This window comes from Bolinopsis microptera, chromosome 1 (genome assembly GCF_026151205.1).
Source record: "Bolinopsis microptera isolate Bmic1 chromosome 1, MBARI_Bmic_1.0, whole genome shotgun sequence".
Classification (NCBI taxonomy): domain Eukaryota; kingdom Metazoa; phylum Ctenophora; class Tentaculata; order Lobata; family Bolinopsidae; genus Bolinopsis; species Bolinopsis microptera.
In genome coordinates, this window is record NC_087072.1 from 13992989 (window position 1) to 14061877 (window position 68889).

At 38.4% G+C, this 68889-nt stretch overlaps 13 protein-coding genes across 16 annotated transcripts in view; 6 read left to right on the forward strand and 7 right to left on the reverse strand.

Moving 5' to 3' along the window:
* Window positions 1-6914: 6914 nt before the first annotated feature.
* LOC134815460 (uncharacterized) lies at window positions 6915-8510 on the reverse strand. Its single transcript, XM_063823997.1, has 4 exons — window positions 8288-8510; window positions 7839-7957; window positions 7512-7677; window positions 6915-7405 (listed from the first exon to the last, which is right to left on the reverse strand). Exons 1-4 carry the CDS (start codon window positions 8397-8399, stop codon window positions 7341-7343), a joined length of 462 nt encoding a protein of 153 aa, XP_063680067.1. The 5' UTR covers window positions 8400-8510; the 3' UTR covers window positions 6915-7340.
* Window positions 8511-12058: 3548 nt separating this feature from the next.
* LOC134821184 (olfactory receptor 1E16-like) lies at window positions 12059-14863 on the forward strand. Its single transcript, XM_063831868.1, has 6 exons — window positions 12059-12354; window positions 12543-12643; window positions 12872-12967; window positions 13188-13345; window positions 13739-13922; window positions 14105-14863. Exons 2-6 carry the CDS (start codon window positions 12572-12574, stop codon window positions 14468-14470), a joined length of 876 nt encoding a protein of 291 aa, XP_063687938.1. The 5' UTR covers window positions 12059-12354; window positions 12543-12571; the 3' UTR covers window positions 14471-14863.
* A 7280-nt stretch (window positions 14864-22143) lies between these two features.
* LOC134818288 (uncharacterized) lies at window positions 22144-26490 on the forward strand. Of its 4 annotated transcripts, XM_063827791.1 has the most exons (6): window positions 23359-23641; window positions 23776-23829; window positions 24948-25080; window positions 25174-25451; window positions 25581-25690; window positions 26086-26490. In XM_063827791.1, exons 1-6 carry the CDS (start codon window positions 23578-23580, stop codon window positions 26197-26199), a joined length of 753 nt encoding a protein of 250 aa, XP_063683861.1. In that variant the 5' UTR covers window positions 23359-23577; the 3' UTR covers window positions 26200-26490. The 4 variants fall into 4 exon arrangements, with proteins under 4 accessions (XP_063683853.1, XP_063683871.1, XP_063683861.1 ...); XM_063827783.1 differs by lacking the exons at window positions 23359-23641; window positions 23776-23829 and adding an exon at window positions 22144-22429; XM_063827801.1 differs by lacking the exons at window positions 23359-23641; window positions 23776-23829 and adding an exon at window positions 22144-22429 and having other exon boundaries at window positions 25186-25451.
* A 651-nt stretch (window positions 26491-27141) lies between these two features.
* On the reverse strand, window positions 27142-32049 carry LOC134823677 (ATP-dependent RNA helicase DDX42-like). The gene is made up of 12 exons (XM_063835214.1): window positions 31854-32049; window positions 31283-31737; window positions 31037-31167; window positions 30833-30903; window positions 30619-30655; window positions 30091-30468; window positions 29655-29960; window positions 28805-29015; window positions 28320-28634; window positions 28041-28216; window positions 27532-27916; window positions 27142-27420 (listed from the first exon to the last, which is right to left on the reverse strand). Exons 1-12 carry the CDS (start codon window positions 32042-32044, stop codon window positions 27311-27313), a joined length of 2766 nt encoding a protein of 921 aa, XP_063691284.1. The 5' UTR covers window positions 32045-32049; the 3' UTR covers window positions 27142-27310.
* A 147-nt stretch (window positions 32050-32196) lies between these two features.
* On the reverse strand, window positions 32197-33450 carry LOC134812605 (solute carrier family 25 member 35-like). The gene has a single exon (XM_063820094.1). It carries the CDS (start codon window positions 33448-33450, stop codon window positions 32338-32340), a length of 1113 nt encoding a protein of 370 aa, XP_063676164.1. The 3' UTR covers window positions 32197-32337.
* On the reverse strand, window positions 32197-36119 carry LOC134812596 (uncharacterized). The gene is made up of 7 exons (XM_063820085.1): window positions 35980-36119; window positions 35605-35804; window positions 35092-35310; window positions 34814-34974; window positions 34504-34659; window positions 34287-34390; window positions 32197-34086 (listed from the first exon to the last, which is right to left on the reverse strand). The coding sequence occupies exons 1-7, from the start codon at window positions 36078-36080 to the stop codon at window positions 33852-33854; spliced, it is 1176 nt and encodes a 391-aa protein (XP_063676155.1). The 5' UTR covers window positions 36081-36119; the 3' UTR covers window positions 32197-33851.
* A 162-nt stretch (window positions 36120-36281) lies between these two features.
* LOC134826157 (methylcrotonoyl-CoA carboxylase subunit alpha, mitochondrial-like) lies at window positions 36282-38744 on the reverse strand. Its single transcript, XM_063838469.1, has one exon. The coding sequence runs from the start codon at window positions 38697-38699 to the stop codon at window positions 36690-36692; it is 2010 nt and encodes a 669-aa protein (XP_063694539.1). The 5' UTR covers window positions 38700-38744; the 3' UTR covers window positions 36282-36689.
* Window positions 38745-39144: 400 nt separating this feature from the next.
* LOC134826158 (uncharacterized) lies at window positions 39145-43816 on the reverse strand. The gene is made up of 6 exons (XM_063838470.1): window positions 43722-43816; window positions 43023-43553; window positions 42724-42840; window positions 40054-40179; window positions 39655-39887; window positions 39145-39536 (listed from the first exon to the last, which is right to left on the reverse strand). The coding sequence occupies exons 1-4, from the start codon at window positions 43804-43806 to the stop codon at window positions 40151-40153; spliced, it is 762 nt and encodes a 253-aa protein (XP_063694540.1). The 5' UTR covers window positions 43807-43816; the 3' UTR covers window positions 39145-39536; window positions 39655-39887; window positions 40054-40150.
* LOC134820879 (probable N-acetylgalactosaminyltransferase 8) lies at window positions 40714-42612 on the forward strand. The gene has a single exon (XM_063831530.1). It carries the CDS (start codon window positions 40796-40798, stop codon window positions 42575-42577), a length of 1782 nt encoding a protein of 593 aa, XP_063687600.1. The 5' UTR covers window positions 40714-40795; the 3' UTR covers window positions 42578-42612.
* Window positions 43817-48415: 4599 nt separating the features above from the next.
* Window positions 48416-50669, reverse strand: LOC134826159 (COP9 signalosome complex subunit 4-like). The gene is made up of 6 exons (XM_063838471.1): window positions 50140-50669; window positions 49888-50022; window positions 49560-49697; window positions 49152-49322; window positions 48770-48901; window positions 48416-48592 (listed from the first exon to the last, which is right to left on the reverse strand). The coding sequence occupies exons 1-6, from the start codon at window positions 50401-50403 to the stop codon at window positions 48515-48517; spliced, it is 918 nt and encodes a 305-aa protein (XP_063694541.1). The 5' UTR covers window positions 50404-50669; the 3' UTR covers window positions 48416-48514.
* Window positions 50670-51825: 1156 nt separating this feature from the next.
* Window positions 51826-53232, forward strand: LOC134817760 (uncharacterized). The gene has a single exon (XM_063827101.1). The coding sequence runs from the start codon at window positions 51826-51828 to the stop codon at window positions 53230-53232; it is 1407 nt and encodes a 468-aa protein (XP_063683171.1).
* Window positions 53233-55150: 1918 nt separating this feature from the next.
* LOC134817837 (uncharacterized) lies at window positions 55151-56557 on the forward strand. The gene has a single exon (XM_063827217.1). It carries the CDS (start codon window positions 55151-55153, stop codon window positions 56555-56557), a length of 1407 nt encoding a protein of 468 aa, XP_063683287.1.
* Window positions 56558-67558: 11001 nt separating this feature from the next.
* The window catches only part of LOC134826100 (tubulin alpha chain-like), a 3954-nt gene continuing 2623 nt past the window's right edge, over window positions 67559-68889 (forward strand). Inside the window, exons 1-2 of the mRNA XM_063838373.1 lie at window positions 67559-67747; window positions 67919-68818. Of these exons, the coding sequence (XP_063694443.1) occupies window positions 67745-67747; window positions 67919-68818 (903 nt within the window). The 5' untranslated portion in view covers window positions 67559-67744. The remainder of the gene's footprint in view (window positions 67748-67918; window positions 68819-68889) is intronic.

Genomic DNA, 68889 nt, shown 5'->3' on the forward strand with positions numbered 1-68889 from the left:
GTTGCCAACGCAGCTAATTCTTGGAATTTCTCCAACGCGTGGCGTGAGAAGTTGGCGACTAGCCAGCTACCCTTGTCCGTGCCCTAAAAATAGTATTGTTTTGCTTGCTCTCCTTCCAGCTCTTGTTCCTGCTAACGTTCAAGCTATTGCTCCACTATGACAGATCGGTTTGACATTCAGATTGATGAACTGCTTTCCAATCGTGTTCCGGACAGTACAGTTAGAGTCAACAACTGGGCTCTAAACAAATTTAATTCTTGGCTTCAGTCATCCAGATTTGCTCGTGACTTCAATGACTTTGACCAAATTCCTGTTCAACGACTCAACTACATTTTAGAGTGCTTTCTTGTTTCTGTTGGATTTGACTTGAAGATGAAGACTATGTATTCTGTCTTTACCGCTTTAAACCGAAGATTGAGGGATTGGGACGAAGATTTGGACCTTTTCACAACGAAACGGTTTGCTCATTTCCGTAATGTTCTCGATGGATACTGTAAAACAAAACAATCTGAGGAGGATACTACAGTGAAAAAAGCAGACATCATCACAGAATCGGATGAGAAGCTACTATGGAGAAAAGCTTTCGGTGTAGAGACAGGAAACAAACTGCTCTTCACTCTCATTTATCTAATGACCAAAACTTTCGCTATAAGAGGTGGAGATGAACTTTATCAGATGAGGAGCGACTCCATCACGATACAAACAACCAGTAACTCCCACAAGATTACCTACACAGAAAGGAGGAGTAAAAACAAGCAACCAGGACTCCAAAACATCAACAAGCAGAAAAAAATAGTCACACATTACGACCCTTTAGGAAAAACCAACACCCTGGCTTACTGTCTTCTGCTTTATCTCCGCTACTCTCACCCAGATGTCACATCAAAGAACTCAACCCTCCCGCTCTTCAATCACCCTCACAAATCTCCTATTATCCTTGGTGGACATCCAATCTGGTAAGTTACTGTGCTGTTAAGTCATGAAATTCAATGTTGAATAATAAATTTTTCCCAAGTATTAATATTATTTGTTTTAAATACGTTTCTATTTGCAGGTTTAACCACCGCCGTCGTGTTGGAAAGAACTTCTTTAATACAACCTTTGTTGCTGCTCTCGATATAGCTGGAATAGACCATAAAGGAAGAAACTTATCATTAAAGAGTATCCGACCAACAGCAGTTCATTTAATGGCTGAGAGGAACATCCATCCCGAAATCATGAAGTTACGCACTGGTCATTCGTCTACTGGGGCTCTAAATGCATACACTAGGTAAATCAATCTCTTCATAATTTAAATTCCTTCTATCACTTTTAATCTTACCACTGATAGACAGTATTTAACCGACTAGGTAGCATGAGAATTACGCATTACATTCAATACCTGTAACAATAATTCTGAAATTTATTTTGTGGTGCAGTATTCACTATTAATTGTTATTTCAGATTCAAGAACGAAGAGAATACACGATATGTTTCCCAAGTGCTGCAAACCCGGACAACAAACAACTTCCCACCCTTATCTATACCTCATCTCAGCTCACTACAACTTCTACTCCTCTGTGCCCTCCTACTCCTAGTCATTGTGATACTTCTGTTCATCTACCTGCATTAAAACCTATTGACTACTACTTAATACATTGTTTGGGATTGTTTTGATTGATATGACTCAGCTGTTAATTAGAAATGAGAAAGCTGCGATGGAAGTGTTATTTTGAAATTCGATTAAACTGTTTTCACCTGCTCTGACTATCACTAACAGTATCAATACAATTTTACATTTTGATATAGCTTGCTTTTCATCGTAAATATATTTTCTATTGCTTGTTTAACCGGTATAACTTCAATTGTGCTACTTAATCTTAATTTACTACTGTTAGTACGTTATCGTATCACTTGTTATCACCATCACAAATAGAAATGAAAATATTACTAAAATCAGACCCGTATTCCGAAATAAAAACTATTTTATCACTCTCTTCTAAAGTATAAATCCCTTGTCGAAATCGCCGGAGATAATTATAATCCATAAACACTTCACGCTCAGGGCTAAATAAATGTAATCCCTCAGCTGGCGCTTCGGGATTACATGTTAACACAAAACTCGTGCGCTGCGCGCACTCGTATGTGTTTATCAGATCATCCCGCTAGCGCGGGATGATCTGTTATATAAACCCTTTGCGTGGCGGGTTTATGTTATTATAAGTCTTTTTAAATGTGCTACTGTCGAAGCCTAGCTTCATGGTATGGTTGCAGCACGATTTTCATTAAGAGGTCCTTTTAACATGGAACGTTATTGGAACTTTACCTGCTAAGCTTATATTCAAATTTTCATCCAAAATTGACAAAAAATGGCTGAGGACCGAGGATGTATCATTCAGGAACTGAAAAAAAACAACTAATTAACATCATAACATTGTCAGAAAATTAGAAAATAGTGAACTTACCTCGTTATTAAACTTGGCGACTACTAATCCAGTACTTTTATTACTTGGACGTCCATCTGAACCGTACAAAACAAACTGAATTTGTCCTTCTAAAAAACATGTGCTTATTTTATTAATATTATCTAAAGTTTATTATTATTATTACTTGAATTATACTTATGCTGATCGACCAAGATCAAGAAAATAAACCACTGAAACAAAATTAGAGCCATGATTATTTATTTTTTTGCTCAGTTGAAAATTACAGGAAAGGAAACTAACCTTCTTGATCAGTGTACGGGAGCAGTGTTAGAACAAGGACTAGATTAACTAGTAGAGGTTTCATTGCCCTGAACAGGGACAATGTATTTAGGTATTTTGTACAATGTCGGGTTTATTGAACCTTGAAATGGCTGAATCAGAATACTACCTGTGTGTAATCTGAACGTAGGATAATATAATTCGGTATCATGAAATATTAATGTTACTAACCAGTTTTACCGATAAGATCGAGTAACCGACACAGTGGAGAAGTAGTATGATCAATTTCGTTAACCAAAACCTAGGGAGGAATAGAAACTATAAGTACGTGTACAAAAACAATTTGAAAGTATTTTACAGAACTCTTGTTTTTTTCTTCATCTATTTTTCACCGACCTTATTGTTATTCTAAGGTGAGAATAATTACAAGTTAGAACCGTGAAAATGTTAGTTAAGAAAACCAAATACGTAGTAATAAGGGTCGATTTAATGTTTTCAATATCATGAAAAGTTAAACATTTAAATCATGAGCTACCTGCTATAATGAAACTCTTTTAACGTATGGTCTCTCTAAGTCTAAAAACTGGTATGTTGTTTTGAGATTGCAACCTTAGCGACGCTTGTAACTTAAATTGTAAAGTAAAACGTTACACGTTAGTTTAGGATTTTTTACTTATACAGCCGCATACAAATACGATTAGTACCCACAAAATTATGAAAAAATTTTACGTGCTCAAATAATACAGCTAGTTTTATCTGGGGTATTGAGTATCGACAGTCATTAGTTTCTTGTGCACAGATAAAATTGCTTACCATGATATGTGATATCACAATAGAGTTATCCGATAGAATATTATAAAAGGTCTCCTTTGATAAATCGAGCCTTATCTGTCACTTTGAAGCTTTTTAATAGAGCTCTATAACTATAACGTCTGATCGCTAGTTTCTTTTGTAGATTAGCAATGGTTTGTATCAAGTTGTCACAAAGAATGTCATCAAAAATTTAATAAGAATAGTACAGCGGATCTGTCACATGCTTCTTTTATCGCACACCATATTTAGATCTCGATCAAATGCACCCCAATATATTATCTACCCCTTTATTTATCTAAAATCTTCAAGATGGATCATGGAACTAAGGGTTTAGTAACTTAGGGTTTACTAGGGCAATCCAGTTAGGTGAAAATACTCACTCCTGAAATTTATAAAACCTTAAGGGGGGGGGGTTCACCCTGATTTTTTTGTGAAACTTGGTTTCGAGATAGCAGTTGACCAACAAACTAGGACCGGTGACCAAACTTTTGAGGGGGTCCCGGACCCCAACCGCCAAACGGTGCCCGCGGGGCAGCCACGCCCATATTTGGTCCAAATTAGGCCCAATTTAGCCAAATACCCTCAACATGCCCAAAACCAAGATTTTAGGTGCTTTACTTGTAGCTAGTGGTCCCCTGAACTCGTATATGAATTTTCATCAAGATTGGACAAAAAATGACTGAGTTATGAGCCAAAAACCATATGCCCATATTTGGGTATACGCACCAAATTTGGTCGATTTAGGCCCATAAATTGGTCAAATATCAATATTTTTGAATGAAGCCAACCTTATATGGAAGGTAAGCCTATACTACACATTCTCTATGATTATCAGCTCAATATCTAACTAACTGTGGATTCTGTGTTCAATTAATTGCAAAAAATGAACAAAATCGCCCATATCTCAGTTCGCGATATTTGCGAAACTGATTTCGTTCAAAACAATATAACTCAATAGGGTTTCAATATTTTTACATGAAATTTTCAGAATCAACGTAGAATCGCATTTCGACCTTAAGTTTTAATATGGAATTTTGAGTTAGGCCTTTAAAAAAATTTGGCGGCCAAATTCTGAAAAATGCCCGGCAAATTTCAGAATTTGGCCGCCAAATTTTTTTAAAGGCCTAACTCAAAATTCCATATTAAAACTTAAGGTCGAAATGCGATTCTACGTTGATTCTGAAAATTTCATGTAAAAATATTGAAAGCCTATTGAGTTCTATTGTTTTGAACGAAATCAGTTTTGCAAATATCGCGAACTGAGATATGGGCGATTTTGTTCATTTTTTGCGATTAATTGAACACAGAATCCACAGTTAGTTATGAGTTAGATATTGAGCTGATAATCATAGAGAATGTGTAGTATAGGCTTACCTTCCATATAAGGTTGGTTTCATTCAAAAATATTGATATTTGACCAATTTATGGGCCAAAATCGACCAAATTTGGTGCGTATACCCAAATACATAGATGCGGAGTTCGTTGATTTTTGGCGTAGAGTTCGTGGAGTTCGTTCAAAATTTGGAGTTCGTTAGAGTTCGTTGGAGTTCGTTAGTCAATTTTTCAAAAAAAAACATGGAAAATGTTTTTTTTTAAAAGTAATCAGCTCAGGAGTGCAAAGAATTAGCAAAGTAAGAAATTAGAAATCCAATTCCAACTGTACGATCTTGGCAGGCGTTATCACGTACCAAACTATGCATACAGATAACTATAAACTGTACATTATTATATCAACTTTACTGTAGTACTGTACACTGTCTACTTTACTGCTGAAAGTTGTACCTACAATGACATTTGAATCATCAACTATACCTATAAGTCTATACACAGTGCACCTCAATTTCAAATAGTTCAGTCTGCTGTACATGGCAAAATAAAATGTATACATCATACATGAACACTGAATGTACAATGTACATTCGGTGTGATCACAGCTGTTTACAGCAGAAGAAAACGAAACGCAACGCCAGAAGTACAAGTTGAAGTTTTCTGCAACGTGTCCAGGGAACGTGCGCGCGCAAACTATTGGCGCCAGAATTTCCAGTCGATCGACCAGTCCTTGTACTGTGAAATGTACAGTGTACACGCGACGCGTGGTAGAAGTTTCGAGTACCAATATATTTAGTTGTTTTACAATCGTATGTTATGTGTTGAATTGGCTGAATTGTAAATACAATTTCTGTTTAATTTCATTTTACGTAAGTTGTACAAAACGAACTCCTCAAGAGTTCGTAATTTTGGGTTGATGAGTTCGTAGAGTTCGTTGTCACTGAGGAGTTCGTAGAGTTCGTACGTATCATCTATGCCCAAATATGGGCATATGGTTTTTGGCTCATAACTCAGTCATTTTTTGTCCAATCTGGATGAAAATTCATATACGAGTTCAGTAGACCACTAGCTACAAGTAAAGCACCTAAAATCTTGGTTTTGGGCATGTTGAGGGTATTTGGCTAAATTGGGCCTAATTTGGACCAAATATGGGCGTGGCTGCCCCGTGGGCACCGTTTGGCGGTTGGGGTCCGGGACCCCCTCAAAAGTTTGGTCACCGGTCCTAGTTTGTTGGTCAACTGCTATCTCGAAACCAAGTTTCACAAAAAAATCAGGGTGAACCCCCCCCCCCCCCCCCCCCCCCTTAAATTTGAGTCTTGACTCGTGATTCTCGGGTAAATTAGCTAATTTTTTGGCTCACTGGCTCAGATTAATGGATTATGGTTGCAGTTCACACGATAAACGCTTTTTAAAGCCTTCTTATTGATCTGATCCTTGAATGAATTAATTCCCGATAATATTCCTATAAATAAACTGATCCCTGTTGTCCGACTGTTATCTGAGGCGCGGTGGTGATTGGAAACGCTTGTTGGGTATAAAACCACTAAAAACTAGACGTCGCCATCGTCATGTTATCATTCTATGAGAAGGTACGTAAGATTGGAAACGCTAACTTTTCAAAGCTTCAACTTTGAGTCCAACAGTTAGTTAATTGCGAACTCACCTTGAAGTTCCCTGGCAACGATACCCTACACCTTAATTGGTCTTTGATACGTAATACGTACACGAGCTACGTGTAAAAATCATTTAATCACATAATCCTTTTTAAAACAAGGAGTCAAACAATACTGTGATTCAAGGTGGAAACGGTAAACCGTTTCTGGGCGTTTCTATACATATACATATTATAAATATTATACATATACATATTATACATATACATAATATTATAATGCTCTCTATTTATAATTGTACACCCTCTGTGGTACACCCTGTATATAGCTATAGAAATACCACAACAATAAGATAAATCTCGTAAGTACTAAGCATGCATGCCTTACATGGCTCTTCCATTTCATACTCCGATCCTCCTCTTTTTAATTACAATTTCCCGTTGAATAACTAGTTTAAGAAGTGAGATACCAAATCAAACGTTTTCAAGATGAAGATACTCAACACTGATGACTGATGACTGAACAGTGAACATGGATGACCGATCAGAAAAAAGTAGAACTCAATGATCTTGATATACATGAAAATATCATGGCGTTCATCAAAAGAGGCGTGTCTGACAGCCACTGCCACAATCAATACTCTTAATTTAATATTTTACACGGTATCACCAAGGTCGACAAATAATTGATCATCATTTTCTTCTCGCTGTGAGTTCGTTTGAACTCTTGGCCTGGTTATCTTCAGTAATACTAGATTTGCAGGGTATTCTTATTGATGTTTCTGTCCATTAACAATTGCCGAAAACAAGGTCACAGTCCCTGATTAAAATAATTCCGATCTTGACGCTATGTTGAAAGGAGATTTAGGGGGTTTTTGTTGTTTGTGCAAATTGGTCGTCTTCTATCGGGCAGTCATTATTCTTGCAAGCATCTCGAAATCTATTCTACCGTCATCGTTTGAATCTCCTGAAAAGATGTTAGGTTGAGCGAGAACAGCGGACGAAATGTTCCGTGGTCTAAGGGATAAAATAAAGCTGCAACAAAACTATAGTTACACGGAAACAAATCTCACCCTCTTTGATCATATCATCCAAGTCGTCATCACTAAGTTTCTCTCCAAGAGTCGTCAGAACGTTTCTCATCTCAGCACTGTTTACGTACCCGAATCCCTCAGGGTCGAGAATCTTGAACGCTTCTAATAACTCTTCCTCGGCATCAGTTTCTGACATATTTTTCACCTGAAAGATCATTCTATTAATACAATGATGGACATAATATTGGATATAATGGTACCTGCTGAGTGTTGCCCAATCAAGTGCGTGTGCTTAATGTACATTTGCATTGTACAAGCGTATCAATTAAAGTGACGTTAAGAGTAAATGTTAAATAAATGACTTACTAGTATTTCGATGAATTCTGGAAAATCAACTTTACCACCATGTCCATTCTCGACCTCCTGAACGACTTCTGATAACTGGGACTCTGTAGGATGCTGGTACAAAGCTCTCATTGCGTCACCTGAGGTATCACTATCAGAACATGAACAGTCAGACGAATAACAATGATATAACAATTTCTATCGAACTGTTGCATCGCAGAAAGTACGTAATGTGGGGGGATGACTATGAGCACCGCACCAGACAAATACAATGCCTGTTTTCAGGGGGAAATTAAATCAATAAACAACGGTTTGGTAGAATGTAAAGGATGGTAAAGGTTTACTGCCACTGGGCCGCGCTCAGCCTGTCATTCCGCCGAATCTCTATTTATGAACATAAATATAATAGCCTGAGGTCCCCAGGTAAGGTAAAGGTGTAATCAAACATCTAAAAATAGCAATATAGTAACCTAGGTCGGAGGAAAGAATAGTGCCGTCCCCATCTTTCTGGAACATGGTGAACACCTCCTTAAACTCTGATATCTGCTCTTCGGTTAATTTGTCTGCCATGTTGCCCTGCATGTTTTGGAGGAGACTAGTTAACTATATCATGTGCTCGATAAGTTCAATTTTGTTCCTAATTTTAATGACAAAAAACGTGGTTGAACCTAAATCGAAACTATCTCAGTAGACTAGATTGATAAAAGAAATAGCTATCAAGCCGGCAACTGAAAGCAAATAAAGCTTAGCGTGCAGAATACTGTTCTCGTCATGCAGGCACTACATTTCTTACCATTGTTTAATGTTGTGTACACGGTGCAGATGGTGATTGAGTCAAATACAGTCACAGTCACAAAATAATCAGCAGATTGGAGTTTAAGAATGAAGATTGGAAGGAAGTTAATAATATAAACGTTTTTCTTACCGTAGATATTCCGAGGAGAAATTGTTTCGGCTTGAGTGACATGATCAGGAACTTCTTCAGTAGATGATCGGGGAGTGAGTCGTATGTTGCCATAGTAGTCGGTCACTGTGATCAGAGACACAAAACAGATAAGCAGCTGCCTGATAGGGTTCTAAGTCAAAACATCGTGGAAACAAATATTAAATGTAATATAACAGCTTCGAAAAGGTACCGGACTTGAAAAGTTGAAAACACAAAGAAGGTTTATTATGGCTTATAACAGAAAAAGCTTAAAAGGACATGTTCGAGACTAGGACTCAGAAGCCGCTTTAAATCTTGCATTTATCCTTGGACTAGACCAGTAGACCGTGATGATCCAGCTATATGGCATTAGTATCTTAACTGTTCGCACTAAATGTTCAGATAGTTCAGTTATGTACTGTTTTATAAATTGAATAAACGGAGAGCAGTGAACTTGAAGCAAGACAGACACAAGTTTGGTAACCAAAGATCAAAGACGTTCTATCGGGAAAATTGAACCAACTTCATGGTTTTGAGTTGTATTACACACTAAACTGTGAACAGGCTTTTTAATTGTTATCGTATTTACTGTATAGTGTCATCAGTGTAACTGTAAGATGGCTCTGAGGTTGAAGTATCTAGGACGGTTTTAATAATAATACACATGAAAGGGGGAAAAGTCATATTTTCAGGAAAATTCAAACTTTCCTTGTAGTCCTACATCGCATCATAGGAGTTTAGAAGCCTTTGGCGCCAGCCTTCTCTCTTCACCATATCATATAAACATTTAAGCATGAGATCTCCAGGTCCAGATAAGTATATAGTCTAAATAGCTCTTAGTAAACAAACTATATATAATATCATATATTTTATCTAAATATTTTCAAACAATACATAATTATACAGAATTGAATGCTTCTAAATAAACCCAAATATAAAAGGAAAAACCAATAGCCCTAATTTCCAGTATCCCAGTATATCGAAACCCAAACTATGTATTGAAAGAGGGGTAACCATTAACCAAAACACGGTAGTGTGCAGTAAGAAATACCACACCCGCAAAAACATTGGGCCCTAGCAAAAAAAAATAATCAATGAATCAAAACATATAATATTGTATTTATAAAAAATATATAACTCTCAATACAAGGTTCCTTCTCTGAGCTAACGACTCTAAAGTTCCTGATTGAGAGAACATTGATCAATTGTTAAGACAATTAATCTATATTATAGGTTTATAACATACCTTTGCGAACACAATATGGACAAAAACTCATAAGGGTAAAGGAAATATTTCTAAGAACATAGTGATAGTGAAAAACTTATACAAAGGATGCCATAATGCTGGCAACATGCTGCAACCTCTAAGTAGCCACCTCTAAGTCGTACACAAACCAACTAACAAGTCATTACTCTATGCGATTTTCGAGATTTCCGTCACGATGTTGCCTAGTTTGGTTTGTCGCGGCGCCGACAAGCCTAAATAATCGCGATTTTCTTTTGTCCTTATACAATCATAATACATATTTGACTTTTCCTGAGGACTCCAAATATATTTCTAACAGTAGCTATGAGTTTTTCGTGTGCGCTAGTCAGGGCCTGGAGACAATTTGCTTTAGCAAGTTGTGCCAATCAGATCCAGCTTAACAAGTCTTTGGGGTTGTTCCTGAGACTATGAAAAACACATTCCTGCAGAGAAATTCTTGTGGCAAATTTGTTCCCAGATTTTATTCACAATGCCCTATAATTATACGCTGTACATCACGATCGAGCATTACATTTGTGATGAAAATTATGAAGAGACATCATGCACTAAAAATTTTAGATGTGAGCGCTGAGGTCGGCCCTCAGGCCCTGGTGAGCTATTCCCAGGGTTTAAACAGTATGTTGAAATGTTATAGGACATTATATTATTATTGTTATATCATAATTTATTTTAACATACTCGTCACCTTTACTGTTAAGGAAGCTGGTATGTAGAAACCTTATGGTCACGGTAGAATTATAGAATACCAATAGTATTGAATATTACTACCTGTACAGGGGGGGGGGGGGGAAGGCACTGTACAAGTATAAAGTACAGATATGATGGGTCTTATGGCATTTTTAGAGGCCACACCCAATCAATATTGAATTGCTTCTACTGGTGTTTCGAACATCCTCGAAAATCCATTTTAACATAATATGGCAATACTCAATAGATCATCAAATGTAGAATATGATCTGTACTAAAAAGAAGACGCGAAACGGATTTAAATGACAAGATTATCAAGCAATTTGCCAAATTTATCAAACTTTATAATATGTTAAGAAATAGGTTTACTGAATAGTTACCTTTTGATGTGGTTAGCGCAGAATTCTATTGTGGAACTTAATATTTTAACCTCCTGTTTGTATATATTATTTTTGGAACGTCATAATTTTAGTTCCTATAGTATTAGTTTAACTTGCCTACCCTTGTAATTTTTAATCAGTAACCTTGGTAAAAGTGCCGAAACGTAAATTATTTTCATTTAATTTACACTATAGTTATTTGTTTTGTTTCACTTTGTCTGTCGAGGGCCTCGATACTTCCTACTAAACACTACAATAACTTGATTTGATATATTTCTTGAATGAGTGAAAATAGCAAGTCATGCCAGAGTACCAGTAAGGATTATATTTACATCAATCTCAGTAGTCAGTGACTGAGAAATAAGCCCCAACGTATGTCAACTGACTTTGCCCCCCCCCCCCCCCCTCCCCACATTACTATGTTAGTAGTAATATTCAACACCGACATGTCATCCTTATAGCTACCGAAAGGTTTTTAATTGTCTCTGATGTATACGAAGCCGTTTAGACACTTGAGAGTTATGTTTTGTCGACGCTCTCCTTATATAACACTATTTTTTACTGACCTCTTTGTAGCTGTATAAGTCTAGATTATATGTTATGTGTTGAATTCAACACACTGACCAATTCACATATTATCATATAGTTAACTGCACATATTATTATTTAATAGTTTTCATTTGTGTATGCCGTGATGAGTGATGACAGCGATTAAGGGAATCGCTTAACTATTCGTATTTGAAGTTTCCGGATCTTGAATATAGACATGTATATTTCATAATAGAGCTGGAACATATACACTCGGTTTGTTTAATATTAAGACGGTTAATCTTGACGAAGGCTTCAGCTTCTTTAATTTTTAGCATTTTAAAGGCTTCACCGTCTTTAATTCATCGCAACCCGTCTTTAAATTTGCTGGTAGAAGTATGGTCAGTTTGTGAAATGTGCTTTATTACATCCGATATATTTTGAGACCTGTTGTGGCGTCTTTAATTTTTCAATTTTGAAGCATTGCCGCCTTTATAAAACAAACTGAGTGTATTTTATAATAGAGCTGGAACATATAAATGACGTGACACGTTATTTGTTTCGGTAGTTCAACTTCTAATAAGTTTTGTTAATCGTCTTCATGTATAATAACAGGTTTTGAGTTGTTGGTTTTTCTTCCAATTTGTTACGTGTGATCTCAGCCGGACTGCCGTGTTCCACTTGACAATTGTAACACGTGATCACAGCGGTGACCGACAACTAAGAACCTATCATTCCGGGCTCCCACAGGTACGAGAGTCTGAATTAGTGCAGAAATATATACAGCACAGCTGTGAAATCATTGGACACCTGAATGTTTAAAGTACCTCCAGAGGTTCTTAGTTGTCGGGGATATGTAATGATTGGTTCTTAGTTGTCGGAGCTGATTGGATTCCCCAAGCTAGCATGTTAATTACTTAACAAGGTAAAATTGACAGGTTCTTAGTTGTCCGTCAGGTGTGTGGAGATGGGGTACGTTATCAGTAATCACACGTGTATCACTCAAACTGATCCTGTTTGCTCCTTCAGAATGATTAATGTAAGCAACTATGAACTGACCGAATATTTTAATATTCGGTGACTGAATAGCGAATAGTGAATCGCTAGCTATCCGGTCGACCTGTATACTGAACTTCGGATCCGAAAAGTTTCCGAACCATTCGATAGTTCGGGTTTAAAGAAATAAATATGTGCAAAAATTACAACACCAAGTGTAGACTTCGAAATGGTGCATGTTAATGCTTTAACTTATAATCAACATTTTCAGGGATCGATATTGGCAATCATTTCGATACTAGGTTTGCTACTGAGTGCCTTTGAGATCTATATTCTACGGTTCAAAATCAGACTAGCTGCTTGTCAGGTGTGTTGAACTTGATCTTTAACAGGAACTTATATACGAAATGAATATTGTTATACGGTATCGTATTATTCACATTTAAAGTAGAGAAATCCCGAAAGATCGCAAACTGTCGCGAAGATAATGGAACGGATTTCCAATTTGATCGAAATTAAATAATATTCATGTTGTCTATTTTAATTTCAATAAACAAAGGGATGTTCTTAAATTTGAAAAATTTCAGAATTTGTTTATCATGAACGTGGCATTGAGTGACATTCTAGTTTCAATAGTGGGAACATTTAGAGGCCTGGGGATCATATCCGGAAAGTTTGTGGGGGCACCAAGCAATACTGCCACACAGTTCTGCGTTGTATACGCTATTTGCCTGGCAACCTTAACGTTAGTGATCAAACTTTTTATGTAACTATAATATCATTGCAGAAATTATTATAAGTGTGTACTATTTTCAATACATTACAACCTGTAACCTGTAGTAGTGCTATGTAACCTGTAACCTGTAACCTGTAGCCTGTAACCTGTAACCTGTAACCTGTAACCTGTAACCTGTAACCTGTAACCTGTAACATGTAACCTGTAACCTGTAACTTGTAACCTGTAACCTGTAACCTGTAACCTGTAACCTGTAACCTGTAACCTGTAACCTGTAACCTGTAACCTGTAACCTGTAACCTATAACCTGTAACCTGTAACCTGTAACATGTAACCTGTAACCTGTAACCTGTAACCTGTAACCTGTAACCTGTAACCTGTAACCTGTTACCCACTCTACAGGAACTCAGGAACCCTGACCCTTCTGCCCCTCACAGTGGATAGATTAGTTGCTGTTACCTTCCCTCTACACCACACCTCTGTCATGACAACCCGCAACAGTATAGCCATAATTGTAGGGGGCTGGCTGCCACTCCTCGCTCTGCTCCTTTATGACACCATTGAGTACATGACTGGGGCTATAGCGGTAGGTACAACTGTAATTTAACTATTCCGACTGTATCCTGCAGCTTCTCATGTCATCAAATTGAATAACAACTGGATAGTTGTGGAATGACAGCCTGACAGCATAATTATCTGTGTTATTCAGTTATTGAGTTTGATTGTCTTGTCAAACGGAGTAATTTGTTGACCTTATAATAATTTCAGATAGAGTACCAAGAACGTTACCACAGATGCAGTATAGGGCGCAATTCTCCCATCCCTCACCTGTGTGCCCTCTTCATACCGTTTCTCCTTGTCCTCATTATGTACATTATCATGCTTACCATCATCATCAAAAGCAAAAGGAAGTTTGGATGGTTTCTGGTTATCTCCAGTGGAATTATAGTATCGAGCTTGCTGTCCTATGCACCGACAGTTATTGCGGTGGCCTGGAGTGTTCCCATGACTTACGAAGTGTCGCAGATTTTAACAGTTACTATTTTCTACGTTAATGGGATAATTAACCCTATGGTTTATTTTATGGCTCATCCGAGATCCCGTCAATATGTTACAAAATACTTTGAATCTTAGAGTTTTCGTTGAGTCAGTAGCTGATCTGAGGTGTTTGAAGAAAACTTAAATTTGAAACTTTGAGATCTTCACTTTCTTCTTCGACATTTTGCGTAAAATGCGTAAAAGTTGGCGTCCCAACTTTAAAAATAAATTTTAAAACTGTCATGTTTTTGGGACACCTTTTACCTGGCTCATATATGCACAGTTCTTTCGTTAGACAAGCTATTTAGATAATACTAATAGCAGTAGAGATCGTTTTATTGACAAACAGTTGTTCCATGACGGACGTAACTTTTATTGAGTTTCTAATTCTATAACATTGACCTAATAACTGGAGTCCTTTGTGTTTGTTTCTATGATAATGGTAAAAACTTGTGTTCTGCCGCATTTTCCCCGTGACTTCTGGATGATTTTTTTAAATTTCTGTCAGCGGCAATACTCGTTTTTTATTTTTTGTTTTTTCTCCACTCTAGTTCAATGTTGCAGCGTTTATACAGATTGGCGTTAGAAATTACCCCCGGGTATTTATAATTCAAAATCGTTCTTAAAAGACACCTGTGTACGCAGTACGACATCCAACTTCTCCAAGACAGCCTTAGGTGCAGCCCAACAACTGGAGCTATACATTAACCCATATATTATATTTATGATTCTTACATTTTTATATTTTATATATGGGTGACCTGGTTTTTAGCACAAGATAAGCAGTGACCGGCAAGTTTCCATAAACGATATTTTATTATCGCTTTTTATTAGCGCTTTCTCGGCGCTTTTTTTTTAAACCGTTTACAATCGATTTTTTTACGATTATAAACGGTTAAAAAAATCGCTTATAATCGACTATAATTGATGTAATAATTCAAAAAAGCGCTTTTTTAATTTAAAAGCACTTATAAGCGCGATCATTTATTTACCATATGTTTAATGTTAATTGTTAAGCATCAGTTGCTGCATGATTGGTAAATTGGTATTGTCTGACTCACTGACTGTGCCGTAAATATAAATAATTGTTTTATCAAAGTAATTGTTTTATTAATATCTTACTTTACATTACCAACAATCGTACAAGTTAAAAAAACTGTCGGATCTATATTTGTCACGGGTCCTATTCAGTATTTAATAACCTAAGATCAAATAGTAGCTGATATTTTATTCCACTACTTGTAAAACAGAACTTTCAAATAGCGTAACATAGCGTATTGCGTAACATAGCATAACATAGCGTAACATGTTAACAACAATCTTAATAAAGTAGTTATATATTATATATTAAAGATTGTTTCAATCCAAAGTTTAAGTTTTTTTAATTTTAGTTGCCCTTGTCGGTGAATTCAAAATGAGCTTAATTTGTCTGTTGTATGGCTGGTATGCAAACATGCCCTTAAAGTAAAACTGTTAATAATAAAAAATGATTTCAACTATTCTTGTAAAAATCGGCACAGGGTCACTGACGAGTGACGATGTCACAAGACACCATTGAGATACTCAAAGTTCTATTCCCAAAGGAAGCTTTGATAAACGGAAGATCATCAGAATATAAAAAGATATTTTGGAAGATTTTTGAAGAGGATCTTTTCTGCCGTCCCTTTGACCGAAATTTCGCGGTTTTGAGTTTGACTGAAATTTTGACCAGTGACCAATCAGTGATGTTGGTGAAAGTGACACGAGTCGCCATCAAGGTACTGGAAGCAGTATATCCGGAGAAAATTTGGATGCAATGAAAATTTTGAATATGTCATTGTCCTACCGGTTAGGACATATTCGAATTTCAGCTTTCCGCGACCCAAATTAAACTGTTTTGACTGAAATTTTCTTGAATGACCATCCTACAGGGTCACTGAGGATGGCACAAGACACGATTGAGGTACTAAAAGTTCTATACCCAAAGAAAGGTTCGATTAACGGAAAATCATCAGAATATAAAAAGATATTTTCGAAGAGAAGCTTTTCTGCCGTCCGGCCATTGACCGAAATTTCGCGGTTTTGACTGAAATTTTGATCAGTGACCAATCAGTGAGGTTGATGAAAGTGACACAAGTCGCCATCAAGGTACTGGAAGCCGTATATCCGGAGAAAACTTTGATGCAATGAAAATTTTAATTAGTCCTACCGGTAGGACATATTCGAATTTAAATTTTCCGCGACCCATATTTCACTATTTTGACTGAATTTTTCTTGAATGACTATCTTACAACATTCTCCTCACTCCACAGGGCTTAGTGCTCAACATACAGTACGACTACATCTGCTGGTGTCATTGCAGTTGGTTCGTGTTTACAACCTCTACGTAATGATACACTAGGAAGTGGGTTTATTTATATTGTTTGCATTACACCTTTGATGTAGCTAAACGATGTGATTTTATGTTTATCGTGTGCTTTCGCTACGTTTGGATAAATATTTTATGTTTCTGCTTAGCTGGCATTTTAAAAAGTAAGGGCTTGTCTTAATTTGACCCTGGTGCCCTTTTGACCCTGGTGCCCTTTATAAAGCTCTGTGAGCAAGATTTTGGAAACAGACACCAGAGCAAATAAATAGAAACAGTTAAGTCAAGATATGCTCTTATTGACACTCTCTCTAGTTCAGGATGAAGAAGCAACAAAACCAGCCTCCAGGGACTATCCTGTGGGGCTACTGGGCGAACACGATGTGTCTAACAGGGGCAGTGTGCCTCTTTCTATCATCCCTCGTCACCTTCCATCCTGTATTTGCCAATAGTAAGAAGGAGGACCCCAGTACAGATACGTATTGGGTCTTTACTGGGCCTTGGGCTTTGTGAGTTATTTTCGCCATTGAGAAACCCTCGATCTGATTTATTCTTTTTTATGGACACGTTCATTTGAGTTTGAGGATATTGGTAAACAAAAATAATAGCGTTTTCGACGATAGTGGCTTAATTTTGACATCTATTAACCTAGCACGTTCAGAAGTTCTGAACATTAGCCACGTAACACATACTCCCATATGCACTGCTCAGAAAGAAAATCTATTGTTGTTAAGCACTATAATGTTTCAAATGTCACATTTTGTGTGACTTAGTTAACTGTAGTTGTCTAATTATCATTCCTTGGTCTGAAATATAGTAGATTAGGTCAATCTAACAATTATGATAAAACATTAGTTAAAGGGCACGGATCGAACGGTTACAAGGCAATATTTGGGTAAATTTGTCACAGTCAGAATACCATACCTCTATTCTTCTGTGAGGTGTCCTCAAAACCCTTTTAACTCATTATTTGATGGTTGATCTACCAATCATAGCCCTAAAATATGTTTTTTCGAATAGTTCGCTAATACAGGCACTTGGTTATTGGGAAATGAGGTTAATTCTGTCACAATATATGGAATTTTAAATTTTTGGGCGAATTATTTATATCTGATTTTGATTTGAAAGGCGGGAAAACTTTATATGATGACAATGCAGTTGATGCAAGTTAAGATCAGTTGATGTTTACATTGTCACAAAAAATGATACGAAATCGTAAATAGGTTAAAAACAATGATTATAGAATGAAATAGTCTCTTATAATAACTCTTATAATAACTGATGTGACAAAGTAAACATTTCTTGCCCCTATTTTGAAGATCTATATATTCTGTAACTCTATTAGAATTCAACATTCTTTCAGAAAAAATTGGTAGAATATTGTCCAGAACATCAGAGCTCAAGTTTAACAATTTTAGGTTAAATTTGTCAAAGTCACTAAAAATGTGACAAAATTAACTTTTCCTGCCCCAACAATTTCAAGATAGTGTGTAAAAATTAGCATAAGCTGCTTTATTACCTATATAAATCAATCCAAACTACAAAAGAATATATGTTAATGTGATGACAATTACCTAACTCTAATAATAACTGATGTGACAAAGTAAACATGTCTTGCCCCTATTTTGGATATCTATAACTCTATTAGAATTCAACATTCTTTCAGAAAAAATTGGTAGAATATTGTCCAGAACATCAGAGCTCAAGTTTAACAATTTTAGGTTAAATTTGTCAAAGTCACTAAAAATGTGACAAAATTAACTTTTCCTGCCCCAACAATTTCAAGATAGTGTGTAAAAATTAGCATAAGCTGCTTTATTACCTATATAAATCAATCCAAACTGCAGAAGAATATATGTTAATGTGATGACAATTACCTAACTCTAATAATAACTGATGTGACAAAGTAAACATGTCTTGCCCCTATTTTGGATATCTATAACTCTATTAGAATTCAACATTCTTTCAGAAACGATTGGTAGAATATTGTCCAGAACATCAGAGCTCAAGTTTAACAATTTTAGGTTAAATTTGTCAAAGTCACTGAAAATGTGACAAAATTAACTTTTCCTGCCCCAAAAATATCAAGATAGTGTGTTAAAATTGGCATAGGATGCTTTATTGCCTATATTAATCGATCCAAACTACGAAAAAGATCTGTTAAGGTGATGACGATTACCTAACTCTTATAATAACTGATGTGACAAAGTAAACATGTCTTGTCCCTATTTTGAAGATCTATACCTCTATTAAAATACTATGTAACTTTATCATCAAAACAATTTCGATAAACTAGTTATTTTGCCAGCAAGGAGCTAACAGAGTTATAATAATTTTGTTGTGACGAAATTACCCTATTTTTGACCATGTTGCGGTAGTTTAATTGTGACACTGTTAACATATTACACCCGATAATGATTTATGTGACTGGCGCATGGTACTAGCAGTGTTGTTTGATCCATAGTACGTAATATAAGGGGTTTAAGCTGGTATATCATTATTTGTTCAATTTCACACATGTTCAGATATCATCAAGATTATGTGACAAAGTAAACTTGTTTGTGCCTCCTGTGTTTTAATTCCTTACGACTATATGCAATATAATAACAATTCCTAGCACTTCCAGGCCATCAAATAAACCTACACTACTCAGCATTGCTTACCAGGGTGCCCTGAACATTCTTCACATATTTTTTTAAATGTGTGACAGAGTAAACCTGAGTGCACCATCTAACGAAAAAAGTCGTCAAATATGTAGGTAATGGTCATATGTACCCATCCAATCAACTGGACACTCAAAAATTTGGTCAAAAACGGCAGCAAGGGGTCCATACTCCATATTTACTCCGTCACATGTTTATAGTGTGACAATGTAACCATTTACGTGCCGGCCGTATTTAAGCGATATCTTATCACCTGATTAAGATATCGTTATGTGACAAAGTTAGCCTAGAGGATGAGACGATTATCCTAACCATCAAGGGTTTGTGTAATTTCATAGTGTGACAAATTCGACTACACTGTGCATTTTAATAGGGTCACTTATATTTACCAATATCCTCAAACTCAAATGAACGTGTCCTTATATGAAAAATAAATTACTTGATAAAAATCCGATCGCTTTTCTATCGATTGATCGAGAATTGTAGGCAAAACAGCTGACGGACTTATATTCACAGAATATGTAGCATTGCAATAATGTTGATTGAGTACCCGATAAGCAAGAGAAGACCTAAAGGTCCGAGAAGAAGGGAGGAGGAAAGACCGTAAGTTATTAAATTTGAAACGAGGGGAATGAAATTATGTGTAATCCTTTTACTTCTGATGCTTATTTGCTTTGCCTTTATGTTGTTTCCTATTTATCAAATCACAAATGTACGCATGGATCTAACACGATGATTAAAAACACGACACGTCTTTGTTAACTGTGGCTATATAATACAATAAACTCAGGTATCAGCTTGAGCTAAAGATTGTTCATCTAGTCTACTACTCCAAGATATTCAGACACTATATCGCTCGATTTGTTCTCTACATAGTGTGAGTTTTATTTATATTCTTCTTTTAAGACAACTCCATTAAGTTCTTGTAACTCGTTTTCTAAAAACGGCTACAAATTAAGCCTTTGTGTTTTTAAGGTTTAAGATAGCCTAGAAATTAGAAGTGTAACAAATAATACTGGTTACCCTCTAGTTCCATGGCCAAATAATACAGTGAAAAAATGTGTGCAAATTTTATTTGTGAAATATAATTATACGGGTGACCTGTTCCATACCCAAATAATTTGCACGAAGTAATCGATACGCGTATTGGTGGTGTCGGACAAGATCAGAACTGCGGCCACACGAGTTTTAATTAGGAAACACAAACAGAAACTTGGGTGCGGGACAACAAAACGCAATTATAATATCGATTAAGACCGCAGCGGCTATATTATTTGAGCGAGAAAAATGTAATACGTGAGCACTGCACGTTCACGATTTTTTTAGCTCAATTAATTGAGTGAATCGAAAAGAGAGAGAGCCAAAAATTGGCCATGGAACTAGAGGGTTAGTTGTTAAATACCTTACTTTCCAGGCTGGTGGTTCCGCTTGTTATGTCCTTCCCTTGTCTTCTTAGTGTCATCTTCATCTTCTTCGGATCCTGTCTTTATTTTATCGTGAGTCGTCTTGTATCTTGAGAATATAAAGGATGGAAGTTATTTTTATTAATTAATCAATCAATTTTATTCAGAATATGCTAACTCGAAGTTCAACCGGTTAAATACAATTAAATTACCAGTTTATAACTTAATGCATGTTATCCTTAGACCCTATTTACTAACCATAAAACCATCATCTGTTGCAGGCAGGGATTGTAAAACAAGAGATGTGGTTTCCAGGGTGGGCCAACAAGGAACAGAAAGTACTGAAGGACCTGGCCCCTCCAAGTCAGCCTCCTCCTCGTCTGCAGGAATCTGTCATCGCCAACCCCTCTGCTAGATAGAGCGAACAATAACAGTATTCGTGTGGTTTCAGTGTGGTTATTGCTGAAGAAGTTTTAAGAATTGTGGTTTTTTACTCCTACAGATTGTGGTTACATTGACTAAATATAAAATCTTAAGCAGCGATTGTGATTAATTGTTATCAGAAGCGATTTCGTCAGAATTATATGGTTTCTTAACTACGACTAGAAGTAAAAGCTTGAATTTTTGTACTACAAATTTAAAGTATGTTTATTGTTTAAGCATGAACAGTTTGAACACGAACGCTGTTGAATTTTCTCGGAAACGTGTTACCATAGAGTAGAAAACACGTGTAAGTATTTGCCACTGGCCCAGCCCATGGCCATATGCCACCTTGCTTGCAGACACGGTCCTTGATAAAATTTGATGGAATTTAGGCTATATACTTATATATCTGATTTCACACAGTAGTGATAATTGTAACCGATCACAATCTTATGTTCCCACGCCAATGATTGTTCTAGTAGTATTAAGCCCACGGTTGTGTCCAGGCCAGCAGTGTGGCTTCATCGTTGTTGTGCTTGACCCAATCATCTCCTTTTAAAATCGCGGGATTGTGACCAGCTATGATTCAAATCATTCTGAATAGTAAGTATTCATACGATATAAGCCACGAGTACTTAAATAGTTAAAATTATACTTACCGATTTAGCTTTACAACGTTCTTGTTTAAAGTCCTACGCTTAAATGCTCGTGCTTGTTTTAAAAGTGCATTCAAACGTACTGTTTTTACTGATCACTCAAATTCGACCGTAACAATTAAAGCTAAATTTCTCCCATGACGATTTACAAGTAAGCCACGCTGAGTCGGACACTCAAAGTGAATTAACATGAAGAGCACACATTGACCTGAAGTGACCGCATGCAGGGTGGATTATATCAATCAAATATATTCGTAATAAACAGCAGCTTTAATAAACAGTGGCAGCTTTGACACGCAACCTTCTGCTGGTTGTCGCAGCACGACTTTACAAGTCTCGCTATAACTCACTTGTTTACATGTGTCTCCTGCTTTTCAAAATAGTTTTCATTTCGCATGCTCGCTGTCTATCGTGAGCTCTTTGTGTTGATTTGAGAATGAGTGTGAGAGTCAGGCCCATACCGATTGAGGAACAGCTCAGGACGTGGACTTTCCCGCTTTATCCGATAAATAGGCGGGTTAATGTCAGACCCAAGATCAACGATCACCAAATACCTGTTATTCAAGGTAGGATAGATCACTCTCTGTATTACTAGTTTTGTATCGTTCTTCTTTATTCCCTGCTATTCGATCAGGTGGCAGTTTGAGTTCGTGAATTACCTCTAGGACCTGGGTGACAGGTGACATTTCAACTTACGTTTAGATGTTTTTCTGCTGCGTTGCAAAGATTTCAAGTGCACGAGAAAATCGAATGTTTTGAAAGCAAACACATTGAATTCTGTTTGTCGCCGAAAAATGATTTGGTTAATTTAAGAAGAGGTCCACTATAGAGTCCCCATGAATAGGCCGGCACATCAAGGGTGAGGTATTACTTCGGCACTATCAAAGTGTTCAGTGTCTCAGTTGGCAATGGTAATATATAAACAGTCTCACAATATTCTAAACAAAATTTGAAAACTGTTTATAGTTTCCATTTACATACCTCTCGTTCGATGAGCAAACCAGACAGTAAACTGAGAAATCACGTATCCATCTTGTTGTGCTTGAGTTCAAAGCAGAGACAAAACTACGAATTCACACAGCCTTCTACACAAATGCTATGCAAATTTCACCATCGCCTTTAACTTTGTCTATTGCATTCGTTACTAATTATTAGCGATATTTGTATCGTTTTAAAAAATTAGCTCGGATCAGATCGTGGCATAAGGTGGCAAATCTCTCCTTGCCTGTGCTTGAGAAATGTTTAAAATCCTGTTTCTGATTATGACATATAAATACGCTATTCACTAATCACAGATTGTGTAAACAAAGTCGTGAATAGGGATTCAGGGTTAAACGACATTAAAACAGTGCCGCTTTGATAAATAAGTCCGATTTTAAAGAAAATTAGCTGCTCAATCCGCGACATTTCATGGTTGGATTAACTTATCGACAAGCAGTTAGTTTTAAACCGCTGGATGTTTCTTGTAAAACACAATGTTATATATCGTATCACAAAACTCATTAGTGTTTCAAGTTGGTTTGTTTTGTTGGCATACAAGGCTTTGTTACAGCAGTATTTTGTGATATCTCAGTTTCTCCTGAGTTATAGTATTAGTAGATGAGAAAGGGCGAAAGGCATGAAAATAATCTGAAACAATCTCATAATTCGAACAAGGGTGGTTGATTTTGCTTGATATACAGTACAACTGCTGATCGATTTCCGACCTGTGGGCATGTATATAAACTCCGAGAGAAGCGATATTGAGCTTCAAAGAGCCATCAAGCGGTACATAAAAGGTAAATAGGCTTCATCTAAGAAAGTTTCTGTCATTTTTGTTCAATTTGATGCTCAGTCCAAAGATTTTACCATGCTCAGCTACTTTATCAGTTACACGAATTTGTTGAGCGAATGTTCAACTTTGCTCTCACAGGCGAAAAACAGGAACGAAAATGGCCAGTTTTGAGAGAATCGAGGGTGGCAAAGGGTATAGCACAATTGCTGATTCTTTTCTTGCACAATGTTTCCATAAATTGCATTTCACGAATTCAATTCCAGCATTCCACTTTTTGAAATTTCTCGCTGACACCATTCTCTGATTATAGCCTTGAGCAGTTCTAGTTTTATCTTTATTTATAGAATAAATCCGGTTGTTTCTTAACGAGGTTGGTAACGTTATCACAATGTCTTGGATTCAAAATTTAAATGTTTTTGGATCAAAGAACAAACTTCTACTGAACAAGAAGTCACGTTGGAGGGTATAACTTCATCATCATTCTAAAAAGTAGTCAATACAATACTAATTTTGTAACTTTTAAAAGTTGTACTTGCAGAAATTCTAAATTTTAAATCCAAGAACATTCGATGAAACTGGAGAATAGTTCAGTGGTTATCTTAGTATGTAGTACATGGGTCACCTGCTTTTTACTTTATCATTTATTCTTTCCTCACAATAGCCTAAATGGACCTGTCTCTTCGGCTGTTATCTCAATTTCATTAATCACTTACAAATTATCTAATATAACTTTTAAGAGCATTTAAAAACATTATAAGCTTATCGTTGCACAGTGCACTAAGAGTTCCATTATACAGGCTCCTGGATTCTGGAACATTTGGACTCTAAATCTTTATAAGATTTCGTTATCAGCTGCATATTATTCAATACGCATATCTGTTATTTTACTTTAACACTTTAATTTTCTTTGCACCGAATATGATCTATTATTAAGCTATGGTTAAACAGTAAGAGCGATAGCTGAAAGTGATAAAGCAGGCCTTTAAAATTTATTAGCACGTCAAAATCAAGCAAAAGAGTGATACCGTGGTAGCCAACAGGCAATGTTTGACATGACCTGCCCAGTTTGCTGTTAAGATGCGTCAGAAACATGAATAAACACCCATCCAGTCAAGAATTATGCTTGCACTGGATGTTTTCGCGTCTTTATGAGGTCTATTTTCAAGCATAAGCTTAAATCATCATAATGCATCTATGATCTAACAAGAGTTACCTGATAAAATTTAGAACAGCAGAGTTTTAATTCATAAACAGAAGTAGTGATAAAATCTTACATAAAGAATAAAGATTGACTCATCCAATATTTTCAGGCAGAAAGTTAAAAGTGCAGGGGAAAGAGGACGAAACGAGTTGTTTCTTTTGTACGAAATCAAAGTCAAGGCCAAGCAGTGCAGCATCCTCAGTTATCCTTAGCCCTAATGTTTTGCTTTCAGCCGGTCAGAGGTAATATCTAAATTTACTTAATTTAAACTATTTGCTAAAACTGTTTATGGATTATTTTATCATTCTATTAACGTTTTACTAATCCGTTATCAGTTGTTTTCGCAGGTTTAACGAAAACCGTCCGAGCAGCAGAAAAGAATGTCGACCAAAACGGCTCACAATAGATGGCCGCCAGACCCCTCTAGCGATAGAATGCTGGCAAACGAACCTGAAGAACCACCAGCTGAACCAATCGCAACCCAGCAGTACGAGCAGCTCCCTAGTGACGAGGACTGTGCTGGAAGATAAATCTCAGCTTAACCGGACTGCTAGTCTGCCAATATTGTTGGAGAAGAAATCTGTCGAGATGAAACCGAGATATGAACCTAAAAGTGAGACTTTAATATGTTTCCGAAAGTGTTGAACTTTCTTCTCTTAAAATATATTAAGAATTCTTCTCATACCATTTGTAAACAATGATATTTCGCCGTAGTTAATTACTGAGTAATGTCATTCCCCAGAACCGATTAGAAAGAGAGTCCAATCAAGGAAAGAAGCTAAATTAGAGCCACCACCACAAGACAAGAGCTCAGAACAGACGGAGATTTCCAAACAACCTACAAAACTTAATGTAAGCATTTTTCACACATTTTGGACTGTTTTTTAGGACGAGGTAATCGTACTCGTAGTAGGAATGATTTAATAGGAGTAGGACCTAAAACCGTATCAGTAAGTCACGAAATCCCGGTCGAACTATTCTAATTAAGGGGTCGTTCACATATTACGTAAGGGGTTACGTTATCACTGAGGGGGAGGGAGGTTTATAAATGATTACGCTACTGTAATTTGGACACAATATTTATGTGTACAACTGATTACGGAGGGGTGAAAAGGGTTCAAATTGGCCAAAAGTGATTACGCAATATGTGAACGGTTCCTAACTGCATATTACCATCGGGATTTATCAATTTTACCTCAGTTTAACTTAAAAACCTCCGTCATGACTTATCCACTTGATCGTTTCAGGGCACAGATAAAGCGATTGATCACAGCATCTCCGTGACTATCACCGATAAACGAACGAGATCAGTTGTTAGAGCATCCAGCGCCTCTGCTCTTAGACCAAGAAAAGCTCACTAATAATAATATGACTGAACTTGATGATCCAACTTAGAATGGCTTCATCCATGATACTCCATACTTTCAACTCTACGAGCTTGGCATCGAGAGATTTATCAGCTGGACTGGTCGATCATGACTGAACAAGAATTTTATAAAAAACACTCCGTGCGTACACAGATCAAGACACGATGTTAAACACACAGAATACACACCGAGGACTGTGGTTGTGAGAAAATGTGGTGAAGAACAGACCAAAATATTGAATGTGAACAGTATTTAACTTAGCAATAACACATCGTTTGTTTGGAATGAATATCGTATTTTGTGTCTGTACAATAGCTATTGCAGTGGGATCCATCGTGAGTGGGGCATGAATTATAACTTGTTCGAATTGCTCGGAAATTAGTGATTAGATTATAAGAAGCAAATGAAAGTTATCAAAATACACTCCCACTCATTTCGTAATCTTCATCGAAATCTAGGATAGGGTGGTATTTGGTTACACTTACAGGACTGAGGACAGCTATTGGAAAAAAACATGCTTGAAAGTTGAAAGTAGGTTTCCTCTATTAAGACTTATTCTAATCTAAGAGTCAGGGCCAAGAGGACAGCATGAATCTTTAGAAGTGAAAATTAAACCAATAACTTGCAAAACGATTCGATACGACAAAATAAAGATAATATAAACACCAAATGCCGTTCATGGCAACATTCACGATCAAATCAGTAATAACTAGAGGGGCCGGGCTGCGCGCGCGGCTTAATCATGCAGCCCGCGCGCACCAAGCAATCAAAGCGCGCGGCAAGAACTATAGGGGATGATTTTTCACTCTATGAACTAGTCGTCGCGCGTGCAGACTATTAACAATTCCTCACGGACTGAAGAGCCCCACCAAACTAAAAACAAGATAGGTGGCTTGGCAAGTAGATTATTGGTTCAATTCTTGACACTGAACAAGGAAAAATCTCATTTCGTAAAACATAACTTATGAAATATACAACTTAAAGATGAACATTAAGAAATCAACACTTCGCAAGTGCACCAGAACAAATTTCTTAAAATTCTGCGAAACTCATATCAAAGTTAGTTCATAGCGAGTTCAGGGTTGTCTGTATGTGATTTTATTGATCAATTCCAGCGACTCTTCTTAGCTTTCGCGGAGGGTGCTTTCGGGGTTGGTGCAGCTGGAGCCTTGAAGCCTGGATTCTGTCCTGGTGTTACAAGCGGCAACGCTGGACCTGAAAACAGAAAAGGGTTAAGTTTAAAATCAAATCATACTAGTGATTATGAGCCCAAATTTTTGCAAAAGATTTTGATACTTATCCCTAAAATATCGATAGTCAACTTACTAGGTGCAGCTGGAGTGGCTTTAGCGAATCCTGCATAACCGCTACTAGCTGGTTTAACAAAAGCCTTGTCTCCTGGTCGGAAACCTTTCTGAATATTATCGCTCGCTTTTGAGAACCGGGACAAGTAGTTTGACTTCATGGCATCTTTCATCTCTGTCGCTCTAGTGCCCTGACCACCGAGCGCGTTCATACCACCAAACTTTTGTCGGGCAGACATTGGACCCTCAATAGCCATAGGAGGGGCTGAACCAGCACCCAACCCTGGTCTCAGTTTCTCATCACCTCTACCAAATCCTTTGCGGGGATTGCCACGCCCTTTCTTGAAGTTAGGATCTTGCATGGCAAGTGCTAGAACATCTCGGGGCACTTCTTGACATGCCATTTCCTGAAGACAGTATTATTTCATTTTATCTTACAAGTAACCCAGGTATATATTTCAAGAATCCCAACAACTTAGAAATTACGGAGAATCCGACAAAAACCAATAGTTTAAACCACCCAAAACTTACCAGATGTTTGACGAGATCGCCACAAAAGGTCTTGTCAGCCTTAGTAAGGAGGGTATACGCAGTGCCCTTCTCGCCCGCACGACCAGTTCTGCCTACTCTGTGTGTATGTGTGTCTATGTCACGTGCTACGTCGTAGTTAATAACTGTTTTTATCTCCTTTATATCCAAACCACGGGCTGAAAAGATTCTTATTTTAAAGAACGGTTTTTTACAGTAGAAAACAATTACATTGAATATATGAAATAAATTAAATCTAGATGATTGACCAAATATAATTACCTGCGACATCAGTAGCGACCAATATCCTAAACTCCTGCTTCTTGAAACTAGACAATATCTCATTTCTCTCATACTGTGACATATCACCGTGTAACAACCCCAGAGAATAATCGAATCTACGGAGTTTGCCAGCCAACTCCTCACTGTTAACCTTCCGAGTAACAAACACCAACACGCTCCCAGACGATGTGAACTCTACCAGACGAGTTTGTAGCCATCTGAACTTGTCCTCCAGTTTGGAGTAGGTGTAGGTGATTTGGGTGACGTCTTGGTTTGCTGAACCGGCTCCGTGCTGCTCTTGGATGTGTATTGGACCTGGGCAAGTGAAATTAGTTGGAAAATCATCACAAAATGGCTATAAAGATAAATAGCGGTCCAGCATTTTATAAACTGTTGAAAACTTTGATAATCTATTAATTAAGTAAGTTGTATTTTATTGCCTTTTAAATTGCAAAGCTCAAGTATTTAACAAAATTCTGACTAACTCTCAAGATGCTGTCGACAGAGCCTTGTTATTTTATTCTTCATAGTCGCACTGAAGAGCAATATTTGGCGATCTGGTCGGCAATGCTGTACGATAGAAGAAACTTGGGGCTCAAAACCAAGATCAAACATACGATCACATTCGTCTAGAACCAAATATGTGACACGTGATAGGGCAACTTTCTTCTTCTTGATGAAATCAATGAGTCGTCCCTGGGGGGGGGGGGGTGAATTGGGAGTAATATATACTGTACCCACTACCCACCCTCCTTCCGTTTATAATAGACTCATAATATCTGATAAGTAACACAACCCGGTTAGTAGAACCAGACTTACAGGGGTAGCGACAATGATCTCACACTTACAGGGTATGATATCACACTTACAGGGGTAGCGACAATGATCTCACACTTACAGGGGTAGCGACAATGATCTCACACTTACAGGGGTAGCGACAATGATCTCACACTTACAGGGGTAGCGACAATGATCTCACACTTACAGGGGTAGCGACAATGATCTCACACTTACAGGGGTAGCGACAATGATCTCACACTTACAGGGGTAGCGACAATGATCTCACACTTACAGGGGTAGCGACAATGATCTCACACTTACAGGGGTAGCGACAATGATCTCACACTTACAGGGGTAGCGACAATGATCTCACACTTACAGGGGTAGCGACAATGATCTCACACTTACAGGGGTAGCGACAATGATCTCACACTTACAGGGGTAGCGACAATGATCTCACACTTACAGGGGTAGCGACAATGATCTCACACTGCGACAGATCCTAAACTTACAGGGGTAGCGACAATGATCTCACACTGCGCAGTCTAAACTTACAGGGGTAGCGACAATGATCTCACACTGCGCAGTCAGCGCCTTCTCTTGCTCGTACATATTACCCCCTCCGTATGCACACACTACCCTCAGACGGAACGCTCGAGTGAACTTCTTGCACTCCTGGTGTATCTGGATACAGAGTTCCCTGGTGGGTGCTAACACAATACCAATAGGACCATCACCAGGTTTCAGTTCCTCCTGGTCCATGATGTGCGGTATCATGGGCCACAGGTAGGCTGCTGTTTTACCTGAACCAGTCCTGGCAATACCTATCACATCTCGACCTGATAACCCAGCTGGTATTGACTGAAACATTGGATTGTGGTTTAGTTGGCTATAGAACGATGTTACGCTTTCGAAATAAAGACACAGAAGATTTACTGGAATTGTGGATAATTAAGAAAAGTTGCAAATCTGAGGCCTGAGGAATGTATACCTGAGCTTGTATGGGAGTAGGTTTCGTGTACTCTTGTTTCCTAATAGTAGCCATAGTCTGAGAATCAAACCCAAAATGAGCGAAACTAGAGACAGGTTTTGGTGGATTATGCCCGGACACCCTCAACCCTAGTTTGTTTCTCAGTTCTACAACTTGAAGTGCGTTGAGTGAGGCTATCTCGGAGTGTTCCTTGTAAAAGTCTTTACCAAATGGTGGGTAGGTAAAAGTGGAGTGATCTATAGGTTCTAAAGGTATGATAATCTTCTTCTTGGGGGTGTAGATAGGATTACCATCTTCATCATACTCCACCTCCATGTCTTCTTCGTCTTCTGGGGACACAAAGTTAGGGTTCTCTTCCATTGCTTTGAAATAGGACTCCTGAAAAATGTTCGTGAAACAAAAGAGATATAACAATGTGATTTATAAGATTCTGTTATGAATCTATGTCCTTAAGCTTAGTACTCATTCAGATTTACAGCAGCAGGTAAAAATTAAAAAATCAGTAAAACTGTTTTTCTGGCAGTATACCTGATCATCATCATCGTCTATGTCACATCGTTGTCCCCTGATAAAACATAACGCTCAATTTGCCCCAACAACCTGATCAACCTACCTCAACCTTACAGACCCTATGAAGTGGCGTACCCAGTCACAACTTAATCCTTGATTATACCTTTAACCTGAGTACTTTTAACAAGAATCAAGAATATCAATCAAACGGATGGCCGGTGGAATGTCTTACTTTGATGAATTAGCATCTTCTGCTTCCTCGGCTTGGACCTTTTTCTTCTCATCTTGCTTCTTAATTTGCGTCTAAAATACATTCATTTCAACATCATTTTTCATGGAAAATTTATTATTTTTTTTTAAAATCCGAAACGTTGATCTCCTTGTGTAAATTTCACCAAAAAATAAGTTACTAATTACTAATTTATCACAACCATACCTCAATGCCAGCCATAAAGGCATCTAACGGATCATCTTCATCCGACTCTTCCTCAGCTGGAGTCTCTTCCTTGGACTCTTCCTCGATCGTTTGCTCTGCGTATGCTAACAACTCATCATCTTCAAACCCACCTGGTCAAATAAGGATGGTTTCAAACGAAATACCCAATCCATATTGTAGCGGGTCATATCGATAGCAAGTGCAATGGGTACAGAAATTCAAATTTATAAGATAAAACTCACAAACCTAGAGTGCTTTTAGCGGCTGGAGCTTCATAAAACGACCTCTTAGTGGGAGCTTCCAAGAAGGTTCTCTTAGCTGGAGCTTCAGAAAAAAAGGTCCTTTTCGCTGGGGCTTCAGAGAAAGTCCTTCTTCCTTCAGAACTTTCTGGAACCTCCTTAAACGTGGACGATTGTCTAGGAGGTGATCTAGATGGAGACTTAGTTCGTCTTGGAGGTGATCTAGATGGAGACTTAGTTCGTCTTCTTGGTGATCTAGATGAAGACTTAGTTCGTCTTCTTGGTGATCTGCTGCGTCGTCTAGGTGATCTGCTGCGTCGTCTAGGAGACCTGGATCTCCTCCGTGGTGACCGAGATCGTTTCTTAGGAGAACGACTTCTCGATCTTCGTCTTCTGGGACTCTTTGAACCAGAACTGCTCGATTTTCTTTGTGACTCTTCGTACTGTCTTATTTCGTCGTAGCTGATTAAAAATGAATCGTTTAGTTTATCAGATTAACTTTCAGAAATTCGATAAACACGAAACAACACAGTTTAAAGCGAAATTTATATTCCATAATGTAAAACCAAAATTTTTACTCTTTATCAGTAAGTTTGGGGAGTTTCCTTGTTGGTTCTGATGGCTGATGTTTTGGACGTTTACTTTCTTTTTCTTTGGGAATAAACTCTGAATTAGGGGTGATTTGTTCAGGTTCTTCTGATGCTTTGAGGTTGAAAGCCCCAATCCCAATACCTCTCTTCCCAGGAGGGCCTTTCTTAAAAAATGCCATCCTGCTAAATTGAAAAGATTAAAATTAAATATGGCGAAGAACTCCAAAATAAATACTTGTCAAGACTCAAAAGATTAAAATCATTGTGATGAAAATTTGACTAGTATGTGTGAATTTGTCATCAGAGAACAACAACAAACAAAACTCAGAGATCAATCACTTAAAGTATAAAACCGTCCTAAAAATAAATTAACTAAATATGCACATGTAACTACAAAACATGACTTGGTTAAAACAATCAACCAGAAATCTGTCATAGTGTCTTTAAATCACTTATAATCAGACCTTTATTTTCATGATTCAAACTTAGAAAAAATCTCTTCGTGACTCTTTTCAATACTCTTCTCAGATAATTTTAATTCTAAACTCAAAGATTGGTCAATTTGAGAGAGATTGAATGATTTCTTCCTGAAGTGATCCCAGATTAATAGAGTAACAATCATATGAGGCACCGTCCGACAGTAATTAGCTACGGCTCCTTTATAAAACCCTCTCCAACCCTCCCGCTTATGAAGTTTCTCCGCACACTCCCAATTATTCTTGTAATATGCACCCAGCTCCTGGTTATACATCCTAGTGCAGATTACATCGAATGGATTTGAAATAAGGACCACAGGTATTGAACTGATAATACCACTGAGACAGGAGTTTTGAAGAGCATCGTGCACTCCGAGCGCATACATGCCATGTTGCACTGTGGTGAAGGAGAGGAGTTGCACTGTGCTCGCTACAGATATGCGCATCATAGCGCTTGTTCCTCCTTGAAACGCACTGCCCATATAACCCCTGTGTCCTCGGAACGCTTTCCAAATTACCCACCTTGGTCTACTGTGGGTATGTTGCCAGCCTACTGCTAGGTTAGGGCTAGCTTGAGACTGCATTTGTATTTTGGCAAGATAAGCAGTGCTTGCAAAAACCGCGCCTGCTGACCCAGAAAGCGCACACGCTGCAGCGTATCTCCATAACACGGGCTCCTCGTTCAAGTCACTTGTCAGACCCCACCTGTTACATTTCTCAAACACAAACGCTCTCATACCGTTCATGAGGAACTGATAGGAGAAAGCTGGAGCGGCTCCTTTATACAGTCCTCTCACACCTGCGTCACGTATCACAGCTAACATTGATTGAGGTATTGTTCTGTATTTAATGGGGTACTTTCCAGGGGGTCTCAGTTCCCCTTGAAGCTGAAACCTAACTTTCATAAGATCCACAGGGTGGGTTAAACAACAAGCAAATGCAGACGAGGAAGCCAGAGTAAAGTAGTCTTTGTTGAGGAACCATTGGGTGAGAATAGTGCTCTTCTCTTCAAAGACATCTACATTAGGAATCTGACGAGCATACTCTTCTACTTTTCCTTCTATTAGGTCCTTCAAACGGGGTTGGTGGCTTGAGTCTGATTCTGTCATCTAACCATCCAACTGTCAGAATAATAACACTGTAAGTTTATTGAAAACATGCAAAAGTATTTACCTGATCTGTAACGACAGAACAGCTTAACAATTCATATTTATTTGTGTATGATGCGATGTATCATTTATTTAAACGGTCTGTAACCGAGTTTAATCAAGGAAGCTGATGATTTCAACAGTTCACCCGGAGGAAAATACTACACATTCCACGGCCTTTAAATGAACCTCAAGAATTATACAGCACTTACAAAGCGTTAAAATAAGTAATAAATTAATCATTTCATCATCAACTTGCAATAGTGCAATACCCTTTCAAATTCGTTGTCAAGAGATCTAGCATGAATGAAATAAAGATAATCTGCGAACTTTGATAAGATCACAATCTCGCTATATTACTCTCATGATGACGGATAAGGACCAATGCCAGCCCTCAAGGGAGAATCCCTTTTATCCTCATCGTCCAAATGATCGTCATCATTCCACTGCGGGTCTCCAGGAAGCTTGGAGTACTCATCGTTCTCTAACGGTAAGGTCACGTGCATCATGTCGTGTATGTGTGTTTGTTCTCTGTATTTAGCTCGAGTCTTAGTCTCGCTACTGTGCGTTACGCGCCCAAATCTTTGGAACATGTCCCTGAGAATTACAATTTTGTAAGTGCTTTGATTTTTTTGGTTGTAATGCAATGTCATGAAGTGAATCTGGTATAATAAAATATTGTAATTAGGGGTGGGCACCCCAATTCTAATACAACTTCTGACAAAAGGCAATGGAAAAGTGCGCAACTGCCAACTTTGATATAATAATTGTGGTGAACTACCAAAATAAAAACTTACTGGTATTTCTCGCCCAGAATAGTGTCCTCCACCAATGCGTCATGAAGTGCCCCCCGCTTATTATACGATTCGATTATCAGATTAGCTAGGATCATAGGCTCAACCTGAATGATATAATTTCAAATATTTTATCATAAAAATAGTTGACGAATAGAGTAAAATCGATGGAAAGAGATTCAATTCATTCAATAAAATGGTGACATAAGATAAGACTGACCGGGACTCTAGTCTTGAACCGTTTGGATTGTACTTTAAAACGTTTGATAGCCAGGTCAGTGCTCTCCTCGATAGTTAGCGGTATCGGACACGGCTTGTAGCCGTCTCTTGTCCTCATAACTTGCACAAACTCAATCCTGACTGGCGGAGACACGTTCTGAGGGAGAATTGTCGTTAAGCAATTTATTTAGAAATAGCAAGATTCAGTAAGCTTAGTTTTTAAGACGTATCTACCCTATCTAATATTTATTTCAGAAGAGTACATTTCAAGCAGTTTTACGTTAGAAAAGGAAATATACAATTCAACTCACAATAACAGCCTGTTTTAGGATTTCATTACAGTCAAGTTCTATCTTCTGTTTAGGATTTGCTTTTTTTAGTTGCATCTGGTGTATTTTGATATACTTAAAGGTGTTGACCATGATATCAAATGCTCTGTCTACACCAGTGTGACGACATAACTTTATCTTTTCTGGAAAATAGGATAATTTAAATAATATGTTAATTTATAGCTTGACAGTAACAATAAGGTGAACAAGCAAATAATTATTACTCAAAGGTAGCTTACAAGCGATTAACTTGTAATTACCTATAAATCTCCACACTAAAGGGTCGACAAAGGATGTAGGATATGGACTAAGCCTTCTTGAAATACGCTTTTCCAGACTCCGGTCCCCAAACACCTCCTCGTGATTTAGACGTCTCTCTTCGTCCTGTTTCACGACCTCTCCTTTATTCTGTACATCCAGCTGGTACCCGCATTTTTCACTGTACTCAAATTGATCTCCAGAACTACGTTCATACTGTCCTGTTACAATAACAAGTAAAAACTCTTAAAAAGTTTATAAATATAATAAACCTTTTGATAAAGTTTATTTATAGTAATCGAAGATACTGCGTAGTCAACTTACGATAGAGCTTGCACACTAAAAATTAAAGATAATCTAAAGTTCAGCAGAAATTAAGTTTCGATTCTAGCTGAACCTCTGAACACATTCAAAATCAGAACCATCAAAATGTTTATATTTTCTAAATATAATTAACAATGTATTCCAAACAGCCAGTGTGGTTAAAATGACTAATACTCGAAAAGAAGACTTACCCAAGTGAGGTTTAGCTAGCTCAGCAAGGTCCCAAGGTCGAATAGGTTCCGTTCTGTCCCACTCGTACTTGTGTTTTCCGAGGTAGGAGAACCTCAGTTTAGGGTGGTTATGTGGTAGCTGCACTCCGTTTATAACATCGCTTTCTAGTTCACGGACACCTCCTTTCTGCTTCTTACCACCGAACCAGTGTCCCCTTACTCTGGAGTAGTAATATACTATATATACTATGGAGTAGTCAGTAGTGGAGCAATATAATACAGTCAATACACAATACACATTACGCAGTCTAGTAACTAGTAGGAAAGGTCAGCACTCACCACTAAAAAATAAGAAGGATAAAATGATATAATTATTTTAAAAAAAGGCTAACTCACGCAGCGGGTGTTCTTTTGAATTTGGGGTTGGTAGTGTGTATCTGTCTTGTTTGTGAAGCGCTGAACCCTTGTGGGACTACACGTGTACAATTCTTCAGCATACTGCTGAGTCTTCAGTCAAGTTCTTATGCCATACACCTACTGAAGATTATAGTGTTAGCAATACTTTTAACTCATGAGGAGTGTTGATTAAATCTAAACCTTTATTTAGTAAGATCCACATTTATCAAATCAATACTCAATTGACTTTTTGATATTAAGTTTTGACATAACATTACTTCAGTAATCAGACACAGTTTATTGAATAGTCATGATCCTATAATTATAGGTAAAATAATCTTTATACAAAGCAATATTATATTTATTGGCTAATAGAAAGAACACAACAACGTACAAACATCAGTAATTATAAATCCAAAACAAAGAATTAGATAAACCCTATCATTTAAAGATTATCTGCAATCACTAATCTAATTAATAGACAATGTAGGGCCAAATCGATACATTTATAAATCTGTGCGGTTCCTATCTCAGTTCAAGGGCTCTAATCATAAGTGCAGAATCTTCCGTGTCAACGTTTAATTAAATCTAAACTTTTTCACCTACATTTTATTAAGTTAACATCATATCATCAGATTTTAATCTAACAATCTAATGCTAACAATAAAACGAAATCATAATAAATTAAACCGTTCCAGGCAACCTCCATATTATTCTTCCAGTTCGTATAAGAGTTGACCTTTTGAAACCCGGTCTCCTTCGTTGAAACAGATGGAGGAAATAACACCGTCTTTGTGGGCAGATATGTCGAACAACATCTTCATAACATTGACCTGTAAAATAATATCCCCTGCCTTCACGACATCGCCGATTCCGGCAAATATTTTCTGAACTAGACCCTCAACAGACGCAACTCCATCATCTAGCCCTGCTTCATCGTCAGCCACCAGATACTTAGGGACATTTCTTGACAGAACAGTTTCACTTCCATCACAAAACACGTGCAAGTTGTCTCCGTCTTGGACAATTTTGCATTCCAGTTTTTTGTTGGCAGAGTTTCCACTCCCGTATATAACATTGTCTTCTGCTGATATCGCAACATCAACTTCAACTTCAGACCCGCTGTTGACTGAGACGAAATACGACGAACCTGCACAACGGATTTTAATGTCCAGATCAGTATCACCATCTTTAAGTTTCAGCTCCTCAACATGGTTGAGGTTGAGTCTGGAGAACATTGATTTGGTCCAGGGAGATAAAGATGAGGCAGTTGTCCTGCTCAAAAGATAAGATACCGCAGTGAGAGCTAAGTTCTCCTCAGATAGAGATGGAGGGCTGGGAAAGAGGGTGTCTCCGTGCTCCTTAATGAAATCTGTATGAACATCAGCCGACTCAAAGTTGGGATGTGTAGCTAGATCCTTTAAGAACTTAATGTTAGTGGACAATCCAACAACATGGTACTCTTGAAGTTTGCTGTGTAAAAGAGCTAGAGATGATAAACGATCAGGAGCCCAAACGACTAGTTTCGCGATCATTGGGTCGTAGAAGACGGAGACAGCATCACCCTGCCTGATACTGGTGTCAATCCTGACGGTCTCTGACTCTGCTGGAGTAGACAAGTAGTTCACGTCTCCGGAACCAGGCATGAAGTTGTTATCGGGATCCTCAGCGTACACTCTGGCTTCAAACGCGTGCCCATTAACATTGATATCCTCCTGAGTAAAAGGAAGTGCCTCACCTTGAGACACCCTCAACTGGAGCTCCACAAGATCAACACCCGTCACCAGCTCAGTAATCGGATGCTCTACTTGGAGCCTCGTGTTCATTTCCATGAAGTAAAACTTGCGCTCGACTGTGTCCATGATGAACTCGACAGTTCCTGCACTCTTGTAACCCACCGCCTTGGCTGCTCTAACTGCCATCTCACCGATCTCTCTGTGCTCCTCTGGAGTAAGTCCTGGAGCTGGAGCCTCCTCGATGATCTTCTGGTAACGGCGCTGGACAGAGCAGTCTCTGTTTGAGAAGTAAACGGCATTGCCGTGAGAGTCAGCCATCACCTGGACTTCAACGTGGCGAGGTTGGAAGTCGAAGAAACGTTCCAGGATAACTCTGTCGTCGTTAAAAGCCTTGATGGACTCCTCCTTGGCAGACCTGAGTGCCGCCATAAAATCCTTATCATCAAACACCATCCTCATTCCCTTACCACCACCCCCAGACACTGCCTTGATAATGATGGGGTACCCTACCTGATCTGCCTGCTCCTTGAGGTATGCCTCATCCTGGTTATCTCCATGGTAACCAGGAACGCAGCTCACTCCAGCATCTATCATGATACGTTTTGATGCGCTTTTACTGCCCATTTCTGCGATGGCAGACGCAGGAGGTCCGATAAACTCAACACCCTGTGCCGCAAGTGCCTCAGCAAACGGAGCTTGTTCTGATAAGAATCCGTAACCAGGATGAACCGCTTGAGCTCCGGTTTTCTTGATAATGTCCATCAATTTGTCCTGTCTGAGATAGCTCTCTGAGGCTGGAGAAGGTCCGATGTAGTGAGCTTCATCTGCCATTTTAACGTGCAGTGAGTGTCTGTCAGCATCAGAAAACACAGCTACAGTTTTAATGTTCATTTTCCGGGCTGTTTTCATTACTCTGCAAGCAATCTCACCACGGTTAGCAATGAGAATCTTGCTGAGCTTGTTAATACGCTGCCCATGACTCATAGTTCCTGGTGGTAACAAAATCTAGTGAGGTCACTTGTTTTCAAGTAAGTCTTGGTAATATTTGAAATAAGGTAATTCGTAGGCTGGAAAAGTTATTTCCGTTTTAATTAAGATGGATAGATGAGTTGCATTGAAGAAAAGTTGTAAGAAAACAATCGGCAGTTTGTGATTTAATTAAAAATTCTGATAATAAATTTACTTAAATTTCTCATTTCGGCAAAAATAATACTTGGGTTAGAGTTATTTGTCAATTATCAAATTGCTAAAAATCTCAAAAATTCAAGAAATGTAACAGAAGTCAATAGTGGTTGAAACTCTGATAATATCCGGGTACTTAGAAAACCCACGCAAAATGGAACAGTGCTACAAATCAAGAAACAGCTTCGAAAATAGACAATTGGACTGAGCTCAAGAGTGAAATAAAAATGCGTGTACCACAAAAGTATAGATTTTATGAAAGCTGTGTTGTAAAATTGCGATCTATACAGCATGGAATTAATTCAAATACCGTACATAACATTACATATCAAATAATTTAATGATGATATTCTATAAATACATTGGTATAAAACATCCCAAAACATGCCATCTTTACGTGTCTAGGGCCATTCGGTCTGTAGAAGTAATATGTAATGAAATAAACTTGTTCAACAAGGCCACACCATATCATATCATCTGATTCCACTCAGTCTCAGAATTGTTTAGGCATCATCTGTCTCCGTCTGGCTTGCTGCGCTCTGATATCTTTCTCTAACTCGAACTGTTTATGGTCTGCCCTAGTCAGGAAATCTTGTTTTCCCAAAAAGTCCTCCGATTTTGCCTCATTCTTCACATCCTCTGGGAATTTATGGTATTTTAGTTTCACAACCTTCAGCGGTCAGGACAATGAACCTTTCTAACTTTAAAGCACGCTACGTTGGAATTGAAAAATAAACATAAAACATGTACTAGGTACCTTCAATAGAATTATCTTTCTTGAATTTGTTCCAATCGAGGGAAGTTTTGTTGAGTACAGTCATCTTGGGTCGTTTGGTGAGTCTGCTGACCAGAGAGTTGAGTTTAGAGACAGGTCTACTTCTCTTAGTACCGGAGGGTTGAGGTTGGTTATCCGAGGTAGAACTTCCCTCAGATCTCTCCTCACTCTCAGTCCGAGACAATATTGGGGCTGACTCCCTCCGTCTTTTTCTACTGAACACCAAATTTGTGTGAGGTTCAACTTTAAGTTTAGCAGTATATTGAAGGACAAAAACTGTAAAAATTAATTATAAGTTTGCCGACCGTGCTTTTTAAAAGTAATTTCAAAACATTACTCCGCCGAAATAGTATATCATCCAGAAGATTGTGCTGTTCATACCTGTCAAGGCCGAATGTAGAAGCTATACTCCTCCTTTTGCTCTTTATCTCTTCTCTCACTGTTACTTTTTCTCCAGCAAAATCGTAGGTCTTCTCTTTTATTGTAGTCTCAAACTCTTTGGCTTTCCTGTTCAAATATGATTAAGTGTGATAAGGATTAAAGGAAATTATGTTCTTATCAGTTTAAATTCATATGAACATTTGCATTTAATCCTCTAGCCTTTACCATGTTTACAAAATATAATATATTTTCATATAAAATTCAAAAGGGACTTAACTTTAACTTAAACAAGATCTCATGTTATACAACACGACTTTACATTCTCAAATGATCAAATATTAAATTAACGAGTAATTCATATCAACATCTCGCACAGATACAATATATAATAGGTCCTCATGGAATTGCGTACACATCTATTTTACTAACGTTAGCTACCTGGTGTAGTAACGTGAAGGTCAACATATTGTATTACCGTTAGTTACTAGTGTACAAGTTGCAATATCTTATAGTTTTACTATATCCAGTCTTGAATCTTGCTTTACCTTACACTTAAAGTTTGATTTATAATATTAATCCTGGTTTCCTTGTTGAGCCGGGATTGTTGTTGTGTAAAGTTAATATTGATTGTTTTATAACGTGTTAATAACATTCAGCCTAGTAATCAAGACAATCCTACCACATCATACTGATCTAGCTGTTGTTTGACCCTGCGTCAAGAAACTCACTACAAAGAAATAGAATGATGAGATTCAGATTTCCACGATTGAAGAAGACTCAAATAATTGTAATACCGTTCCTGATATTGATGATTATCTGGGCCAGACATCTGAACCTGCAAACAATCGTTATCAATAACGATTCAGATCCGTGTTCGAGTAAAGACGGAAGTGAATTAATGAAGAAAATAGAACTACGAACTTTGAGAACAGTCGAAGACCAGTACAAAACCAAACTAAAAAACCTCTCAAAAACAGAGTTATCAGAAGTAACCAACTATTACCACCGTGATGTATCCTTACATTGGGATAGTTCACATACTCTTCTACCACAAAGTAAACCTGTCCCGGATAAGACATGTCTCCGACACCTGGATCAAACCTTCACAACCTCTGTTAGTGTGGTCATGTGTATGAAGAACGAGCTGATCTACCTTCTCTTACGAACTCTCACTACACTTGTTAAGAGAACGCCACCCCATTTATTGAGGGAGATACTCCTGATAGACGATGGAAGTGACACGGACAGTTCAAGCGAGATAACAGATTTTAGTTTGAAGATGGGGATACCGATCAAGATACAAAGGAATAATGTGAGTGTTGGAATTACCAATTGTAGGAACTCAGCGATAAGACAGGCAGAGGGGGAGGTGGTGGTGATATTAGATACCCACATGGAGGTGTCTGATATCTGGTTGGAACCACTCCTTGATATTCTGCAGGAGAAACCTAGTGCTGTAGCAGTTCCCACTTTAGATCTTATCAATGAAAAGGACTACGATGCGAAACATCTGAGAGTTGTAAACGCGTATGGTATTGAGATGATGAGCGGGTATTCCTTCTTCAGATACTACAAAACTGGGCCACCACAACACCACCAATCTGAGCCCTACCAATCAGCCTCAATCCTAGGAGGTGCTCTAGCAGCATACAAGGCAACATTCTTGGAATTCTACCCTCAGGGAGTGTTGGGGGAGTATTGGGGCACAGAGAACAGCAGACTAGCACTGAGAATGTGGATGTGTGGAGATGGGTTGTGGATGACACGTTGCTCACAAGTTCTCCACAATAATGGTAATGATGGAGGATTACAGAGATACCTGAAGGATAGCCCCGATATGTGGTTACATCTCCACTACGAGACACTGGGAGATGTTGTGAACTTTATCAGGGAGGAGGATGACAAGAGGAGGATGTTACGGAGTGTTTATCGGGAAGAGGAGCATGTGGAGAAGGTGCTTAGCGTGTCACGTACAATACAGGAGCAGTTTAAGTCAACGTGTTCACGTGACTATGCGTGGTATCTAAAGAATGTCCAGCCTCCAGAGTCCATGCATTATGTTCGAATGAGTTCAAGTGATTATTATCATCTGATCGGTGAAGCAGAATCCGTGTCACATCCTAACTATTGTATCATAACAGACTACAATAAAGCTTATGTAGATCAGAAGTGTAGAAAGGATATGACCCTAGTGTACGACACTCATCTGCTAGGATTCTCAGTGACAGGAGAGGTTCAGACTACAGTTCAGACTTTAAATTGTTGGGATTGTGGACAGGGAGCCAACAATGAGACTGCTATCGGCATGTACGGGTGCCATTCTGTTGCTAACCCTGACCTTGAAACTACTTACACTACACAAAACTTCCAGTATGATGTTGATACCAAGCAAATAAGACATGTTGAAAGCAAAAGATGTGTCCAAATATTTCCTGACGATAAGAAGATTTTACTTGTTTATTGTACTGGTCGGCCGGAGCAGAAATGGATCATTAATTTGCCCAGGTGGTATACGAAACATTGAAATTGTTTAAACGATTTAAGCTCTGAGTGAAAAATAAAGGGGATTCAATATTATATTCTTTTCTTCCGCTTATTAATTCAAATTAAAACTTATGAATGAACATTTGAGATTACCTAAATTTAATATCTAAAATCGAAATTACCAACCGTTTGATGGGAACTGCAACATCAGCTTTAAAAGCACTCCAAAGGTCATCTGCTTTCTTCTTTTCTGAGTCATCATGTGAAACCTCCTTGATTTCTCTACTTCTGTACCCTTGATACCTAAATTAGGGTACACTCATTGAACTGAACCGAACTTATTATTCGCAGTAACTCAAAAAACGTTTTCTAGAATCACAATTCAGTTTAAACTCTCTAAGTTCAATAGCAATACAGAGAAAATATAATTAAACCAATCTAAGCTTTTAAAACTAGAGCAAATAATAATCTTTAGCTAACCATACCGTCTCTAAGAGAATACTGTCTAGAAACGATCTCCTCTCCTTCCTCCTTCTCTTCCTCCTCCCCCGGCTCCTCCTTCTCCACAGGATCTACTCCTGGCACATACTCATCATCCTCCGAGTCATCTGATTCTAAACCTTCTGCTAGAGCTAAAATGATATTTGACCCGGCACCCGAAGTCTTCTCTTTATCTAACTGTTCGGGGTTATCTGAGGGGTCTTTTTGAACTGATTCCCCCACTTTTTTGGCATGTTTTACTGACTTATCACAAGCTGAGTTCCCTAAGATAAGGTTCTTCTCATCTCCTTCAGCCCCAATTTGTGACGAAAGAGAAAGGTCTGGAAGGTCCGATACACTGCAAAGTCTGTCTCCTGCACTACTAGTAGTGAACCCAGTACAGTTTAATTGTCGTGGAGACATTGACTTTTCTTTATCTGAAGACAGAGGAGTATCGTCTAGTGTGGTGCCAGGTTTTACTGACGGTCTATTCTCAGCTGAAAGTCGTGCTGGTCTTACTGCTGGTTTCGTCTCAACTGAAATGTTGGCATTGAGTAGACCGACTCACCACTGTTGTAATTCATCATATTAAATGTTATTGACTGTATGAATGTCAAACACAACCAGACAATGCAGAAAGCAGATGACTTTTAGATCTGCCCAGGATAATCTGAATCGCATTTATACTTGCAATGTTAACCGACCTGGTTTAGACATAGGGGTTTGTTCGTCGTATTCTGTCTGGTTAGTTTCATTTAGATAGGCTAAAGGATTCTCAATAACTGACATGATCCTGGAATAACTTTACTCAAATACAGGCAACATGTAGAATGTAGATATCGGACAATTTCGAGCAAACTCATAAAATTAAGAAGACAAGACCAAAATATCTTGAATCATACATAGCTAGTCCCACTCTAGCTTCATAATGTGAAGAATTTGTTTCACTTCTCTAATACACTCAACACCTGATTGTTGTTCTAGGGCAATGAGGTTCATAAACAAATTCTTTGGAAGCTGTCAAATACAAGAATCGAACAAACAGTTGTGATACAAGAAAATATAAATTCAACTGAAATTCAATATTTCTTCAAAGTTCAAAAAGCATAATATATCCAACCTCGATTCAAGGTAAATATAAATTAAAAAGATATCCCAGTCACACCCAACATGAAACCAATATCATAGCAATAACGTCCAATTAATAGGCTATAAAATTCCCCAACGAGTCCCCCTATTAAATGAAATCCAATCCTTGATTGGTTTCATCTATAACATAGAAGACAGAACCACGGACTTGGTTCCCTTCTATAAAAAGGCCCACATACTCCCTATAGACCAACGAATATTCTTTAAAGTTTGTCTATTAACCCACAAATCAGTTCACGGTACTGCACCTGATTACCTCAAAGCACTACTGGATTTGGATGTAGCGGATAAAGAACTCTCAAACACCATGACCATGACCAGGTCGAAGAGACCTGGTGACCATCTCATGCTCAAGGTACCAAAGAATAAAAAGTCCAAAGTTGATGACAGACGTTTCTCAAGCCATGCACCGATTGCATGGAACTCTCTTCCACTGATTAGATGTTGAGATGTATTACTGATACCAACTGCTTCAAGCGAATGTTAAAGAACCATTTATATAATCAGTTTTGATGTTTTTTCTTTCCATTTGTCTTCTTTTTGCAAGACACCTTGGCTTTTATTTCTTACTGCACTCCATTTTATGTCTAAGTTCTCTACCTTTCTATGTCACTGTACTAACCTTTATTATACCTACATGTATTGTTAGGGCCTGTCGTGATATCATGGATCGCTTAGGTTCCACCAGGATCTGGTAGTCCTCATAATTCTGCGGCCTCTATGTATCGTCATCTCGTACAACTCTTTAAGAATCTTACGGATTTGGCATGTGGAAATTTGCAGCCTTCCAGACACTGATTGGGTTAACGAGGTGTCGTACGTGACAGGGGGCTGACCAGGCCATAACCCAATTGATTGGGTCTGAGGTCACGTGATTATGATCCTGAGGTCACGTGACTATGACGTCACCAGACCTTGTTCTCCGTTTCCCGCTCATTGGACCAGGTGAGCTTGCATGCTTGTGAATGTGGGTGTAAGTACAGCTGTACTGTAGTTTATACCTAATTATAACCCCTATAGAAACCGAAAATTTATTTTCTGGCAGAAAGCTAGAAATTTACCAAAATATCGACATTGTTATAAATTTATTTTGATGACCATTCCTGACCTAAAATTGCACGAGAAATCGATTAAACTTGGTTTCAGGACTCAACAATGCTTCTTTATGCCTTAAAATCCATGTTTTATCGATACAATCAACATTATGATCGGTAATCACACTATATAATGACAACACTATATAATGACAAGCACTTTATAATGACAGCTGATTTTTGTCATTATATAGTCTGCAAAACGCACTATATAATGACAACACTATGTAGTGACGAGTTTATGGACACGTTCATTGAAGTTTGAGGATATTGGTAAATATTAGTGACCCTACTGAATGGCACGATGATGTAAAATGTGTCACACTATGAAACTATATAAACCCTCTAACCCTAAGATAATCGTTTCATCCTCTAGATAAACTTTGTCGCATAACGATATCTTTATCAGACGATAAGATATCGCTTAAATGCGGCCGGCAGTGAGTTGTAAACTTTGTCACAGTATAAAAACGTGACGGAGTTTATATGGACCCCTTGTTACCGTGTTTGACCAAATTTTCGAATTTCCAATTCATAGAATAGCTGTATATGACTATTATCTACATATTTAGCGACTTTTTGCCTTAAATGGTAGCACCATGTAAACTCCGTCACACATTTAAGAAATTTATATGAGGGATGTTTATGACATCCTGACAAGAAATGCCGAATAGTTTAGCATTATTTTGTGAGTTGAATGTGTTTGGAATTGTTCACATATTTCATTGTTATAGGCAAATACAAATACAGAAGGCAGAAATAGGTAAATTTAGTCACATAAATTTGTATGATATCTCAACATGTGTGAAATTGAGTAAATATTAGTATACCAACTTAAACACCCTATATTACGTACTATGGATCAATTAACTATATTTCAACCATACGCCAGTCATATAAATTATTATATGGCAGTCTTATGTTAACATTGGATAAATTTCAACACCTGAACAGGGTAAAAATTTGTAAATTTCGTCACAAAAAAAAATTATAACTTTATTTGCTCCGTGTTGGCAAAATAACTAATTTATCGACATAGTGATGGTGATAAAGTAACATTATATATTAATTAAGGTATGATTCTTCAAAAAAGGGGCAAGAAATGTAAATTTCGTCACATCAGCCATTGCATTAGTTAGATAGATTTTCTTTCATATCAACTGCCCTTATTATAGTTGGAATGGATTTATACAGGAAATATAGAAACCCATGCCCATTTTTCATCACATTGAAATTATACTGTTGGGGCAGGAAAAGTAAATGTCGTCACATTTCGGTAAATTAGTGATATCAAACTCAGCATTGTTAAACTTGAAATAACCTACCAATAATTCCTGGAAGAATATTGAATTCTAATCGGGGTATGGTTCTTCAAAATAGGGTCAAGAAATGTAAATTTCGTCACATACGTCATTGTAAAATTTAGATACATTTTCTTTCACATCAACAGTCCTAATTACAGTTTGAAATGATTAATTCAGAGATAAAGGAAATATAGAAACCCATGCCCATTTTTCATTGCATTGAAATTATACTTTTGGGGCAGGAAAAGTGAATTTCGAGTGACAACATGAGCCCCCCTCCTCCCTTGTACATTATAACAATGTGGGTGTGTACAGTGTAGTGTATTTTGTACTTTACAGACAGTCGATTGTCTACATTAAACTACCTTACACCCCGACATACTTCACATCATTAACGAGTAATAAAAGTTTCCAAGGACCGTGAATCAGTAGAATAAGCATCAGTAGAATAAGCATTTTTAGTCATTGGTCATGCAACTTGAACGTGAGTAATTATAGAAAGTGTTTTATTTACATAGTAGATATAAATGATCAAAACTCAAAATTGGTTAGACAACTTTGCATGTAGTTAAAATGTAATTTTCAGGGTTGACAAGCTTGAAAATTATTGTGTTCGATTAACCGTTCAAAGGTTGATAAGTGTGATTAAATTTTATAAAATTCCGATATACTTCGGCGTTTAAAAAAATTCCGAATCTTATGGAAGTAAGAATTTCCAATGTGTCTTATCGAAAGTGAGTGAAAGAAACACTTGTGGCAATTTTATTTACTGATACTCTTATTTGTAAAGCTATCCTCGATACATATGCAGTTACAAAGTGAGATAACTGTTTCAACAGGGGTCGAATTCACAAAAATAACGTAAACCATTGATTTAAAGCTACCGCCGCTCCTGTCTCTTGATTGCTGATGATGATCAGGAACACATGACGTATCATCACGACGATTATTGGTCACTCGAAATCGACCCGTTAGGAATGCAATGTAGGTGTGATGGTTGTTTCTGCGTATTTGTTAGGTACCTGTTACTAATTAATCAACGGGATCATAATGTTGATTGTATCGATAAAACATGGATTTTAAGGCATAAAGAAGCATTGTTGAGTCCTGAAACCAAGTTTAATCGATTTCTCGTGCAATTTTAGGTCAGGAATGGTGATCAAAATAAATTTATAACAATGTCGATATTTTGGTAAATTTCTAGCTTTCTGCCAGAAAATAAATTTTCGGTTTCTATAGGGGTTAATTAGGTATAAACTACAGTACAGCTGTACTTACACCCACATTCACAAGCATGCAAGCTCACCTGGTCCAATGAGCGGGAAACGGAGAACAAGGTCTGGTGACGTCATAGTCACGTGACCTCAGGCTCATAATCACGTGACCTCAGACCCAATCAATTGGGTTCTGGCCTGGTCAGCCCCCTGTCACCCGATCTTGAGGTGACGTACGACACCTCGTTAACCCAATCAATGTCTGGAAGGCTGCAAATTTTCACATGCCAAATCCCTAAGATTCTTAAAGAGTTGTACGAGATGACGATAAATAGAGGCCGCAGAATTATGAGGACTACCAGATCCTGGTGGAACCTAAGCGATCCATGATATCACGACAGGCCCTAATGTATTGTATGGTCTCTGCTTCTTTTTAGTTTAGTGTGGTTTAAAATAAAAGATGTTTTAATTTTGTCTTGGTCTTATATTAATATTACGTTATACTCTTGTTCATTTTTACACATTTGCTCACATCACTCACAGTCAGCCGCTCTGACATGGTTAACCACCTTCCTTGTGTTGTTGGTTAATCATATGAGCGGGATATAAATACCTCATTTCATTTCATTTTCATTTCATATCTGGTATTTTGGTATGCAATCAGCTTCATGACACTCCCAAGCAGTCTACCATGAACAATGTACATTATACCCATATATTTCCCATCATGTCTTAATCAGCACCCGTAATGCTGTAATCTCTCTTTCAAGAATTCGGGTTCAAATTGATTCAGAAGATCAATCACGTGATTCACCTGAATAAAATTTATTTACATTTTTAGTACATTGACAAAAGCAAGGAGCAGTAGCACTAATTTAAGCAGTGATCTAAAATGTCAAATCTAAAAATTTTCTTCACATCAAATAAAAAATAAAGTAGTAAATAATAGCTAAATAATGGAAGGTTGGCCTTTATCAAATAAATCACTAACCTTGTTGCAAACAACATTAATATGTTCGTCCCACGGCTGAGTTTTGACCTCAAATGTAATGATCTGATCAATTTGGTCAATACTGCCACAAATCCTTTGCTCAGCTATCATTTTACCAACTACTGTTTCTGCCTAGGTAATATTAGGTCTAGTCAACAAACTTAATGCGTGCGTCAAAATAACTAAGAACTAATCAATAAAATGTACATCATTTTCATTAACAATGAGATCAATTAGACAGAGTGACCGTAAATAAACCCAATGTAAGAAATTTCCATTCTACAATTCCATTACATAACCAAACACATTTATCACACCACATTAAAAATCTCTACAATTAATGTTTTAAAATGACGAAATTGTAAGATTTTAAATTACAAACTTGTAAAGCAGGTACTCTCAGTAGTTGAGCAAGGTTGTCAATTTTTATAGATTTGTAGATGTTTGAGATGGCTAGAAGGTTATGCTCCATTACTGCTGCTTCTAAAATCGTCATACCATTTGCAAGTTTTTCTCGCTGGTGTTCATCCAACTCTTTCTCAAACAGTGTTACCTGGTGTTATCATTTAGCTCTGATCTCCACCCTGACTCTACTACCATCATTTATTTTAAATGTGATTCATAATTTAAGATACAACTTACTACAGTTTTATTTTGCTCCTATTGTACACAAAGCTTAAATATAAACACAAAGCTTAAATATTTAAAATGAGCTAGCTATGTTGAACTTTCATTAAAACATTACCACTTTATTTAAAATCAGATTGTCAGAATAATGAGCAACTATTACCTGTTGAAGAGTTATGAGGTGTCCCAACTGCGTGTTTCTTAACATACCATGGATAATTGGGGAACGCTCATCTTTTATAAGGGAGGACAAAAGTCGAGATCTGTGCACCCCAGCAGGTGCTATTATAGCACATAATATCTGAGATTTAAAACATTAATAATTAAAAGTATTTGCCTCAAATCATAGAAGTGAGTATCACTTTATTTTTTGTCGTTTTTCATTTTGAAGTATGATGTTAAGAGTCAAATTGGAGGCAAATTGGAGGTCAAATTACTCAAACTTAACAGTGATAAACCACATCATTTCTAGTAAGATTGTTTTACATTACCGAATGTCGGAGAAGTTCATTCTGCTCTGCTAATGAGAGTCTTGGCTCCAAACTCAGTTCCTGGTATCGACGTGCAGCTTCAAGAAACTTTTTCCTGAAGTCCAGCAATTTGGCATAGCATAGCTTGTATTTTACCTGAATTTGATAGTAAATAATTAAGTTGCACATTGCACAAGATGGTAGTGGAGGGAACTACAAAAAATGTCACAAAACCACTTCTACATGAAATTTATAACATTATTCAGAACATGCCTGTAAGTCTGGCTCAGTAGTTGATGTGATTAATAACGAAGCACGGTTAATGAATATCTCAGCCTGATTTGAGTCTCTTCCTTCAAGATACAGATGAGCTATTTTGAGATACATCTGAGTGGTGAATGCTTTTGAATAGTTCTTTTGGCTGTTTTCCAGTGGTATTGCACTCAAATTCGATGCAGCTTTACCAAAATCTTTCATAGCTTCATAGAGATAAGCCATGTGTTGATTTAATTCTGTTATCTGGTCTTCAAAAGACATGAGTCTTAATTTCAATGCTTCAGTGAGAATACCACAGTATTCTAAACATAAATCAGTTTGGAGAGATTTTACTCTTGAAATGACATGGGAAAATACTTTTCTGCTGACACCAACACTGACACTGTCAATCAAAATCGATTCAATAAAGCTGCCGATTTTAACACTAAGTGTTTCTGGGGAAGAGAATAAAGTGTCAAAGTAGTCACAGCAGCTTTGGACATGTTCTTCAGGAGATGATCCAGTAAATAGCACTGGTTTAGATGTCATAACCTGTGAAATTAGTAAAATTGGTTTGTTAGTCTATTAAAAGTCTATTTAAGCGAAAATGCTTCTGCTGTTACTAACATTCTCAGAAGAACTAGCATGGACAGTGGACACCAGGAATCTAAATAATTCTATGTTCGATGCAGAATTGGCAGACAAACTGCTTAAAGGTTACCAGAACACTGATACACTATAGAATAGATATTTTTCCGGTGAGATGAAAGCTCCTTTTTGAGATCATATTTCAGCTCATTTTAACTTAAACAACAGCTACACTAGTCAGTAATCACAGCTACAAAGCTTTCCTATATCCTGGCCATGACCCAATCATTATGATTGACTGAGCAAAAGATGATGGTGCTTAACAGTTGCGAAACTAATGGCTCTGCTAACCCCGCTGTGCGGGGGCGCCATCTTAGGGGGCGCAAAATCGTCATTTGAATGTGGGGCAATTTAGAAAAACTTAACTGATGTAATAGCAAATTTGTGCATTCTGCTCTAGAAACACACTTTTTTAGAGATTTTACCGGCACATCCTCTAAAATCACCTAATTTGTTCAATTTTAGGGATAAATAAAATAGTTATGGATAGGCTTGAATAAGCATTGTATAGTACACAAGGTTACCCAAGGAGTATGGACATTAGACAACTTCAGGAACAAGTTCTAAAAATCACCTGGAAAAGGTCTATCTAAATATAGATACTAAATGCGTATAACAACAAAGCTGAGAAGGAACAGGGCCGGGATGTAGGGAAAACCAAAATTTTGTTTTCCTTAGATCTATATAAAAATGAATAATCAAGGCATGTGTATTGTTGAATGATAACTGACAAATGACATAGAACAGACCCAAGATAAAAAGTCCTCCTTCTTCTCTTCACAAATCTTTCCGGTGGGTGATTTAACTTCGATTTTTGGTAGAAAAACCTGTACTGTTCCAGCCTTCGTTATTGAGCTATCATGAGCTCAATACCTTTTACTAATTCTACCCCTTATATTAACCTGAAACTGAAAAACTGCAGCTGAAAGCATCAAGTGGTTACAATGAAAATGGACGAGTAAAAAATATTTAAAGAAAAACAAAATTTTTATTTACCACAAAACAATAAATACATATTAGTTTCAGACAGTGGATGAGTGTGGTCTCAACGGTGTCATGAAGTGTTGGATCTACAATAACATGCTGACTAGCAAGATGTCCTGGGATCTGATGATTTACAACCTTCCTGTAAGTTCTGTGTACGAACTGGATGCTATCTGCACCAGATTCTTGAAGAAGTGGTTGGGTGTTACTAGATCAATTACTGTGACAGTCCTGTACAGGAGCAAGGATTACTTCGGGCTAAACTTGAAGAAGCTAAGTGACTTATACAAGTCTCTTCAGGTATCAAAGGGACACGCCCTGAAGAACAGTGATGACACCAAAGTTGTAGAAGCCTATAATAACAAGAGAGAGAAACAGGAGAACAGCCCGAGATGGTCTTATACAACGGAGCTGACGGCAAGAGAGCGAGATCTCTACTTCCAGGAGTTGGTTGGAGTAGTGACTAAAGACCGAGTAGGACTCGGATGCAAACCAAAGTTGACTGAGAGGCAGAAGCTAAGACAACTGGTAGAATCGGTGTCAGAGAACGACATGCTAGTCACCCTGGTAAACAAGGGAGTACAGGGCAAGTTCTTGACATGGGAGAACACGATGCAGTTAGACTTAGGATGGAACAGCCTTATCTACAACTACAAGATGAGCCCGGCTCTCCTTAAATTCCACCTAAACTCGACGCACGACGTGGCTAATACCCCTGCAAACATGAAATTGTGGAACTACTCGAGTACAGGAAATTGTACACTTTGTGGTTGGAAGACGTGCAACATCAAGCACATCCTAGCCGTCTGCAGTATAGCAAGGAACTCCAAAAGGTACAACTGGAGACATGACAACGTCCTACGTGTTATAGCCATAGCCTTGCTTGACCAACTCAAGATGTACAATTCCTCAGGTTCCACGACCTCCGACAAAGAATGGATACGGTTCAAGTCGAAGGATGGGAAGTATGAACACCCAAAGCCAAAGCTGAGGAAGGAGAGGCCCTTTGAGAGAGCGAAAGACTGGAAGCTGATATGGGACGAGGATACACTACCTGCCCAGTTCCCACAGCACATCTACAACACAGCGGAGAGACCCGACATTGTAGTATGGTCGGATAGTTTGAGAGAAGTAGTTCTGATTGAACTGACTTGTGGTGACGAGAGTAACTTCAGTGACCAAGTAGCATGTAAAGAAGCACGCTACAACAGAGAGCTGATTCCTGGCATCGACGGGTGCGGTTGGAAAGCTCTGCTCTTTACGGTAGAGATTGGGTGTAGGGGCTTCTGGCACCATACTGTACCAGCTCTATTCAACTACTTTGGATTGGCGAAGAGAACGAAGAATAAAGCCCTGAATGAGGCTGCTTTGGTCGCTCTTCGATGTTCCTATACAATCTGGTTAGCCCGCGACAACAAGAAATGGTCTACCTGCTACGACATCGCAAGGAGGCCAGAAGTCATAAACTGTGAAAGCTGAGTGTTGGGCCCATAAAACATGTTGAAAGCTGCAACCAGGATCACAAATACTGGTGGAATACAGAATGACTTGCTAATCAGATTTATAGATGGAGTTGCTATCGAAAGATATAGAACTCAGGTAAACATCTAACCTGTAATAGTTTATTGTTGATTTTTCTCTTATATTCATAGATAAATTCAAATTTTGAATTTAGCCATATTCACAGTCCGCCGCGCACTTGTATCACGTCGTGACACACACGGTCATTTCACTACACTAAATACAAGGGAGCCGCGCACTCGTGCGCGGCGGGCCGGTCATATGCATCCTATGACAACTGCACATCCTCCTCATCAGTCCTCCTTCTCCTTAGTCCTCCTCCTCAGTCCTCCTCCTCATGGGTTCTCCTGGATCCCTCTTCTCCTCCTCAGTCCTTCTCCTCCTCCTCAGTTATCCTCCTCCTCCTCCTTCTCCACACCCCGGCCCACTCGTGGTCGTTGTAACAAACCGTGTGAAGCCCAGTTACTTTAAAGGTCTTTAAAAAGTTAAAAGCGCCCCATACTTGACTTTAAAAATAGCATCCTTCTCCAAATTATACAGTCTTAAAGCTTTTGCATACTGTCCCCTCCCAGCTGCTGCGAAGTAGGGCAGCATCAAAGCTACTGCTGATAAGTGCATATTGTAGTCGTGCAACCTCTCTGCTCTTATGAAGTCCTTTACTAGTGTTATCATGTTGTGGTATAAGTAACGCATAGAGCTGCTGTTCTACTGTTGGAAAACAGGTTCTTTAGAAGCAGAGTTATTTTCTCTGATAGATCCTGAATAGATTTAGTTTTAAAGTGAACACCTAGATTTTCGTTCACACATTTGTAGATGTAACCTTCCAAGTCTGCTAGTTCATCGTCGTAAACTTCTTCCTCTATAATGAAACAACAAAGAGCGGCGTCGATCAGAAAGTGGGCTCTCAACGCTTTATAGTAAGATCCTCCAACTAATATATGCGTGACGTCTCCAGGATACACGAGTTTGATGAGCTCCTCTAAACCCGAGTCTGCCATTATTATTATATAGCCTATGCAGCCAAGAAACCTCTTGAGAGTGTGGAAGCCCCCAACCCTGACCACAATAGGCATCCTAGTTTCCATTACTATTCGGGTGGCCTTAATCCACAATGGCAAATCGAATGTGATTATCATCAGCTCACTGTAGGATAACTTAAGACATTCAACCAGAGTAGTATGTACCGTCAAATAGCTGTCTGGGGGTTGGTCAATAATCTGTTATTTGTTAGTTAACCTTGATATTTGTTAATTGAAGTTATTTCTCGAGTAAGATTTGAAATAAGCGTTAAAAATAATTTGGTGTATTTTTTTTCGAAATTTCAATAAAATTGAGAAAAATTTCGAAAAATTCCATTTATTTCGAAAAATAAAGCTCCAATCGTTCTGAAACTATCATTCGCCTGCCATAATGTGACCATTGCGGTCATTTTGCACCCCCTATGGAGATCTCAAGACCTTCGGGAGCCGAATAACCAATATTAGGGGTGGGGCGTATGGGTTCCTGGAGAAAAATGACTATAAAAATTTTTGCCCAAAAGTTTCAGCTGGACGGTTTTTTTTTGTGGTTCCTGGGACTATGGACAACACATTCCTGTAGACAAACCTTTGTTACGAATTTGTTCACAGAAAAATCAACTCTTGCCCTAACTACTGTTCCAGCCTTCGTTATTGAGCTATCATGAGCTCAATACCTTTTACTAATTCTACCCCTTATATTAACCTGAAACTGAAAAACTGCAGCTGAAAGCATCAAGTGGTTACAATGAAAATGGACGAGTAAAAAATATTTAAAGAAAAACAAAATTTTTATTTACCACAAAACAATAAATACATATTAGTTTCAGACAGTGGATGAGTGTGGTCTCAACGGTGTCATGAAGTGTTGGATCTACAATAACATGCTGACTAGCAAGATGTCCTGGGATCTGATGATTTACAACCTTCCTGTAAGTTCTGTGTACGAACTGGATGCTATCTGCACCAGATTCTTGAAGAAGTGGTTGGGTGTTACTAGATCAATTACTGTGACAGTCCTGTACAGGAGCAAGGATTACTTCGGGCTAAACTTGAAGAAGCTAAGTGACTTATACAAGTCTCTTCAGGTATCAAAGGGACACGCCCTGAAGAACAGTGATGACACCAAAGTTGTAGAAGCCTATAATAACAAGAGAGAGAAACAGGAGAACAGCCCGAGATGGTCTTATACAACGGAGCTGACGGCAAGAGAGCGAGATCTCTACTTCCAGGAGTTGGTTGGAGTAGTGACTAAAGACCGAGTAGGACTCGGATGCAAACCAAAGTTGACTGAGAGGCAGAAGCTAAGACAACTGGTAGAATCGGTGTCAGAGAACGACATGCTAGTCACCCTGGTAAACAAGGGAGTACAGGGCAAGTTCTTGACATGGGAGAACACGATGCAGTTAGACTTAGGATGGAACAGCCTTATCTACAACTACAAGATGAGCCCGGCTCTCCTTAAATTCCACCTAAACTCGACGCACGACGTGGCTAATACCCCTGCAAACATGAAATTGTGGAACTACTCGAGTACAGGAAATTGTACACTTTGTGGTTGGAAGACGTGCAACATCAAGCACATCCTAGCCGTCTGCAGTATAGCAAGGAACTCCAAAAGGTACAACTGGAGACATGACAACGTCCTACGTGTTATAGCCATAGCCTTGCTTGACCAACTCAAGATGTACAATTCCTCAGGTTCCACGACCTCCGACAAAGAATGGATACGGTTCAAGTCGAAGGATGGGAAGTATGAACACCCAAAGCCAAAGCTGAGGAAGGAGAGGCCCTTTGAGAGAGCGAAAGACTGGAAGCTGATATGGGACGAGGATACACTACCTGCCCAGTTCCCACAGCACATCTACAACACAGCGGAGAGACCCGACATTGTAGTATGGTCGGATAGTTTGAGAGAAGTAGTTCTGATTGAACTGACTTGTGGTGACGAGAGTAACTTCAGTGACCAAGTAGCATGTAAAGAAGCACGCTACAACAGAGAGCTGATTCCTGGCATCGACGGGTGCGGTTGGAAAGCTCTGCTCTTTACGGTAGAGATTGGGTGTAGGGGCTTCTGGCACCATACTGTACCAGCTCTATTCAACTACTTTGGATTGGCGAAGAGAACGAAGAATAAAGCCCTGAATGAGGCTGCTTTGGTCGCTCTTCGATGTTCCTATACAATCTGGTTAGCCCGCGACAACAAGAAATGGTCTACCTGCTACGACATCGCAAGGAGGCCAGAAGTCATAAACTGTGAAAGCTGAGTGTTGGGCCCATAAAACATGTTGAAAGCTGCAACCAGGATCACAAATACTGGTGGAATACAGAATGACTTGCTAATCAGATTTATAGATGGAGTTGCTATCGAAAGATATAGAACTCAGGTAAACATCTAACCTGTAATAGTTTATTGTTGATTTTTCTCTTATATTCATAGATAAATTCAAATTTTGAATTTAGCCATATTCACAGTCCGCCGCGCACTTGTATCACGTCGTGACACACACGGTCATTTCACTACACTAAATACAAGGGAGCCGCGCACTCGTGCGCGGCGGGCCGGTCATATGCATCCTATGACAACTGCACACACAGCCAAGCCACACATTGTTGAGAAATTCTTAAGTGCGGCTGTAAGCGCCGCGCGCAGGGACTATTTAATTGTTATCTTGTATGTTTATAACCTACCAAGATGCGCGCCGAGTTGGACTCGTCTTAATAGGTGATACTCGTAAAATATTTGTTCAATGTTTCAGGACCGTCGACGAGTTCAACTCGGCGCGCGTCCTGGTAGGTTGTAAACCTATTCACATAGCCATTTGTCTACGCGTACTGCGTGACGCGCTTGTTTCATGACCTTCGGCGGTCGCGCGCTACTGCAAGCGAGAGGGCTCTGGTTAGAGCAAGTAAACCTACAAGACTCGTCGACGTTCTTGCTTGACGAAACAAATAGTTTACGAGTATCACCCGTTAAGGCCCTGCAGTGACGTGCATTTCGCCGATTTAACTTGTATCACGTTGTGACACCCACGGTCGTTCTCACGATACAGGAGGAGCCGCGCACTCGTGCGCGGCGGGTCATACAACGTATGACAAAATTTAACGAAGTGTGGTTGCGAGAATGGAGAAGCATTATTTTATATTGGATGCGCGGCCCAGTAGTGCATTGCGCTACAAGAAAATGTATATCATTTTGGTAAAAGACACGCGCTATATACAATATATTTCCACCAAAAGTTGCACTAACCAAAGCCCTCTCGCTTGCAGTAGCGCGCGACCGCCGAAGGCGCGCTTGTGAAACAAGCGCGTCACGCAGTACGCGTATACACATGGCTATGTGAAACCAAAAGTATTAACGGGTGATACTTGTAAAATATTTGTTTCAAATATTAAGACCGTCGCCGCGCGTCGACGAGTCCAACTCGGCGCGCGTTTTGGTAGGTTCGGTTATAAACCTACAACCAAAAGCACATGGCGCCAAAATCTGACAAATTGTAAAACTCCCAGGAAACCGTACTGTTAGGGGCCTAACTTCGGAAGTAAAAGAGATAGAAACGTCCGGTTTTCAACAAAATGTCCGTCTCGTAAAACTAAAGTAGGCTCCCCAGGAGCCAAATTCAAAACAATGTAGATTTTGAATTATCGCGAAAAGTTTGATTTTGGGCTAAATAAAAGATCGCAGCTTTTAAACTTTGTGAAGTAATGTCGTTGTCATGACTCCATATTGTAATTCACGCGAGCGAGCGAGCGATCATGCAGTGAACGTTACGTCACGCGCGCTGACACACGTGCCATCGAAAAACAACCACCTCTAGTACCACGGCCAGCCGGTAAGCTTTTCTGGGCTGAAATTAACGTTTTTAATGTTCAAATATGTTTTTACCTGGGGACCTCAGGCTAATATGTTCATAAACCGAATAGAGATTAGGCAGAATGACAGGCTGAGCGCGGGGCCGGGGGCCATGAGTACGAGTAAATATGCATATGTTTAAAATTTGTAGCGCAATGCGTTAGTGTTACTGTGCCACGCCGCATGGCACACTCAATGAGGCTTCTCACATGACAGCGAAATGCGCTTCTGTGCCGCGCCGAGCTGCGATGAATTGACATCGTCAATTAAGTTAATATTGAATATGTATGATTGTACATTGTACATGACTTAAGACTTTGAAATAAATATTTATATATAGTCTAGGTCTTTATACTTTATCATTTATAAATTTATAAATGTATACTGATTTCTGAAATGTAAGGTCCAGTTAAAATAATACATAAATCTAAAAACGATAATCACTAGAAATGATTAATGTGCGATATAATAACAACAAATTTGACTTCGACTGTCAACCAAAAATATCGATTTAAGTTCTATAATTATTTGACTGTAATTTACTGTAATTTGAATTACCTTGAAATGATAAATATGCTTGATGTTTAACCGAAAATTGATCGATTGACGATGCCAATTTTTTTCCAATCCATTAGCGCATCGTGCAACAAATAAAACCAAAAGCAAACTCATATCATAGCAAACTCATATTAAGTCAATCGCAATTTCAAGCTTGAAGTTGCAAATCAAAACTTTTATTCACCAGGTTCTGAGGTTCCAGCAAAAACTTAAATGTCGTTAAATCACTGTTAAATTGGCATCGTTAATTGTTTTGTCACTTTCATATAAAATGTAAATTGTAAAAGTAGAACGTCACATTTTTAACTTAAACGTTAGTGGTGTCAGGAAGAAGGACCAGTTCTCGGACTTCTCAAGAATGATTTTCGCTAATGCTATCAACTAATCAACTATTTACGTCATACAGCATTCCCTGAAATCGAATATGTGATATGATTGAAATTTAAGAGATATGTTCAATGCATTAATAATTGTGAATTGACACAATTTTCCATCATCCATGCAAATCAAATTCAATTTAAAATAGGTTAAATAGTAAATTGTTTAATACTTATTATAATTTATAGTACTAATAATTTTGCTATTTGAAATAAAAATCTAGCTGTTATGTATCAAACTGAAACATACCTTTCTGAACGCTTCCTGTTCAATTGTCTGTTTCCAGTCATGTCATCATGAGTCAAGCATCTCAAAAGCACAATGTTGACGTTTTCTTAACCGCAAAAGTTGTAATATTTAGTGTTAACGCGACGGGTGCTGACTGCTGTCACTTAATTGTTCTAATATCAAAAGTAACTGAAACAAAAAAGGCTGGCACAGTGGCGCCATTGGTTAATAATAAATGTTATGAACAATTTAAAAATCTGCACATTTTATATTCTTATATTTGATCCTTCGAACAGCTGTTGAGCAATGAAACGCAAACATAATCTTAGCAAAATGAATATATTTCTTTTATCTTCAGCATTTAATCAGTCACATGATCTGAGAATATCAATGGTTAGTTTGAAAATGTCAAAAATTCTCATCAAAAATGTAGTAAAGTCTCAAAAAATTAATTTAGCATCTCGTAAAAATGGAATAGTTTAAAATCGGAACAAAATTAATCGCATATACTATAATAATGTGGAGTCTGCAGTAGTTCATTAAATCAAAAAGACGCAATTCAAAAATTGATAGACTGCATATATAAACAAAAAATGGACGATTTAAAAATAAAATTCGGGACACCATGAAAAATTAGCTTCCAGAAACGGAATTCACATTGTTCAGGCCAAACGGATAAAGTGTCTTCAATTTGTTAATATAAAACTGTTCTGACTTTCTAATATTATCTGGGGATGTAGAACACAAAATATCAAAATGGAAACTTTCATTGAAAACAGATCTTTCCCTCAAATTATGAACTGAAAAAAGATGTGCCCCTAAAACATTCTCGTCATCAAAATCTCTGTGGCTCTCAACATTCCCCTTACTACTCGCCTCTAAAATCTCATAATATTTACTGCGATGACCATTCACACGTTGGCTGAGGCTGGTGACTGTTTTTCCCACGTATACGTTATTAACAGTACAAAGTTTGCATGTCGCGCCGTACACAATGTTGCGTGTCTTACAGTTACCACCTTGAGTTCTGACTGAGTGTCCATTATTGGAGACCATGGAATTGCCACTAACAAGGTGACAAGTTTGGCAGGGTCTGCCTTTCTTCTTCTCACCAGGTTTGGTGCATGGGTCAGTTGTTCTTGACTCTGAACCTAAGGCAAGCTTCTTTCTCTTGAATAAAGTGTCCTTTAAGTTAGGGGCTCGCCTGGTCACCACTTGGAGTTTAGGGATCCTCTCAGGGTTCTCACTGCTCCAAGTACGGCTATTTGAGATGATGTTACTGGCCTCTTTAGCCTTTTCCTTGGTTTCCTCATAGCCCGCACCGAATGTAACAATCCATGGTGTGAAAGAAGGGGGACCCTGATCCTTTGCCTTGTACTGTAAAGTTCTTGGTATCGATCTGACATCACTGATGACCTCTCTCACCATATCAGTAGGATATGAAGACCGTTCAAAAAACAACTGAAGCTCTGCCAATCTCTCATCCAGCAAGACGTCATCATTGATTATCCTTCTGTATCGAAGTGCCTGTGAGAAGACTATACTCCGGAAGGTATGTCGTGGATGGAAACTTGAGAATTCTAGATACCTGTTGGCGTCAGTAGGTTTCCTAAACAGATCTGTTGTGAGTCTCCCTCCAACAAACTTGTACTGAATGTCCAGGAACTGAGTGAACTCCGTGATTGGTTTCACTTCGTATGTAATATCTAAGCCATAGTTATCAACCATCTTACTGCGTAATGACCCTACCCATTCTTCAAAACCAATCATAGAACCTCTCCACATACCTTGGCCCGAAATATCATCCACAAACCGATCAAGGTTCTTGAGCTCCTCTGGTCTAACAACCGGGTCGTAAACCAGACTCTTTAGGACAAAGAATAAAGCAATGTTACCGCAATCCACTGAATTGATACCTCCAGTGGGTACACCGTTAACGACCTCATACCAGTTGTCTGCATTCTTCAAGACTGCCGAATCAAAACTAAGCTGTATCAGTCCCTTCAGCCAAGTCCTGAACTCCTCAGACCAATCTGGTCTACACGACTCCATAGCATCATCTAAGGCTGACATCACCAAGCTATGTTGCAGAGAATCGTATAGAGAAACAATATCAATACTGAAGCTGATCCAAGTATCGACTACTTGTCCGGAAGCTGCCAATTCCTCGAGTTTTATGAGAGCTGCAGTTGAATCTTTAACAAGATCTATACAGTAATCCCTGGCAAGAGGTCCCAACCACTTCCAAACAACAAACTTATCTGATCTTGCAGTTACTCCTCTAGAGAGATCAGTCACGAATCGACTGGGTGGAATCTTTTTCTCTCTAATTTCAGTCTCAGTCAGCTTGTGAATTTTCAGTAATGGGTAACCATACGGAATATCGGGCTTGACTAGATCTGAAGTGCTCTGTGAAAGAGTGTCCCGATCAGACTTCTGAATCAAACCAACCACACACTTAGACTGTTCACCACTTACATACTTCCGCTCCAAACCAGATGACCACAGCTCTAACAACCTCCCTCTCAAAGATCCAGTAGGATCAGTTTGCAAAGGTCTGTATCTCAAAGGGTCCTCAACTTTGGCAGAAGTGATATCCTTGATTATCTGAGGGGTGACAATGATTATCGCACCGCCCTTATCAGCCGATGTTATGGCCATCCTTGACAGCCTTCTTCAACCACATATACCCTTCACTCTCATAGCGGTTCATATTAGATTCAAGTTTTCTGGGCTTGAAGTTGTCTACAAAATTGACAATGTTGTCTTTTGCAGACTTGATGGCCGGGTCTTCAAAAGAAGTACAAGGAGCTGTTACTGGTTTCTTCAGTAGCTCCATAGGAACTTCGTTATCCCGTGCTGAGTTCTTAAAAACAGCTTTCCATGCTTGTTTGTTGGCAGCATTGTACCCATCTACTTTGAACTGCATCTCATCAAAATCCGGCCAGGGCACATTTTATAACTTGAAAATTCAAATGCGCAAAAACTATTCGAAATTGAAATAGCTCAATTTATTTACTTTTTATATTAATGATTAACAAATAAATTGCCGGAGCTGAAAATTCGATCCAAGTTGATAGCTTAACTTATCTTTAGTTTGTGTGCATTAAAATAATTTGATTCATGATAACAGCATTTAGTGTTGTACATAGTTATTTGCAGCCAGGTTCTACTGTTCCCTAAAACAAGTATGAAACTGGCTACAATTATAGAATGATGTAATTGTAGGTGTAAAGTCATGAAAATACCTTACCTGGCAGTGGTAACTTGCATTTGGGCATACTTCCTGAATATGAGTAAGAGGTTCCATAATTACAGATAACTTCGATGCTTCCTAATCCATTGTTGAAAGTTGCGGGTTTGATACATGTCACAGTCAACCGGGTGTCCATGGTGACAAGTGGTTGAGGAGAAACTTTTGTAAAAGACCATGATGAAGGCACTCCATCGCAACCTCCTGTGAAGATGTTTAGTCATGTGTGGGATATTGGTTTAATTTTTGTCATAGATCTTTATTCTCTCAATAGTAATGGGGTAATGTTAATGGGACTACCATGCAGTACCACCACCATACTTGTTTCCCATTTTTCATCATTCCACAAATTTCGTAAATTTATTTTATATTTGCTATGGTAATTTTATCATCATTTAAAGAGCACATTAAGATTCTAAACCATATATTTTTATTCACCCATCCGATATTGAGCCGAGGCATTGAATGTGAACTTCAATTTTGCCACGTCCTGGCTCCAATAGCTTTTCCAGTCGGGATAATCGCAAGTTGAGTCAGACATCAGGATGTTGATCATTTCGTGATTGTTGAAGGAAGCTACTAGCCTCGGGGAGTTTCCAGATCTTTTTGTTAATGTTATCATCCAAACACCGTTTTTACCACTCGCACCACTGTAGCTTCCTCTACCAGGTATTCCGAGATCATTGCACCGAGCAATGTAGTACTGCTTCGGACCAAGGTGTATCTCCAGCCTTCCTACCTCCCTGTCCTGAACATATTATATAGATACAAGATTATATGTGATGTAGTACTATCAATTATCATACATGACTATGATTCATAGTCATACCACATACTATATAGATAGGAAAACATTTACGACTAAAAGTCAGTTACCTCGGATGTGTATAACCAGATGTCAAATCTATTTTCTGAGTTTGTCCGTACCTCCAATGGAACGCCCTCAAGGTCGAAGTTGAACAGTGATCCCCGGTCTATATTATTCCAGCCTAAAATAGATATTATGGAGAATAAAAGCAGTGATTTATTTACACTCCTTAGACTTTACACTCCTTAGACTTTACAAAAATTGGTGAGGTTAACTGGCTGTATATATTAAGACGTATTATATGGAAGAACAGAAAGTTGGCCATGTATTTCATACTGTCCTTACAGAGTTGTAGACAATCGATAGTTACTGTGACTATTGACAGCGACAATTATTATGTATAATAATCTCTGATGACTCTAAGATTGACCAGAACAGAGAGAGAGAGAGAGAGAGAGAGAGAGAGAAAGAGACTCTAAGAGGAAAGAGTCATCAGAGACTATGATACTAAGTAAGATAAGAGAAATCTGAGGAGAGGAAGTTTAACACAAAGATCACATGTGTTTTGATGATCGTTATAAACTGATAAACATGTCTTAAACTTGGAGTGGAAGAGCATTAACTGTGGAGGGTTGGGAGGGATGGAACACGGAGATGTGGAAATAAAACAAAGAATGATACAGGGTGGCCCAGAAGTAAGCGCCCACACGAAACCCTTTAATAACTCCAAACTCACGTAATTCGTGTCAGAATTGTACATTATATTTTTCAGAGATTATTGTCATAAAATGAAAACGTTGGTTGGTTAGTTATAGAACCCGTCCTTAATCTCGTACACTCAGAATTGAGTTGGATAATTTTCCGATACGATATTACCATCCGTATTTTATTACGGGTGGTATCAAAAGTTTCTAGACACATTTGATTTGATAATTGAAAAGCTTTCCTCAAATTTCAAGTTGATTGTTTAACATTTAACCGAGTAAATTTTAAAATCTGGCGGATCCGTGATCTCGTCACTCAATCATTGATCTCATCAGGAGCTGGAGCTAGCGTATTTCAAACACCAGAAAATTCTAGCGAACTTTAATTCAGGGATAAGATAAGCAGGATAATGAACAATGAACATGGTTGATTTTAGATTACAAGTAAAATATTTGTATCGCTTAATTTGCGAGCAGTTGTTGGCTGAACTGCCAACAACAAATAAGTCTTTACCTTCACCAACAGCAGGTCCTACAAGGAACAACGTCAGGATCATCAGGATGTCCTTGGAGCGAATGTTCATATTCCTTCTGGACGTCAGTTTCTGACTCTTCTGCTTCAGATTGATGAATGGGTCACAGTGTTTCGTCGGCCGAATCATTAAATATAATTATATTTGCGCTGCCCGAGATATATTTCAGTTGATAAGTTAATAATATAATCGCCATTATAATAATTCCTTGAACTACAGTAAAACCTTGCTCTAACGTGCATCGAGGAAGAAAATAATTTATACCATAATCCATATTAATATTATACAATACAACTGCGTTGTAACGAGGACCGCGTGATAACGAGGTACCACTGTATAATATACAGTGTATATCACGTAAAATTTACAAGGTGTGGGACGATATGAGAGCTATATAATAGGGAGTAAATCCTGTATCACCACTGTCAGGAGAGATGCAAATGTAAAGCGATTTGAAGAGGACATGAGAGAGCAAACTGGGCCCACTATCACTATTAGCATTATAATGTAGGGCTCCTCTATACTTAGCCTCACCTTCTTTGGAAGATTAAGCGTCACTGTCAGCCATGAATTGCATGCACGAGTTTCAGGGATTGACCACTAGCAACGCCTTATTGTATCCACGTGCTGTTATAGGGAATCTCTCTGCAGAACAATAAGAACGTTACGTAGCTCTCAGAGTTCAATCACTTAATCGATATAAATGTATTGCTCTCACAGCAAGCTGATTTTCTCGACAGATGGCGAACATTGTGCGAAAAGCAGGAAATGTGAATTGTGATGGTTGAATACAAATGTTTATCTGAACTTGCAACAGTTCAATTATATGAACCTAGTGTAGACGGTATTTTCCTTCTTATTGCAAAATAAATGTGAGGGTTGTCGTGTAATCCTCTTGAGTGTAAAGTGATTTAGCACGCTCGGGCTAACAATACAACTTTAAGCCCTGACTATCACCAGGGTATAATCTTCACTATTTTACAGAACACTCATGTGCGTGTAACATAACTCTCAAAAAGTTTTAAAAAGGACAACAATATTTTAAATTACACATTATAATTATAATTGAACCAATAAAACAAGTGAGCTCAAGCTATTATAGGTGAGCAGATAAAATTTTCTATTTTTATTATGATTTGCTACTGTAACTGTCACATGGGCTCTCGACAGTAAGCGTAACAGTATCATCAACAACTTTCAGTTTAAAGGACAATAGAATCACGTTTTGTACGTTTACACTCAGGAATCAAGGAAGTGCCTTACAGTTACAAATACATTTGCTTATGTATTGGTCTACATGGTATTGGTAGAGGTCCGTTGCATCATGCTCAATGCTGTACCGAAAAATACTACTACTACTACTACTAGGGAATGAATAATGACAAAATTGGCCCAGAACTTTTTCCAGCGAGGCAGTATATGACCGTTTTTATGGCAGTACTCTAGAAAAAAAGCCATTTGCACAATGTGCAAATGGCTTTTTGTGCAATGCACATGCTACAAAGGTTGATCGTGTTGTAATTTGTATAAACTGTTCAATTTGCACCTGGTTTATCTACTCTTTATTTGTGTGACACGTAAAACTCCACCTTACAATGGTCGCAAGGTTCACTGATCACTCACAGTCACTGTGGTCTTACCAGTTCTCTCAAAAGCTCTGAGTTTCAGTTGTGCTTATATTATTATTACTTTCGTATGTTAATTTTTTAGAGATGAGGAACACCTTACATAAAAATTACATGCAACGAGTTTATGGACTTGAACTCGAGAGTCCATAAACTCGTGTTTTTCTCGTTTAGTTTTCACAGAACCGATAAAAAGTCGGTTTATGCACTCTGCTTGAGCTCCATTCTTATTGATCTTGTAGACACCGGTAAGTAGCGTAGTTCTATTATATATAGAAATTAGAAATTAGAAATAAGAAAGATCATTACAAAATTACATGTGTCAGATCCCAATCAGTTAAATGAAAGTTATTCAACCAAACAAAAAAACATAATATCGTAGATAAATAAATAAATGGTTATATATGAGATTATATATGTTTGTTTGTTTGTTTATGAGATTATATATATATATGTATATGAGATACAAATCGAAACAGCGCTTGAGACCCAATTCTCGAGAAATAGAATAAGAAAGAATAAAGGGGGAATCAGAGCCAGACTGGATTACGAAATTTTACTGGGTTTAACTTTTAGAGCATCCTAAAAGCTAGGGATCTGTTTACCTGGGGACCCCAGGCTATTATATTTATGTTCACAATACTAATAGAGATTCGGCGGAATGACAGGCTGAGCGCTGCCCAGTAAGCTAGGGATCGGTCTGCCTTTTTCAACATATTTTATCGATATGGCTATGAGTATGAAGTATGAACGGGATGGAAATTCTCTGTTTCATTTCATATCATTTCAACGTCAGTTGGAGTGGGATTGATGATATTACAAACATATTAGATTTTCCAGCCAATCCATTAAATTCATGAGTCATTCATCATTCACAATTCAGGGCCAAACCAGTGACCGCGTGTCATTTGTAATATCTTCGAGCATGCATTATAATGTAACTTAATTAAAATGTCACTCCGGAGCCACTCTATAAGGCTGTGAATCTTGCATCTAGTCTATGGTCTCATCAGTGTGTAATGTTCATCATAGAGACGATTAAACTCGATCTCAGAAAATAATGGTCGGATCTGACTCAATTTACAGCGCCGAGTGCCTCTTGGTGATATTCTGAGTTATACCAAGTTTGAAGGTCCCACCTTAATTAGTCTGGGTTTAATGAGCAAATAAGTCCCTAATAACTTAATTACTATCGAGAGACCTCTCTAGCGATCCCTCCCTTTCTTTATATGATCAATATGCCGCTAATGTGGTCCCGCGTTACCAAGAGATCACGCGCGCAGTCACGTGACCCGACCTACACTTTTCTTAACCAATGAGAGCGCGTTAAATCGGCAGATGACACTTTTCTTAACCAATGAGAGCGCGTGAAACCGGCAGATGACTATCATGCTGGCAAGTTGCCAGCGCAAGGCTTTAAGGACTGAGAATGTACATCCTTTCTCATTGCAAAATTATTGTCTCAGTGGTTCGTCGTTACTCTTACTGAGTCTTAGTTTTTATTCAGCCTAAATATGGTAAGTTAAATGAACTAATACTTTAGCTTTATACTCTTATCATATATTACGTTTCAGTCTTCAAGCAATAGTTGTCGAATTCAGTGTACTAAAAATATTTAGAGCATTACAATTATTCCGTATGACCGCTAGAAAACCGTATCGCCCATTCTAAAAGCTTAATTCTTTCAGCGTGAGTGTATCTCTATTCATCTTGGTCAAGCCGGTGTGCAGATCGGAAATGCCTGCTGGGAACTCTACTGTCTGGAGCATGGTATCCAGCCTGATGGCCAGATGCCTTCTGACAAGACCATCGGAGGTGGTGATGACTCCTTCAACACGTTCTTCAGTGAGACTGGAGCCGGGAAACACGTCCCTAGGGCAGTGTTCCTTGACTTGGAGCCGACTGTTGTTGATGAAGTGAGGACCGGAACCTACAGACAGCTCTTCCACCCTGAGCAGCTCATCACTGGAAAGGAGGATGCTGCTAACAACTACGCCCGAGGTCACTACACCGTCGGAAAAGATATTGTCGACCTCTGCCTGGACAGACTCCGGAAACTGGCTGATCAGTGTACTGGTCTCCAAGGATTCCTCGTCTTCCACTCCTTCGGTGGAGGTACTGGATCTGGATTCACCTCTCTTCTCCTGGAGAGACTGAGTGTGGACTATGGAAAGAAGAGCAAACTTGAGTTCGCCATCTATCCTGCTCCTCAGATCTCAACTGCTGTGGTAGAGCCCTACAACTCCATCCTGACCACTCACACCACCCTCGAACATTCTGATTGTGCCTTCATGGTCGACAACGAGGCCGTTTACGACATCTGCCGACGAAACATGGACATTGAAAGACCAACTTACACCAACTTAAACAGACTAATGGCCCAGATTGTATCCTCCATCACTGCTTCCCTCCGATTTGACGGTGCTCTGAATGTTGATCTGACAGAGTTCCAGACTAACTTGGTACCCTACCCTAGGATCCATTTCCCTCTGGCTACTTATGCTCCAGTTATCTCCGCTGAGAAAGCTTACCACGAGCAGCTCTCTGTTTCCGAGATCACCAACTCCTGCTTCGAGCCTGCCAACCAGGTCAGTGTTTACTGTTTCGCTTTTTTTATGGTGTACATTTTTGGTGCTCTCTAACCATTGTATTGGACCTG

Excerpts from the sequence above, each read along its gene's own strand:
- LOC134823677 (XM_063835214.1), bottom strand. The coding sequence starts at position 32,044 with ATGGCATTTTTTAAGAAAGGCCCTCCTGGGAAGAGAGGTATTGGGATT. Across the intron at positions 31,168-31,282 it reads AGCCGCTAAAAGCACTCTAG|GTGGGTTTGAAGATGATGAG; the intron begins GTTTGTGAGTTT and ends TTATTTGACCAG. Across the intron at positions 30,904-31,036 it reads CCTTTATGGCTGGCATTGAG|ACGCAAATTAAGAAGCAAGA; the intron begins GTATGGTTGTGA and ends AATGTATTTTAG.
- LOC134812605 (XM_063820094.1), bottom strand. The coding sequence starts at position 33,450 with ATGACAGAATCAGACTCAAGCCACCAACCCCGTTTGAAGGACCTAATA.
- LOC134826158 (XM_063838470.1), bottom strand. The coding sequence starts at position 43,806 with ATGTCAGTTATTGAGAATCCTTTAGCCTATCTAAATGAAACTAACCAG. Across the intron at positions 43,554-43,721 it reads AACCCCTATGTCTAAACCAG|TTGAGACGAAACCAGCAGTA; the intron begins GTCGGTTAACAT and ends CCAACATTTCAG. Across the intron at positions 40,180-42,723 it reads GTTGCAGTTCCCATCAAACG|GAAAGCCAAAGAGTTTGAGA; the intron begins GTTGGTAATTTC and ends ATATTTGAACAG.
- LOC134815460 (XM_063823997.1), bottom strand. The coding sequence starts at position 8,399 with ATGCAGGGCAACATGGCAGACAAATTAACCGAAGAGCAGATATCAGAG. Across the intron at positions 7,958-8,287 it reads TATTCTTTCCTCCGACCTAG|GTGACGCAATGAGAGCTTTG; the intron begins GTTACTATATTG and ends GTGATACCTCAG. Across the intron at positions 7,406-7,511 it reads GGATGATATGATCAAAGAGG|GAGATTCAAACGATGACGGT; the intron begins GTGAGATTTGTT and ends ACATCTTTTCAG.
- LOC134826159 (XM_063838471.1), bottom strand. The coding sequence starts at position 50,403 with ATGTCTTTTGAAGACCAGATAACAGAATTAAATCAACACATGGCTTAT. Across the intron at positions 50,023-50,139 it reads CTACTGAGCCAGACTTACAG|GTAAAATACAAGCTATGCTA; the intron begins GCATGTTCTGAA and ends TATCAAATTCAG. Across the intron at positions 48,593-48,769 it reads TTAATGTTGTTTGCAACAAG|GTGAATCACGTGATTGATCT; the intron begins GTTAGTGATTTA and ends AATTTTATTCAG.
- LOC134821184 (XM_063831868.1), top strand. The coding sequence starts at position 12,572 with ATGGGGTACGTTATCAGTAATCACACGTGTATCACTCAAACTGATCCT. Across the intron at positions 12,644-12,871 it reads GCTCCTTCAGAATGATTAAT|GGATCGATATTGGCAATCAT; the intron begins GTAAGCAACTAT and ends CAACATTTTCAG. Across the intron at positions 12,968-13,187 it reads TCAGACTAGCTGCTTGTCAG|AATTTGTTTATCATGAACGT; the intron begins GTGTGTTGAACT and ends GAAAAATTTCAG.
- LOC134812596 (XM_063820085.1), bottom strand. The coding sequence starts at position 36,080 with ATGCTGAAGAATTGTACACGTGTAGTCCCACAAGGGTTCAGCGCTTCA. Across the intron at positions 35,805-35,979 it reads TTCAAAAGAACACCCGCTGC|AGTAAGGGGACACTGGTTCG; the intron begins GTGAGTTAGCCT and ends TTACTACTCCAG. Across the intron at positions 34,660-34,813 it reads TCCTAAAACAGGCTGTTATT|AACGTGTCTCCGCCAGTCAG; the intron begins GTGAGTTGAATT and ends ATTCTCCCTCAG.
- LOC134826157 (XM_063838469.1), bottom strand. The coding sequence starts at position 38,699 with ATGAGTCATGGGCAGCGTATTAACAAGCTCAGCAAGATTCTCATTGCT.
- LOC134820879 (XM_063831530.1), top strand. The coding sequence starts at position 40,796 with ATGATGAGATTCAGATTTCCACGATTGAAGAAGACTCAAATAATTGTA.
- LOC134818288 (XM_063827783.1), top strand. The coding sequence starts at position 22,300 with ATGAGTGTGAGAGTCAGGCCCATACCGATTGAGGAACAGCTCAGGACG. Across the intron at positions 22,430-24,947 it reads CCAAATACCTGTTATTCAAG|GCAGAAAGTTAAAAGTGCAG; the intron begins GTAGGATAGATC and ends CAATATTTTCAG. Across the intron at positions 25,081-25,173 it reads TTGCTTTCAGCCGGTCAGAG|TTGTTTTCGCAGGTTTAACG; the intron begins GTAATATCTAAA and ends ATCCGTTATCAG.
- LOC134817760 (XM_063827101.1), top strand. The coding sequence starts at position 51,826 with ATGAAGTGTTGGATCTACAATAACATGCTGACTAGCAAGATGTCCTGG.
- LOC134817837 (XM_063827217.1), top strand. The coding sequence starts at position 55,151 with ATGAAGTGTTGGATCTACAATAACATGCTGACTAGCAAGATGTCCTGG.